We start from the raw sequence: 71,019 nt of genomic DNA, 5'->3' as shown, positions 1-71,019 counted from the left end.
ATCCAGACAAAACAGAAGAGAACAATTTTGAGAATTTGAATCAGAATATTAGAAGCCATGCCCCACAAACAAGGACACCTAAGTGAGCATCTCCAAATCAAGCCGTTGTACATATGTGTAAACCTCCATGTAGCTTCTAAATGAAATCAACTGCACACAATTTGGCCATTAGAAGAATCATCTATACTGCTGCATGTAGCCACTGCAATATTTGACCGAATATATTCTCAGAGAGTTAAGGTCAATGAGATTAAACTAAGCGCTGAGGACTGATGTCAAGACGTCTGCTGATATCATTTGCATATTAAAACACTCTGATCGTCACGTCTTAATTTTTCATCTACATGCCCCGCTTTTACTCAAAAGGAACCTTATTTAAGATGTTTTAGTAGCATATGGACTGTAATGTTGCCCAGCTCATTTGGTCTTATCGATCTATTTAAATGAAATGCTTCATAGACAGAGGAAACCTGTCTGTATTTGCTATAAAAAAAAAAAGACAGGAGACAAATAGAAGGGACCATTAGAGTAAATGTAATTATAACTATGAGATATGTTTGAATTTTACATTTTTTTAAGAGCTCGGTCTCATTTGTATTTCTGTCATCACCACCTCCTCGTTGCTTATTTGTGTCTGATTAGGTCTTACCACATTCCATTCAGTTCCTGTATTCATTATTGCAGGAGTGGTCTTGCATTCGAGTTTATTTCTTTGTGTTCAGTTTCTGCCTCTGTTGCAGTGTTTGTTTTCTTTAATGCTTGTTTCTTATTGCTCTGCTGCTTGTGTTTTGTTGTTTCTTTAAGACTCAGCTCAGCTCCCAGTATTAATTATTTATTTTCCCCTCAGTCTACCTGTTTCCAGCTGCATCCACCGTCCCGTTCTCTACAATCACACTCTTGTGTATTTGAACCTCACGGTTTAAATAAGCAGTTTGTACCACTCAGTACTGGATCTCATTGGTGTAATGCCCGATATCATGTGTGGTACTTTGACGGTTTCTCTGCTCGTGTTCCTATTCTCCCTCATGGTGCTTACAGTGAGAGCGAGTCATAAGTGGAGTGATAATAAAAGAGAAAAATAATTAAAAATGAGATTGACGACACAAACAGTCATACATATGAAGCAAAAGGGTTAAAACTACAATCAAATATAAAATAATGAAACTGCTCTCTTTGCCAACTCCCCATACAGGCTTTTTGTCATGGGTCAGCTCTGCTGTAGATCAAAGTCTTTCTTAGTCAAATGTGAGGGCATGCTTCCAATAGCTGCAGCTTTGAAGAGCACCATGAAGGACAGCGAAATGATGACCCCAAGCAGCAAAACTCAAACAAAACTGCAAAACCAGAGGAGAGTGAAGGTTGTTCAAAGGCCAAGTTAAAGCATCGGTTTCATAAAGATTCTGTAGAAAGGCATTTTCAGAGCTAAAGTATCCAAAAACCACAACAGCAGTCATCCAAGTTCTCCACATGAACAGAGTGTAAGGTCAAATTGAAGGTGAAGTTGTCAAATTTTTAAGGCTAAGCTATTATATATACAGTACAGACCAAAGGTTTGGACACACCTTCTAATTGAGTCCAATTAGAAGGTGTGTCCAAACCTTTGGTTTGTACTGTACATAATGATAATTTGTAGCAGAATGTACTTCTTTCTACTTTGCAGTACAAAAAACACCTATATACGTTTTTTTCTAGTTTCATGAATAAGCATCAGCTGTAAATGTTGCATATTTACAACACATTTCATGGAAACCTTACTGTCACACATCTTTGTTTCTTGCGTTTTTCAGACTATTCCATCTAAACTTGACACATGAAAGCAAAAACCTGACAGCGCGGTGCCAAGCACTTAAAGCCAGAGCAGCTGCCCCCCCCATCCAACCCACCCAAATAAAAAAATCACACATTTGTGTTTCACCAAGCACAATTAACCACCTGTTGGTAAATTTTTATAACTCTCGTGCACATGTGGCGAGCATTGTTTTCCCAAAATACTCAGGTGTGATTAGTTGGCCTCTCTGACTAATTACAGGAGCAAACAATAAAGTTACCAAACTGGCCCATTAAAATCCATAGCTGAAGGGAGAGGAGGGAAGACAGGAAAATAAATCGGGAAATTAGATGAAGTAAAAGGAACTGAGACGTATATTATAAAAGTTGTTAGATTCAAGGATTATCAGGTTTGGTAAGATAAGTGTTACAGTCTTTGTCAATAAAATTTGACACCACAAAAATATATTTGAGTGATAGAAATGTGAAAGTAATAGACATGATCAAAAATGATTGAATGATTTAACATACATTCTTAATGTTAAAAAGTAAGGCTAATTTTATATATTTTATTGATGTAAAATTCTTTAGTTTTCTTCTTCTAGTGAAGTTAGTTATTTTATTATGCAGAAAAGCAAAAAAAGAAAGGTACATTTTAGGTTGAGATGCATAACAGGTATTTTAAAACATGATTATTTATGACATTTTTCTAGGAACATTTAAACTTTCTTTCCTGTGTTTTTTTTTTTAGAAGATCCCTAGTTATCCATTGTTACATTTCTCTTGTATTGCCCATATCCTACCTTACTGCTGCAACCCGAGTGGGGTAGGAGCAAGAAAGGCCTGTTCAGTTCACTCCATCTTATATAATGCCACCTCAGCCAGTCAGGTAGGAACTTTTTCAAGAAAAATATAACTCATTTGCAAATGAAAGGAATCAAAGCAACATTTCTGTTTGTCCTCAGCTTATTATCCTGTTTTAAAATCACTTTTAAATCCCAATACAAACATGTCTTTGTGCATTTACACAGCTAATATTTAGGTTTCAATCAAAGCCTGGCACAAAAAAAAGTATATCATGATTATATTTATAGGTTTCCTACTGAAGCCTGGCCAAAGCATTCCAGAATGAAACCGAAATGGATGGCAGAGAGACCTCTGGGAGCTATAAAGTGTGCTCTCATGGTGGTAATCAAACCAATCCCCGCATTGTTCTCCTACGTATTTTTCTGTCCCGGTGTGACAAAACGACCTTTAGCGGTTGGATTTTTGTTTAGTGAGCATGAGTCTTGAGCCAGAGTCAGGTGGAGAACAGCAGCAGTTTATTTTTCACTCAGCATCAACATCAACATCAACATCCCTTCTTCACAGCTGAAACTGCAGTCTTAAATAGTCCCAGCTGTGTCGGACCAAACCATATTAAATTCACAGGGGAATCCTTTATCAATCTCCACCTATTTACATAAAATACATTTTATTAAATACAATACTTCTATTTACTTTTTATAAATATTTTCTATTTTATCATTGCACCCAAAATAAACACCACAAAACCCAATTCCCCCCCTAGTCCTTTCAATGGCCTCTCCCAGAATCTATATATGGCATCTGGACCCGGGGTAGAATTTGTCCAAACACCCTGGAGAGGACACAGAAAAGACAGGTGAGTCACTTTACCACAGCACTCCACACTCAACAGATTCTGCACACATTTGCTTAGTTTTTCTCACCAGTAGCTCATTGCTCTAAGTAACAATTATGCTCCTCCACAGGCAACAGCAACCAACCTCACTCATCAATGAGGAGCAGCTGTGCAGAGCCCAGAACAAAGGCTACATACTAATTGCTAAAATGCTCAATAAATATAATTAAAACTTCTTGTGTGCAAATTTATTGTTGTGCAAATCTCTGCTTAAAGTGCAAATGCTAAATAAAGTGTTTGTTAATACAGTGCAAAAATACCTTTAAAGTGCCATACAGTGCTATATATGTAAAATAGTCCCAGTAATGAAGATCTCTTCATTACACCCGGACACAAAATTAAAAAAACCATCACCTCTAATTCCAATTAGTGTTTCTCCGATGTATTAGCATACATTTTATCTGTGATAATAAGTTCTCTTGTTGGTATCAAACCACCAAAGAAATAGTCCCCCAGCATTTCCAGTCTCTAGTTACCATGGTCTACCAATGTGCTCCGGTTTAACAGAGGGTCGCTAAGCAAGTGGAATTTGTGCGACTCTTAATGAACAAAATCCTGTTCAGCTAAAACGCAAAGCAATATGTGCAAAATGAAAACACTCTATATCTGAATTAGATGTAGAGGTTGTATGCATATGGAGACAATGAGTCATACGCCGTTTGCGTTATTTGAGAAGCAGATGCCCAAAACCGAAGGAATCACTGCAAATGTTGCTTTTGTGCACGCATGCGGCTTTATACGCTCATTTCTCCTCCATGCATATCAAATGTGTTTCAGCAATTGAAAAGCAAAAATCCAGGGTGAAGGAAACACAGAGGAGCCACTCTTGGAGGCAACCTCGCCAATTAATTTGCTGCTCAGATCTCAAAGCCTCACTGGAGAGGTGCTAGGCTACATACCACTGGGCTAATTTGTGCAGCAAGTCTGTATTAAATATATGCATGAGTCTAATTCGGTTAGAGTCGTATCCCTGTAGCTGTGTGGTGAGCTTGGCACTGGCTCCCATTAGCGATGTTTCTGCCTCCAGTGGAAATCAACACAAGTCATGGTCGATGCCGAGCTTTTTTGCATAAAGCAAACAAAATTAAATTTTCTTCTCTGAATCAAAGTGCCAAATGTGGGACTCTCTCTGTATTTGTGTCTGTGTCTCTTGCTATGTCTCTGAGGGATAAATTACTCCAAAATAAAAAATAAAAAAAAGGAGCAAAACAGAGTTACACAGAAAGTGGAAAAGAGAGGTTATGGTCCGGTGGGATTCCCATTCCCAATCAATTGCTGCTTGCTTTTGCTTACTGAGATGTTGGCTCATATTCTTTCAGCATGTGGTAAGAGCTGCTCTGATTTTATCTACTTTTTCCTGCATGTTTCCCTCTGTGTCTGTTTGCATGATTCATGTATTTACCCTGTTAGTGAGCTTGATCTCAGTGGAAAAGTCAGACAGAACAGTTCAAAAATCTATGAGCAAAAGAAATAAACTGTGTTGGCCCGAGCAGCTCTGTTATTTACAAAGCATGTGATCAAAACCTTATGGGAACATAATGACTTTCTTATATAATATTTAACACAAACTTGAATCAGCAAATTTTTACGCAAAGTGATGGACAAAAAAACAACAGAATTATAATATAGCTCATGTAAGACTAAAAAACCCAGACCAGAAAAGTTTGTTTCACTCCACAAGACAAACACAATCAATTCATATGGGCAGAGATGAATTATTCTAATGAAAAGCTAGAATCAAATCCAAGAACAGATAATCCACTTAAATACAAATTAAACAAATAAAGACAATCATAACTAACATTTAAAAAAAATGTATATGTAAATAAGTATGTTTGTCACCAGTATATTGAAATGTGATTTAGCAATTGAATAAAACATCAAATTAAGTTATACACACAGTGTATCATGTGGTAGGAAAAATATTAAAATACAATTGAAATTATTTACTTTTATTTCATTATTTAATGATTTCTGTGGTGCCAAATAACCTCAAATGTCACTCTGTCCTCAAATAGACTCTACTATCTGATTGGTTAGCCTGTATGCTTACTTTAAGTTCAAAAGAACTTAAAGATTAGTTACTAGGTCAAATATAGATTATTTAAAAGCTAAGGCTTCTCAATTACTTACAATTAATTTAAAATATCTATCAATTTCAATCTGTGATTAACATCGGTTTTACAATAATGAACTTCCAATGAATGTTATCTTCCATCCACTAAGAAGATTATTTATGTAGAAAATTTCATTTTAGCTGTTTTCAATGAGGACAATGCTAAAACAGAAGACAGAATGTTGTCAGAAAAAAAGACATAAATAATTTTGTGACTGATTTCTGGTGACTGTCCATGGTAATGATTGGCTGGCTCTCCCATGCAGATAATTGTGTACATCCAGCTGCATGCTCAGACTGTATGTCCTTCACTCTATGATCTTTGCTCCAATAATATTAACCAACCTTACTTTAAAAAAAAAAAAATTAAATTAAAAATTAAATTGCCTTCTGGTCATGCAAATACAGTTTCTGAGATCTGATGATAAAAAAAAAATCCCACAAAGAAATAGTAAAAGCTGGAGATATAACTTTGTTTTTGTACGTTAATTTGTGCTGTTTTGTTGTCAGATTCGGGCGCATTCATGTATGCATGAGCAGGAAAAACAGAGCCTCAGAGTCTGAGCTAGCATTTGTGAGAGAGCAAGGTAGATAAAGAGAGAGCTCCTTGCAACACACAGCATAGCCTGTCATTAAAAAACAGGGAAAAAAATGGCTGCTTGGCTGTTCCTATTGAACTTGACCTGCGGGCTGGATCAATGTATGTGTGTGTGTGTTTATGGGTGGAAAAGACAATCCTGGGGTGTGTTTGTGAGTGTGTGCGGCGGATGCGTGATTCACGAACATGAGTGCGCACGGCCTGATCAATGTGTCTCAGTGTGCCACAGAATGAGAGAGCACACTGATTACCCAGGGGTGGCGCGAAAGAGGAGGAGGAGGAGGAGGAGGAGGAGGAGGAGGGAGGGTGGGGTTTGAAGGGATGGAGGGGTGAGAGGATGGAGGATGATGATACAGAGGGGAGGTGGTGTGTGTGTGGGTGTGTGTGCATGTGTGGTGAGGACGGAGCGGAGACCAGGATCAGCAGAGATGCTTGGCTCATTTCATTTTCATTTTCCCTTCATTTCACAGAGAGGCGAGCCGTGTGTCGGGGCATTCCACCCGGACCGGGTACCAAAATTTAGATCTAGAGCCAGATGGCGCAGATCAGTCGGGATGTGGCATCACAATCTGAACGGAATAGGTGTGTTGTGGAGGGTTCAGTGATCCTTGTTCTCCTTAAACCCCCACGTTTAATTGACCCCCCCCCCCATCCCCAACCAACCAACCAACCAGTGAAACGCCTTCATATTCATAAACCGCAAACTGACATTACCAGAGAGGAGTGCTTCCAGTTTACAAGACGGCCATAAAACCCACCAGCCTCAAGGCCACTGATGGTATTTTATTTTATTTTTTTTATGTGTATATTATCAAGATGGTTTCAGTGTGTGTCCTTGTCCTGTTCTCTAAAGATTTTGTCTTTTGTGAAAGATTCATCTCAGCAGGTGTAGTTCCCATCAGCAGCACCTCTGTTTGGAAACCAGTAGAACCAATGTGGAAGGCATCAGATTTTACATTTGCATACATTTATCAAAATTCGGAGCTCTAGACTATTGTTTTAAGCTATGATGGCCAGACCATCATAGCTTGGTGTGATGGTGTGAATTCAGAGATTCAGGAGATTAAGACCCTCCTGAATCTCTGAATGTTTGTGCTGTTTGCAGATGTTTTTTTTATGGAAAGGAATCTGCCAATTTATGGATTTTTTTTTCTCATAGAGCTTATCTAAAATATTTGATAGGGAAGCTAGTTGCAAAACTATTTGACATGCTATTGTCTGGCATTTGCAGATTTGAAGTATGAGGAAAAATTTGAAGTAAAAACAAAAGTTGCTTTCCTTCATGCACATTCTGATGTATTAATAAAAATAACTGTACCATTTCTTTTGTTTGTTTAGTTACCAGGATGGTCTAATCATTCATGTTATATTCTCTAGTGTCATTTGGTGAGCTTTGTTTTGTTTGCTCAGTCAGTTTAAGTTCAAATTTCATTATGCCTGAGTTCATTTTGTTCCTCTTTTATGAACTTTGCCTTCATTATTGTAGAAAACGTTTTTCTAGTAATTCCTGTGAAATGTTTATTTTTTTTTTCTTTATAGTAAAATAATAAGACAACTTCAAAGGGTTTTCAAAACTAGAACTGAGAGCACAACTTTGAGTTTATTACAAATCTTATTTCATCTAATCTAAACATTGTCATCTTTTTACATAAAGGTAAGTATCAAATTCAAAACCATTTTGAAACCGTCAAACTTCGGACATTTTGTTTTTCTTTCTTTTTCTTTTAACCAAGCTATTGGCTTGTTGCTCCAGGCTGGGCTCTTTTTAAGCACATTTGAAGTCCTAGCTTAATGTCGGCTTGCTTTATCCATCCAACTCCAGTTTGGATGTGCGTTTGAGATCTTTGAACAGGTAGCTTCTTGAAGAAGATACAGCTCAGCTTCATGTTTGCACCATAAACTTAAAATCCAAGTCATGAAGGTGAAACTTGCAATTAACAATGTAATCAGATACTATACAAAATTAAGCCTGCATGTATTGTATCACTGTGTGGATTTTAGTCTGGTTTTTAGTCATGTGCACCCAGCTGTCTTTAAAACTCAACGAAAGCCCATAAAAGTATTATGTTCACGCCAAAATGTGTGTAAGAGGTGAAGTCTGAATTTTTTATTTAGTTTTTTTTAAAGATTATTGGGTTTTAATTGAAACTTTTAACAAATTTTGATTTGATAGTCCTGAATAAAATCTTCTATTATCTCAATTAGTTACCTGAATTGTAAAAAGAATCTACTTGAGTACGATTTAATGTCTGTAAAAACTCTTGTTTCCAAGGAATGAGGACAAATTCAAGGAGCCTCACTAGATTAATTATTTTCTCTCTTCTTGCATCAACTTTAAGTAAAAAAGAAAAGAAACATATGGCCTACAAAGGCCCTTTTGTGCAAACTTCTTTAGATTTTTCAGTAGAGAGGCTGTCAATGACACAGAAGGTCTCGTGTTTCCTACTGCACAATTACATCCAAAGAGGAGATGTGATTATACAGAGAGTAGCAGGACCTGACAGTTAGTCTGAGGACAACATCACACTTTTGCAAAGAGTCGCTCTGCAACTGTATTGCCGGCATCATTTCATGGTCTCGTTTTCATTCAAAAGCCCGTTTTAGTTCTAACACTGACAAAAATGGCTGTGATGTATTCACAGAAGAGTCCAGTGAAACCTTGAAAAACAAACAAACAAAAAAAAAGAGACGTCTATTTTTTTTCAGGAGAGATGAGTCACATGATCACCGACTGGTCAATATTATCACCATTATGCTAGAATGAATTACTCAGTTAATATGATTGTGATGGTAAATTAGAGTTCAAAGGATTTTTAAACAAATTCTTACTGTATGCAATAAAGTTTAGGATTTTTACCGTAGGATATTACAAACGCCCATATCTAAGTCACATACAGCCACACTCCCTCCAACACTGTCCAAGTAGCTTTGCCCCAGTAGGAAATTAAATTGGAGAGTTGACCCAGCTTGACACAAGGCAAGCACCATTGATTTTTATTGAAACATGTGCCATCGATACTGAAATTGCTTTAGATTCACAGCCTCTGTGTGTCTTTTTCCTCACCGGACGGGAAGAGCTACTTCTTATTGTCCTTGGAAGCAGCTAGTCGCTTTGACTTCATGTCACAAATCCGCCTGAGAAACCTTTATAATAAATTAAAAGACAGAGTTTTCATGTAAAAAGAGATATATGTGCTGAAAGATACAACTAAATGATTTGAAATACTCACTCAAGCCTTGAGAGTTGATGTAAATTTTTAATCTCTCATACTAACAGAATATATTGACGGTCTATTCCTGGGTTTATAGGAGGCTTTTCTCTGTGAGAGTAAGGTTTATTCAGCAGGAGAAAAACTGAAGATTTCTCCAATTCTAGTTCACAGAGAAGACTTGCATGTAAATACAGTGAAAAAGGATTCAACTCAGGCAAATGTATTGAGACTTCTGAGACAGACAAAGCAAAGTAGTGGATAACTGTGGAAGGGCAGAAAAAGGACAAATATTTTCAAAGGTTTTTTGTGCATAAATTGAAAATAAATATGTTGTGCATTTGTGTTCAGTCTCCTTTTGATGCCCTTAAATAAAAACCAGTGCAGCCAGCTGGCTTCAGAACTCGCAAGGTTCACCTGGGCAAACCGATTCACTTCCACATCATCTTGAAGCTTTTTAATCCCACTTTGATTCTTCTTGCAACATGATTTAGTCATTTAACGTTAGAGGTCAGGAACATGTCTAAAAATAAAACAGTTCCTGCTAATTGGAGAGTCAAAGCCAAGTCTACACCCTGCAACATTATGATGATCTTCACCCTTTCCCATCAAGTTAAACTGTTGCCCTTTCTTTTATTCAGGCACATATTTGAGGACATTTTATTAGACCTCCAGTAATGTGTTAATCTCAACTTGAAATATTGTTTAATTAATTAAACAAAATGTTAATAGAAATTGTATCTCCTCAGGACCTTCAACTCGGCCATTTTAGCCACGGTGCAAAATGTTTGAACACCATTAACACAGGAATGGAAGAATGACTGCAGTGAAAGCGAGTTTCACGTGGAATTGACTGAGACCCAGATTTATTTATTTTTAATCAAAACCATGTATGACCTTTCAATTTCAAATTCTGCACTACTTTGCAGTGAGAGTGTTACGGTTGTGATGTGGAAAAACAAAACAAAACAAAAACAGTTGAAAGGTAATATTGTTATTATTTTTACAAGATGCTACCCATAGCAAGATTAAAAAAGAAAAAAAAAATCAAACTATGCGACAGCAGCTTCTGAACGAAAATAGGCTTTGACCAGAATTTTAATTTGTAAGTTATAAGCATCAAATCTAAAAAAAAAAAAATAAAATAAAATCTATTAAATAAATTCAACATGAGTCAGCACAATCCTAACTGGTGCATCTCTAATTTCAGCCTTTATTGTAATTTTAGCTAAAACAAACAAACAAACAAAAAAATCTTAGCTAATGAGTTTTTTGAATTCATTTTTAGATTTACAGACCTAAATATAAATATAGGGGCCTTTCGAACAAAATACTTGCAGACACAAAGTTTGTTCTCAGCTTCCCTCCAACACACGGAGCAACACTTTGCTGACGAAAGCAGAGGTACAGAGGCTGTTTGCTGCATATTGATGCCTTGCTGAGAGCTTCCTCCTGGGCTTTACTTGATCCCTGTGTGGCCCTGATGGCATTCCATCTCAGAATGGTAAACTTGCTACTTATGTACATACACACACATCATACTGACTCCGACTTCCAAAAGCACCCTGCAAGGCTTCGATTCTGGTTTGCTTTATGAGTCTGAATTTGTATTTGAGCACACAGCCTCAATTTACTGTCACCAGAAAACAAAACACACCAGAGTCTCTGAATGCGTGTGTGTGTGGGGGTATTGCGGGAGAGAGAGAGAGCATGCTGGATGTGTGTGAAATGGTCGTGCAGTGCCAAGCTGGGACTCTCACTCTTTTCCTCCCCAACACATGCTGATAGACACTCATATTTCCTGTGGCAACAAGCGTGAAAATGGCCTCATAAATCCAAAGAGGTTTTACAGGGACCACATCGGCGGCATAAAGGAGATGTATTATGTAAATAAAACAACATGCCATCAGTAATGCTGGCTTATAATGACCCAGTGGGAGACTTTCGGTTAAACACAGCAACGGCTCGATTAGGTGTGTTGTAGCACAAATGCAGGCGAGGCCCCCTCACGCAGACACACTCCAGCACCACATAATTTGATGTTTCATCATAAGTCTCTATCCCAGCGTGGTGTGGGTCTCTGCAGCTCGCCATGGTCCAACAATCTGTCAGCAAAGCATAAGGTGCAGGGCCAAACCACTTCCTCTGTGTCACTTACACACACACACACACACACACACAGACGCGCGCCTTCACCAGTTGGTGTGTTCATTAGAGGTGAAAGAGCGAGGAAAGGTGTGTGTGTATCGGCTTACAGCCCGGTGTGTAGAGCTCGCATGCAAACATAAAGCCAAACCGTGCCTTATTTATTTTTTTTTGTCGTGATACTTTGAAACACAAACTCTCCCTCACATATTCAAGTCGTCCACGCACACGCGCGCACTCCCGACGGGTCGCACAGCTCTGACCCGTGATGGATTGGCTGCACTCCCGCCGTGACAGACGAGCGATGGATGGAGAGCTGAGAAGATGAAGGGGAGAAAGCTAGGAAAAAAAGAGGAGCGTGTGTGTGTGAGTTGGAGGAGAAAAAAGAGCTGAGTGAAGTGTTCTTGGTGCCAGGGAGGATCTTACATGGGGCCAAGCAGATCATTTCCTCCTCGGCAGCACGTGTCATTTCCTCTAAACAAACAGCCCTTCTGTGGACAGGCGAGAGGCTAAAGGCCTGCCCTGTCAATCTCTCTCTCCTCTCCTGCCTCCTCGTGTCCTCCGTTGTCTCCTCTGTGAGCCCGTGAGGAGGTGTGTGCGTGATTTATGTGCCGTACGACAAAGCAGGTACTGCATTAACAATGTCATGATAGTTAAAACACTGTACAGTTTCAGTGCTTGGTAAGACCTCCATTTAATTATGTCTCTGTCCTCTTGCAGGTATACGCAATGCCATAAGACAGTATCCATACGTCTTCTTAACTTTGTCACGGTAAAACCACACAGTGAAACATCTTTCTTAAGGATTTCAAAAGACAGATCAAGACAATGTAGTGTGTTTTTGCAACAGGGGCGGAAAATTATTGGTTTTTTTTTAAAAAGACAAAACTTTGAACAAGTGTGGTCTGCCTTTGCATTCATCCCAATGGGTGAATCCTATGAAGTACTTTGCACAGAGGAAATGAAGAGCATCTGTGAACAAAAAATGTATTTTTGCTACAGGTTCCTGGATGGAATTAAGTCTAAACTTTGACTGAAAGTTCACTATGCACTTAAACCAGCTCATTGTATCTCTATTCATAAGTTTAGAGTCATTGTCCGACTGGAACGTTAACTCGATACGCTGCCTAAGGTTTTCTGCATGACCAGGTCTTCCTCTATTGACTCACCTATCTTTCTCTTTTGCTCAGACCAGCTTTGCTAGTTTAAACTACATTCAAACTGCACCAGCTTACTTCAACTGGACAAAGACATAGGTTTGCTTGTTTGGTCCTCGTCAGAGTTTGATTCCGCATTCACGCTTCCACAAACAAACCGGACATTCTAGATAAACGAGCTAGAGTTTGATTAAAGTGGACTAAACATTTAGGACTGCACCATTTGCCCACCATTGATGAACAAAATGGCGCTGTTTGATCATCAATGTGCTTCAGCAAACCTCTGAGACCTACACACAACAGTTTTACCTATACTGAGATTAAATTACACACAACTGAACAGTCTTTTTCCTAGTAATTAGGTGACTTCTGTAGGCAATTGTAAGCACTGTTTTTTGTCTTTGCTCACGAGTATCAGACTGGGCAAATACAAATATGAGCCTTTTTCAGTTTCATTTGTGAAACTACATCAAATTTCGTGGTGATCTTGTGACAAAAAACAAGAATGCTCCAGGAGTGTGAATACTTTTGCAGAGCACTGTAAGAAAAAGAAAAAAAGAAACATTAACTACATTGTTAGCTAGGTGTTGTTGTTTTTAATTTTTTATTTGGCAGTTTCTGCAGCGGTGGGAGACATGACTTGTATTTTCACATTCAAAGTGTGCTGTTTGTGCAAACCAGCAATTTAACTTGCTGCTAATTACACACTTAAAGATGTAATTAGGCCGCCTTGTTCCACTGCTACACAAGGATATCACGCAGTAACCAAGCAAGGCACTCAGTAAAGAGAAAGGAGGCTCACACGTGGCACACATACACACACAAACAGCTCGGACTCAGCATATATAAAAAGAGGCTTGGAAATAAATGTTAACGGTCAGTTTCTCATTATATGTTTCGGGTATTTAAGTGTAAGAGCTCAGTGTAAGCAAGCCCACTTTTTTGACAATCCTTCTGAAAATTTACAACATGTATAATTATGTTCTGTTTAGTATTTGCTTGGTTGATCCGTTGGCAATGTCAGCAAATTTTTACAACTTTAATTTTGGGTGAGGTCATTGATATTCAATCATTTAACCAGGCACACACTTAACGTGGTTTTTTTGGTGTTTTTTCTGATGTTTCTATAAAATCTCAATAACTGTGTGGTATCATTTATTTTTTTTAGGCACATAATCATTTGCAGCTTTCTTCTTCCTAACTTTCCCAGCCATTGTTTAATTTTTCATTGCAGTAAGAGAAATGTGGAGAAACGCAACAGGTCATCTATTACGCAAAGTATTCAAAACTCATTAATATCTGTTGAGATAGCTTTGTATCCCAAACACTTTCAGTTTGATTAATTTTAAATCGCTGAATTTAACTAAGGCAAGGGATCCATAAGATCCACTAGTATCCTTCCACTTCCCTGAGGATCTCTTTACTTTACTCAAAACTCATGGCAATGTAGCATCTGTTGTACCAACGATTTATCATCTCACTCGTCCAAAGTATCCCTGCAAATATATTGGAGACCTTCGACTTCCATGTGAGATTGTCACTTTTTTTCTTCTAAATTTATGAGAGAGACTAAACATTTTCAGTTGAGAGAAGTGGGCAAGGAACAGCTTTGCAGTATCTTGTTTCAAGGTTTCGAGGAATACAACAGCAAGAAATACAATCTCCATTAATCTGTATGGAATATGGGACATTTTTCTGTTTGATTTTCAAATATCTGTTTCTGTGCTAAGATGATTCAGTTGGCATGGTCCTATTTTTGTGTTTCTCCTAGTATATTCCTGTGATTTTAGTCAGTTTTCCTGTGTTTTCCTTTTACTATGTGATAGATTGACATTTGCTCCAGGGGGCACCTTTCCTCTCACCCCATGACTGCTGGAGATCGCAACCAGCCCCCCTTGTGACCCAACAAGGAAAAGCGGGTATGGATGATGGATGGAAGGTCTTTCACTTCCCTCCTAGCAAACACTTTAGACAGTTCTTTTTGAGAGGCTGACATCATTGTAGTGAATCTGTTGACTTTTAATTGTTCTTATTAAAGTCAGTCATCACTGCTGTTGCCTGGCTGCTTTTAGAGTCCTGTGTTCCCCACCAACCCAAGGGAGAGTCATTCAGATATACATAAACTTGGTAATTGGTAATTTAATGCGTCAACAGCAATGTTAGGGGGACATTTGGGGCTGTGATTCTCTCTGGTTTGTGTTGGAACAAAAAGTTTTTGGTTTCATTAAATCACTCTGATGGGAGCTGGAAGGCATGAGTGGACAATTAAACCTTGTTAAACCAAAAGAAATTAAGCAATCATTTGAAAGGATGCAAAGAATACTGAAATAGCTTTAACCCTATGATTCAGCCACACCTTGCCATCATATGCTGTAAAGTTATGTGTGATCACTGTGTACAGTGCTTCTTTAAACTATTAGCAGTCCTCCTTCATCTCTTTCCCCCTGTGTCTAAACTACAGTGTCTAATAAAACTCTCCCTCCCTTAAGAGCAGCACACACACAAAAAAAACATCAATAAATGTGATCTAAACATTGATGTAAGACCCTGAAAAACCACTGACGGAGCTGCACTGACGCACCTGATCGTTACCTCAACGAGCACGGAGGGGCTCTGAAGGCACAGAGCTTCAAGAGGAATGAAGCACCAGCCTTCATCTGAGCCTTGAGATATAAGCAGTGTGCCGGCCTGCGTGTGCGTGTGTGTTTACTTGCCCTCACTCTCTGGCTGGCTGCTTAAGAATTCAGTCACATCTCTTGCTAGCAGGCAGGCAGTAAGGCGCTTTCACGCTCACAGGTTTGCTTCAGTTGGGTCTAATACCCCTTTCTCCCTCCGTGTGTAAGCGTGCGTGTGCGTGCACGCGAGCATATGCCAAAATCTGAATACGTGTGTGCCTCACGCTCTCCCGTTCTTTGTTTCTTTACTTTGTGTCCGTGTGTGACAGTTGTGCGCTTTCGACTTTATGACATGTGTGTCTGTTGGCTCTCAGCGCTGCTGATAAACCCACTTAGACTCTCCCCTGATCTGTTCGCTCTGGGCTGGCAACCCCCTGCCTTGGCTGACACAAACACACACACACACACGCACACACACCCACACACACATCCACACATGCGCATGCACACACACAGAGCCCTCTGCTTTAGCTGCTAGCTGATCTGTGACGGCCTGCCACTCAAATGAAGCTCTGCTGAGACACTGCACAAAGGAGGAGAGGAGGTTGGGAGGGTGAGAAAGGATAGGGATGAGGGGGGTGGAGGTGAAAGACGGAAAAGGAGAGAGAGAGGGTATCAGTGTCTTTCTTTCGGGGGCCTGCTAGCTCCCCACTCTCTGGCTGACTCCTTATCTCCCCGCTCCTCACTCTCCTCCAACTGACTGGCTTTGGCAGCTGCTCCTCACTCTTTGACTCGCCTCTCTCTTTTTTTCCCCTCCATTCAGTCTTTTTCTATGTCCATGTTTCCGTTTTCTTACGCTTGTAATTTCCCACCTGACCGAACGTCAGTTCATCTTCGCTCTCGTTTACAAGTGTGGATTTGGCAAAGGGTGGAGAAAAAAAGGCGAAGAGAGCGAAAGGAATTAGAAGTGTATCGGGGAGAGTTGCATGGCAGCTATATGGGACGGTGCAGTTTTTTGAGGAAACACTTGTGTGCAGAGAGGAACAGTGAAGATGTTGTATATAGGAAATGTAAGCATCATGAGGCAAGTCTCTCAGGCCCCTTGTCAAAAAAAAAAAAAAAATCCTGTCTGACCAGCATCCATCAACCATTTATAGTAAAAAATCCAAAACTGATAAAAATGTTATTGTTCTGCAATTCCAACACTTAAATATCATTACAGAAGCTTTAAATACTCTTCACCTTCCTGCTACTAATCTATTTACAGCTACGTCGTTTACATCATTTCATTGTAGAAAAGTAAACTATGTATGTAAAGCTGGCAAGATGACTTTTTTAGGAGAGACATCATAAACATTCTCCCCCATTTCTGAAAATGACAGAGCAGTCGTTGCTCCTCTAGCTCTTATGTTCATGCACCAAAGGTCACACACCTCAGTCTGACAAACTAGAAAAAAAGTTAAACTGCCTCAGGAGAGTCTTTCTGATGTATGTTAATTTGGCTCCTTGTTTGTAGAAACAAGGAGCCTCTCTGCAAGGTTGCAGAGAGGAGAAGTTTGTATGGAGATCAACAGCATTGGGACAGGAAAGAGAGTCTTGAGTAATCTGCAAAAGTATGGAACAGCTGCATTGCTTCCTTTACCTACTTTAGGTCAGGAAACAGGCATATAGTTGACGAATCTCATCATACCGACTGTTTTCTTATTCGCAGGTTGGACATTAATCAGATCATCAAATATAATATTTAATGTGCAAGAATATAACTATAATATGTTTTGATATTTAGTTTTTGACTGACTACATGATGAGCAGAATTGGTATTGATATGCAGACAAGGAAGAGAACTGTGATTTTTCTTTTTACAAGCCACATGCTCCAAGGAGAACGACGGTCTGTTTGCAATAACAAACATACCGAACATGTTTTGTATGTTGTATTTAAAAATCAGGGCCGTTGGCACTTCAGTGACACCACAGGGACAATCAAAGCTGAAATTTCAGAGCCAGCCACTTGGAGGAATTCTAAGTCCAACAAAAGTAAACCAAACGAAGAAGATGAAACATTTCTTCAGTCTTTGGGTCCTTTTTGCTGTTTTAGTTTTCTCTAGTCAGTCCCCACAAGAAGCCAGGTTTCTAGGGGACATTATTATTTGAGGAGTGTTTCCAATACATGAAAGTGTTGACGATGCAGGACAGTGTGTGAAAGGTATGTCTCTATCTCTCACAGTGCTGCACTGCTAGTGTAGGCAAGAAATTTGCCTCAATGTTACAGTGATGCAAAACTATTTAACGTTTCTATGCTAATTTACCTTGTTTCCTGGATGATCTTTAGCCCAGATTATAAAAATGTGAACGATCCCTACCACCCAGCAGTTGAAAAGGTTGTCATTGTCATCTCAGCCTATGGCATCCTAATTTTTCAGTTTCTAATAAAATGCTAAGTCATCCTCTTCAAGCAAGAACAGAGCACAGAGGCTGCAATTTGGAGCAATGTAAGAGATTTTGAGGGAAACCAGTCTGGTGGAATACGAAAACCTTGACCTGTCTACAAGCAAGGTGTAGACAGGTCATCCTTGACTTTTGTTTTTAATAATAATAAAAAATCTTGGTAAAAAGAAAGAATCCAATGCATCATAGATCTTTCACCATAGAGTTGCAGTCAAGCCCAGTATCTCTTCAACCAATGCCTGATCAGATACGGTGCACAAACATCACTATGGCCCCTTTCTCTTCCACTCCAGTCTCAGATACTCAACCTTCCTTCCCATCCATTGTCCTCAACCTCAGAAAGCCAACTGTGAGGAAATATTTAAGCTTGCCAACATGAGCGCAGAGGTGACTGGGAAAACTCTGGGAGGTATTTTTTTTTAACAAGTTTACTTTCCAACAGTGCAAGAGTGTTCAAAATTATTTGCTAAAATTCTGCTATTCAGGACTAAAAATCCAAAGACCATTTATTTCAGTACACTGAAAGCATTTAGACATATAATTGTTGTGGCTAGCTGTTCTTGTGAAAGAGGAATGGCTAAATTAGCACTATCACACTCTACACACAACAAATTAACTGTTTATTGCATATGTGCACATTTATACAGCCGGAGAGATAGACAAAGAAGCTGAGCTCAGTTTTCTGCAAACTTTTTTGGCTCTAGGAAGTAAATTCACACAGGGCTAGTGCGAGTAAAAGTCAGGCCTGATCAATTAACAACTCTGACTAATGATTTATAATGAGGTGCTGTACAAAAACACAGAGGACTGAATGGCTTTTGTTTTTAATAAAAAATTTTTTTAAAAAAGCTTGATCAAAAAAATTCAATGCATCATAGATCTTTCTTTCTTTCTCTCACCTAGTAGTCTTGAAATCATTGTTTTTCATATAAATCTTTTGTTTTGTGATGTGCTGGCTAATTTTACGAGAGTCCAAAAATGTGTAAAATCTTTATGTAAGCTTTTATACTTTTAAAGGTTCGTTAATGTTGTAATAATCATGTTGTAGTCATTTAACATTTTTATTTTATCCAGACAGTTAAAAAGTATTTCAGGAAAACCTGGAATTTCTACGTCTACCTTTTAAGTTTTCCCATAGATTCTTTTTACTATGTTAGCTGTTCATAAAGTCTCTGACTGAGGCATCTCTCTAGTTTTAATTTAGCCTAACTACAAAGTTGTCTTTCTTTGCCATCACACAGGTTCACCAAAAGCACCACAGGAGAAAAAAAAGCCTGTTTGCTGTTCTGTATGCTGCCCCCAAGTGGCCAAAGTAAATAAAAAAAATGCAGCTCTTGAAAACAGTATTTCACACCTTACTGGGAAACCACCTTCCGCCACAGAGTATTAATGAGGCGACCACGGTGTGAAAAAGGAAAATAGACTAAGACAAAAACCGTTTTCACAGTTAATAGGATATGTGCTGGACTAGAGGGGAAAAAACACAAGAGGATGTAAATTAGGCTGGGGATCTCCAACAAAGCTCAGAAGAATGACAGCAGCAAAGTTGCTTGTGGAGGAAGTGGAGAGAAGAGACAAAGAGAGGAGTTTGTTGTGGAAAGAAAACAGCCTGCTCAGCAATATGGATCTATAGCCGTGGGTTAGAGAAGACAGAGAACTCCTCATCAGCACCTCGACCGCTGCCGATATCGCTGACTCATCATTGCCCCGATGCACAACTGCAGGATGAAAAACCCAGACTCTTGTCACTATCACCTTCTTTATCACACATCAGCCTTGTCATCATCGCTAAAGCATCAAGTGTGCATTTCAATATGAAAGAGAAGGCGGGGGGGAAAGTAGCTTCAGTTCATGTTCTGAATGACTTAAACTGTTAATGGACTTCATCTCTTTATATATTCTTCTCAAAGCCTTGTGGAAGAAGCCAGGAGCTGCTGGGCATCTGTCCTGCTGCCAACACTGCACCTGCCTCTGGCAAAAAAAAAAAAAATATATATATATATATATATATATATATATTACATGCAAAACTCTACTTTGCTTTTCTCTTTTCTTGTTTCCTCTTTTGGATTTTAATTAAACTGAGGAAGAGAGCTGCAAAAACCTGCTTCTAATTACACAGTCACTGCCTCCCTCTTCCTCGTTTTTCTTTGCCTCTCTCTTCGCCTCACTTCTCTGTCTCTGAGCTGGGCTGGCTCTCTGCCAACAGCCTGTGGAATCACTTACCAGCCACCTCGACGGGTGAGAGAAGGCATTGTTGGTGCATGTGCGCTGAAAATCGCAGGGAGTCGTGCAGAATGCGTGAACGCATGAAGATGAGAGGTGTTCACAAGGAAACGTGCAAAAACATTTGCTTAAAAACACACTTGGCGGTTACATCAGACACCCTGATGTGCTCCCGCTTTCACCCATTTAGCAGGTTTGTCTGCCCGCTGCAAATGTGTGTGAGGGAGGGAGTGGGTGATCAACTCCCTAATGAGAGACAACACTAATCATATTTCACAGCAAGACAAACACAGTCACAACATTTGTAATTTCCTCCCTTGGTCGTCCAGTGAGCCTCCCTTCTCGTAACCCAGCTCGTTCATTGCACCTCCGCTTTTTCTTCCTGTGCTTCTGGCCAGTTGACGTCCCTTTTAGTTCTTTTCGAAGTGCTCAGACTGAAGTTTTGCTCTATCAGATTTCACTTTTTGTTCGTCCTTTCATTGTTACCCAGAGCCCACAGGTCCCTGTAACACTTCAAGACGTGTTAATGAGATTTCCTATTAATCGAGTCCATATTTGCAAAATAATTAAATCCCTTTAAACTCTTGCCCATGTTGGCCTGTTACATCCATAACAGTGTATTTTGTAGGGATTTTATGTGATAGGCCAACACAAAGCAAAAGTTGAACAGAGTAATTTAAAAATAAATAAATAAATAAAATTTGGCCTTTTTTTGTACTTTATTTAACTTGATAGTCTTAAACAAAAGAAAAAATCTGACTGTCTTTGAAAGTCCTCTTTCTCAGTAAAAATTCAGCTGTTCTGTAAGAGGTTTGTTTGTTATGTTCACAAAGCAGCTTAATCCCCCTATGTGAACCATTTCCAGTTTTTTGGAGCAGTCTAGATTACCCAATTTCAGTCTTTTCATCCCACCTCAGCTTACCGCAGAGGTTTCACAGCCTCTGCGGCCTTATGACACGTCTAATCCGACTTTGACGTCCCACGATGCGAAAGTTGCATCATAATTCTGCACTAGAAGAGGCCAGGTGAGGTAAATCTGGACATCAATGAACGCATCACATCACAATCTCACCATTCCTTGTTCCAACTGCACATCCCCAAACAACTTTCTCTACAGATTTGCAGTCAGTGGTTCAAAAAAAGCAACTGCAAAGTTGGTAGATAAATACCACAAAGGGCTGCACCTGTAGTTATATTGGTTTGTGAATGATTGGACACAAGTGCACTCCACACATTTCAGAATTTCATCTTGAAAAAATATTGGAAAACCATGAATCATTCTCCTTCTACTTTATGTTGGTCTCTCTGTGGAAAATGAAAAAAGTTAAAAGAGGATGGATTCTTCTGCAGGGAACTGTAACGTTCATGTGAATATGTGCTTGTGGCTTTACATGTTTAAGCAAGAAACACATGGAAAACAAAAACAAAAAACATGAAGCTCACCAAAATAGCTGCACCAAATAGCTGCGTGCAGATTTGGACCGAGCAAAGAGTTATAAAACAGCAGCTTGGTGCTAATAGGAAGAAGTAGTTGAGGGGCAGACGCAGATACAGATAAAGTAGCTGGACAGCAGGAGTGGGTGGGACTCTGAAGCCCCCTCAACTGCGATCGAGCCTCTGTCACCATCTGCACGCCATTTTAAAACCATCAGCTTTGGCTCCCCCCGTAAACACGGGCGTGACCCCAGACATGCTCCCCTTGCTAAATGAGCTTGTTCTGGCATCTGCACACCCCAAAATGGCTGAATGGGCGGAATCAGAGCCAGAATGGCTGACAAGCTGCTGCAAAGTGGAGGGTGCACTGATCTTCATATCTGCAACATTTTTGATTGAGACGAATAAATGACAGTACCTGTTCTCAATGCTGCGCTAGCAAAAAGCTGGATGATGCCTTCCTTTCTCACTTTGATCCAGTATTAGGAGACAAGGATCGATATTCTTGACATTTTTAATGGCGGATCGTAACAGATTTTTTTCATCTGTATCAATGGCAATTACAATCACAACGCATCTTTTTAATCTTAATAAAGCCCACTTCAACTTAAGAGATAAATATTAGGACTGCAAAAAGTTCTTATTTCACTGTCAAATAGGCTTTTCTGTAATCCAAAAGCTGAATGACTGGATTCCTCTTTTATGAACCAAACAATCACAACTTTCTATTTTGACTAGTTATAGACTTTATAGTAGACCTCAAGACTGTGAAACAGTGTTTTTTTCTTCATTTGTTAAAAAAGATTAAAACATTTGAGGAGTCTTTCACTCTTTATTGCATCTCCATTCAGCTTCTCTCCCCTCCAAGTTTACATCTGAAAACATTCATACATAACCTGATTGACCTTCATCTGTCCTACGACTATTTCTCTGCCAATCCCTCATTTGCATCCTTTGCCTAAAACCTAAAACTTGCAGCGAGTTTACAAAGAAATCTGAAATAGCTCATTTTGCAAAGTCATCATTATGTATTTCCACAACATTTTAAACGTACAGCATGGCACAGTCAGGGCAGTCATCTATAACTACGGACCGATATGGAGTAAATATGGAGCCGTAACTGAAGAAAAAATTTATGTTTCTCCAAAGCTGAAAAAAAAAAGCACAAGATTTTTAATTTTGAGAGTCAGTGTTATGGTCTGAGTTAAACATGAAGGTGATATTATCATGGTATAAAGAACAGTTCCATACAACCTTTCTTGACCCAAAATATTCCTTTGGTAATAATATTAAATTTATATTTACTAATGCCCTTTGCCAACTTAAAGATAATAAAACCTACAGTTAAAATAACAATGTTTACTCTTTAAAGCTGAGTGTTTTTGTCCAGACATGCAAATCGATAAAAAAGTTGAAAAGCATGTTGTTACTTTCAGCAGACTGAAAAATCTAAGAAGAAAATTAAAGTGTGGTTAATAGATTAGGAGAACTTTTCCAAAGCAGAGGGAAAATATTGCCAAATTAAAGATTAGGGATGGGGTCAGAACTTTCTAGTATTTTGGGGTCTTGCATTTAGGTTTGTTGAGGTGTTATTTAGTTTTTCTTTTGGTCAAAACATGGATGGAGAAGGTTTCAAAATAACTAATCATGTTCTCACTTTGTATCACAAAAAGCTGTACACAACAGTGCACATATTTTTGAGAGACACTGTATATGCTACCTTTGATTCTTTATATTTAGCAGCTTACTGATCATCTTTCATTACTCATCAGTTTAATAATTTAACAAATTTTGCTAATTTATTCAAAATCGCCCAGGCCAATGTATTCAATGCAGATTAACCTCGACAAACGCGCTCACAAGCATTTTGGCTGGGGAAATGACTCCGAATGATGATGTGCTGGTGGTAGATGGACAGATAGATTGAAAGATCTGACAGTGACAAACAGCAGGATCATGCCTGAGAGATGTGTGTATTCCTACAGGAGTCGCGTGCAGGCGTGTGTGTGTGTTTTACCATGTATGTTTGTGGACCTCAGAGAGAAATGCAGTAAAAGCTTGGATGCGAAGTTCAGAGCCATGCACACACATGCAGGCGTATCAGGCAAGCAGGATGATAAAAACATGTAAATGATATGGTAATGATATGGTAATCTGGCAACATTATTCTGCCCACCAGAGACCGGGGAGGGAGACGAACCTGCCACAAACTGCACGCGCTCACGCAGGATACAGAGAAATCCATGGACTGACGCAGCTGAGGAGAGCCAGACCACGGGGAGGGGGGAGGTTTGTGATGTGGTTAGGTCAGGTTTACAGAGCCTGTTACTTTGCTACAGGCAAGATACCCAGAGGTAAACTTTGGCACATTTACAGCACTGGCTTTAAGGGTAATGTGAGCCATCAAACTGTACTGTGTAAAGCAGAAACTGCACAGTTTGACAAAATGCCCAAATCATTTATAAATAAATAAATATGTGCATACATTTGTACCAATTTATTTGTTTTAAAACATTTACTTATTGTTATTATTTTTAATTATTTCTAGTGATGAAATCTCTTTCCACAAATATTTTTAGGCGTTTTTTTTTTTTTTCTTTTTTCAGTTTTTTGATTGGATTTGTTTTTCAAAAAATGTTTATTGAGAATAACGCATCATGTTTCATTTTTGCAACACACTGCATTTTTATTTCAAGGTAAAGGTTTTTTAGTTGTTGAAAAGAATCAGTTATCTACAGTGAGAACAACACTGCCACCTCCTGTCAAGGTGTTCATTCTACAACTTTTTCACAACATTCACTGAATACGACAGTGATTCTTTAATCCAGCATGTTTAAATTGAGCTGGTCATCATAAGCTGGCCTACGTTAGTCAAGTTAGTTTTCATAGTAGTAAGGAGTTAGCGCAAACATTTTGTATCACCTGTACTGGGAAAATGTAACAAAACATTCAGAGCAGAGGCCCCACTACTATAAAATACAATCTTACAGAAAACATAGCAAAAGAAGAGTTTAAAATGTAGAAAACATGTGGTCACATGGTCACATTTGAAACCTGCGCTGATATAAGCAAAACCTGTGGAAAAAAATTCCAGTTACAGTGCAAAATAAAATGTTAAACCATCTCATATGGGTCAAAAATGCACTTTATGAAAATATTGAGTTGGGTTTCACATTGAATTAAGATATATTTAAACACATAGCAGACATTGTAAATTGTCAATCACGTCATTTAACAAACTGTCTGATGAAATGTATGAAATCATGCAAGTAAAACAAAAATCAACATCCATCCATCCATCCATTTTCTAATCACCCTTTGTCCCTAATGGGGTCGGGAGGGTTGCCGGTGTCTATCCCCAGCTAACGTTTCGGGCGAGAGGCGGGGGTTCACCCTGGACAGGTCGCCAGTCTGTCGCAAAAAATCAACATGAAATTAAAATTGTTTTTGTATGTAATATATTTATTATCTCCAACTTGAACTGAAATGTGCAGTCGGAATAGATTTTGCTTCTGGTTACTTGAATCCTGTCTCCAACTAAAATTGTACAGTTCTTGTTTTGCATTGATACAAAGGAGCTCTTTAAAATCTCTTTTAGGTCCACAGCAGGCCTAAAAGTTTAAACATTATTGTGTGAGAATAATTTTATGCCTTTAGTAATAGATATAAGATCCACGCTACATATTTTGTACCTATGTTGATGACAAGTTTTGGTTGCTGTGACAACTCCAAATGTGCAGCATGTTACAATCATATTTTAGTGACAATTATGCTTAAGAAAAAATAATTGTAAATAACATCTATCTACAGATAAAGCATTCACTGGCAGACATGAGCATAATGAAGTTTGGTTCCTAATTGGGACATAAAAAAATCATAAAAACAATTATCCAATTGTAAATATAAAAATTCTAGCAAAAATATATTTTGTTTTCTACAAAAGCACCTCACAGAGACAATTAAGATATTTTTTTGTCTCAAAGTATTTTGTCTTACTTTTCTACACAGGAATATGGACTTGGATTGCTCTTTGCATTTTCAAGTCAGAATAATTAGGGAAAAAATTAATGAAAATAGGTTTCTTAGATGTATAATACTGTTTAAAAATGTAAAATAAGAATTTCTGAAAATGATTGAATTTTTATATTAATTAATATTAACTGAAATATTTTATTTTTAATTTGCCACATCAAAATGCATAAGTTCAACTCATGGACTTGATATAAGTGCACATTCAATAAAAAAAGGCAACAAAGTAGCATTTTTTTGTTGCTACTTTTTGGTCACAAGATTCAATAAAATGAATCAGGGTGTCAACCTGAACCTGTCCTTCTCAAACTTGACCTGGTTTAGATGCCAGAGAAAGCACCAATACTCCAATATTCACATACAAAGGTATCAAAGCTATGATTTAAATCATCTTTATTTTGTGCAGCATAAACAATCCAGAGTTTACTTGCCTCTGATAGATTGCAAAATGCAGCCAAATGAAATTTGTCCAGATGCCAAAAAAATCAGTTGACTGAATAAAAGTAAACTTCAACACTGTGTTTTTCTTATTCACGGATGTAAAATAAAACTAGAACTACCTGACTGTTTTCTACTTCAACATTCAAATGAATTTTTGAGTTTGCTGGATGCTGAGAAAAGCGTTCACAACATTTTGAATGTGAAAAATAAAACATTGCGAGAAAGGAAAAATTGGAGTCCAAGCTACTTATTCTACCATCCTTTTCCCCTCCTTCCCTTCTGGTTGTCACTGTTTTGCTAGTTGCTCTTTTTTAAGTGACTGTGATTGACAGCTTGGCTATATCCATGCAATATCACCCAGCGCACGTTCCTATTCCCTCCTGGAGCCTTCATCCGCCGGTCAAATTAACCTTCCGTGCCAACGGGAGGGGGGCTCCGCGTGGGCCAATCAGCAGGTGATTAGGCCGGGGGTGGGAGGGGTGAGGGGTCACAGCCATGGGGCCATCGCAAGCCTGATTGGTTTCAATCAGCGGCCGGCCGCAAGGACAGCTGGGAGCTGAGCCGCTGTGAGCGCTAATCAACGCATCCCACAGTGAGACATGAACAGCCACCACACACACGCAAACACACACACAAACAAGTACACAGCAGAAGCAGATTGATGTTTGTATACACACACCCTGAAATCACTTACCGCTCTGCATGCACACACTCTGAAACAAGACATACACAAATCTGCACAGCGGGACACTGGAAATAGAAATGAACAGCACAACTGATAAACAGAAAATCCCATAATGAAAGCAAGAGGAAGACAGTGAGAGACAGACACACTAAGAGGAAGCACAGAATCTCACAATAAATTGGCAGCCTAATTGCATTGGATTCGTTAATTTGAACAGCGGTGAATCTGGCTCTGGTCCGTGACATTGGTCTGGAACGCTCTGTACTGCAAACTGCAACAACGCATCTCATGTGATGTCTCAAATGTTAAACAATCCAGATTTGCTACGCTTGATGTTCTGCAAATTATTGTTGGAATGCCACTGAAGTAAAGCCAAGACTAAACTAAGAGCAGAGAGAATGGGACATTCAGAAAGTTTATCTGTGGGCTCAAAGTATAGAAGAAACTTGTATCTGTTCTGGTTTGTGTTTATACACTTGGCATTTTCAAACACATGGTAACATGGTATTTTTACTCCATAGGCAACATAAGTCACACATCATGTTTACATGCAACTGCATTACTTTGGGTTTTCTCCCTGTGACTATTAACCACTTTTTATTAAAAAATTCAAACAACTGGTCAATAAATAGATAAATCAATAAAAGAGAAATAGTACAAATAATTTTGATGAATTTTGACACCAGAATTTCAAGTGAAGTTAAAATTTTATCTCTTTATTTGAACCATAAGTTAAAGGAGGAGCAGAAACCGTGCTCTAGGTGTTTTTTTTTGTTGTTTTTTTTTTCAATGCAGTGGTTACATCACTACGAGTCCACAATATGATCCCCAACTCCCTGATGTGATTATTATCCTCCATGCACCATCACCAGAGACCGGGCCAGCTGAGCAACAATGAACCTGGGTCAGACGTTTGCACAAAATAAATGCAAGCATGCTGAGCTTTAACGCATCCAAATGTAAGTGGAATGAAATTGTATATAACATGCCTTTGCATGATCTGAAAAATGTTAAAATACTTGCTACATTTTCCATTAGCTTCCACACCCGCCCAGGTTGGTAATAATTCTCCAATGCCATTGGAAGCACTAAAACCGAACAATTGCGTCATCTTGTTGTTTTCTTGTTCATTACGTTCACTTGAGTGCATTTAAAAAATATCTGAAAACATTTCCCATCAAACAGGTTTAACATCTCAGCTTGATGTGTCTGTTTGGTGCAACTGCAAAAGACTGAGCCAGTCAAATTTCCTTAACTTAAAAAATAACTTTGAGCTCTCTTTTACAGTAATTCTGTGCTGTGACTAAGAGTCATAGTGTGGAATCTAAAATATGTCAACATGTAACTGTTTTTTGTCTTTTCTATTTACCGTACTTGTTTGATGAAGGTTAGAAACAATACATTACCAAAAAAAAAAAAAAAAAAAACAGCAATCTGCATTCTAGTTTCCTGATCTGATTTTTATCCACACAAAAAACTCTTGATGTCATGCACCATCAATTTGTTTTTCACCTGGCATGACAACAAAGCTACGGTATTCCCCAAGAGACGTGACAACACTTCCTCCATAAGATAAAGGAACAACACCCTTGTTTTGTTTTTAACTACCGTTATTGCTGTATCTTTGATTCCCTGAACATTTTTACTCAGAATTGTGCCAGACCTCACAAAAATATCCGAATACTTTAGTCTTTTTTACATTTCCTTTACTGGGAATACACGCCTACACAGTCTTACCTGCAGTACAAAGCTACTAGGCTCAGTTGCTTGTGACTAAGCAGAAGGTAATTCCCACAAATTCTTGAAGGATTGCAAGTCAGAGTAACATCAACACAAAGGCAGGTTTTTCATCATTTCTGTGTGATTGGTGTGGACACTTCTTCATGCATCTTTTTTAACTTTCACAACTTTAGATCAGTCTGCCATTTATTTGAAAGTTTTTTGGTGATATACATTGAAGATGAGTAAGTTTGTGGTTTGATGAAACACAATAAGCACAGATTGGAAGAAAAGTCATCTGAAGGAAAAGTAAAAGCCTTCTAAAATCAATAAGTTAGTCTAAACTTTTTTGACATAAAAATTTTTGTGACATAAAAATTGTTTGAAGACGACAGAAATTTGCTGTCGATCCGTTCCAGCTCTGAGTACTTCCAGTCCAGGTTTTCTGCAGAGGACCAGGCATTTGCTCCTTTTTGAAGACCCTTTCAAATCAACCCTGAGCTAACTTATTTTTAAGAAAAATGTTGTTTATTGATCAGTTTTAAAGTAACACCATTATGTTATAAGGATTATACACATTGAACAGTTTAAAGGTATAATACATGCACCAAAGGACCAGAGAAAAAGATGTCGTTAAAATCGCTTGCTCTGATAAATTACAGTAGAAAATTCCTTTAAACTGTTTACTTTGTCTGTTTCAGTGGGTTGAGATACAACACTGTGGATGTAAAAGGAAATGTACTTCCAGACAACAACCCGAGACATTTTACTGATAGGACTCTTTCAAACATAATGTTCATGCAAGGAAGTCAAGTTATGCAAGCTGCTATGACTTTGACTTCAGGCACATTCTTGCCTTCTCTTCCTTACCATAAACTCTTCTCATATATTCTGTTGATATTTTAATCCAGTTATTTTGCTGAGTAGCAGTCCATGAGAAGCGGTTTAGTGACTATATTCTCAACTGGTGTTTATTATTTCAGCTATTTAGAGCCTGTAAATGTTTGTTTAGTGTCTTATACAAAATTTAAATTTGGTGAGCAGCATCATACTTGCAGATTTTTGCATTCTGCATAAAGACACCACATTCCTCTGCCAACAGCAAAATTTTATCAAACTCATATCAAGATACATAGCGTGTCACTCTGATTCAGAGTACAAAAGGAGGTCATGATTCAGTCATGGAAAAATATGTTTTATTCTTAAATACACCTCTTCACATTTTTAAAGGTTATATTAGAATTTATCACAGCACCCGCACATTTCACCACATGTCTGACAGGCACAATTTATATGTTGGAAAGTTAAATGATTAGCCAAAAAAAAAAAAAAAATCCTACTAAAAACAGAACAAAACAAAAAATCTACTTGGGTACACTGCAACTTGTCAGCTGGATTGATCCTTTTCAAACTTAAATCAGTACAAAAACAACAAGAAAAGAAGAACATATGTTTATCAGATACATACTGGATAATGTTTTTTTTTTCTGACAGACATTAAATCAAAATATGTACTTCAGTTAGAGTAACCAAAATGATTTCAATTTGATCAATTCCAGGGTATAGAGATGACATGATGTAATCCCAAATTAACTTGAGGACAACAAAGTCAATATTTTGGAGTACAGATCAAAAAGCTATGATCTCAGTCCCATAGAAAACATGTAGGCAGAACAGAAAAGAGTTTACTTGCCTCTGATAGATTGCAAAATGCAGCCAAATGAAATTTGTCCAGATGCCAAAAAAATCAGTTGACTGAATAAAAGTAAACTTCAACACTGTGTTTTTCTTATTCACGGATGTAAAATAAAAGTAGAACTACCTGACTGTTTTCTACTGAACTGAAGCAAAGTGGCATCATGACTCAGTCGCACCATTTCTGACTGGAAAATGGGTAAAAACATACAGGAGACCAATGTGAGAGGCTTGTGAAGGACACTAAAAGTGAAATCAAGTTATAGAAGTAAATACAAGGGAACCCTCATTGACCTAAAACAAGATACGGAAAATATATAGAGGTAAACAGGAAGTTCATTCTATGAGTAATAAGTGATTTGTGTGTTGCAATTTTTTTTTATCACAGTATCATACATTTTGCTTTAATTAACAGATTACTCTAAATAGGTCAGTGATAAAACCAGTAAGCCATTTATCTATTAGGTTAATATAACTCAATTTATTATTGGAGTGAGTATAACGCAGTCATTTATTTTTTGTTTGACTTGATATCTATATTGTGTTTTATATATTTATATGTAGCAACCTAAAAATTATTTCTGTGCCCAAATTGGCAATCTTATTATTATATACATATTTTTATATATTGCTGCAACTGTTTTTATTGTGCTTCATCCTGCAGCAAGGGTGGCTGTTGATCTAAGATGGGGGATTGAAAGAACGGTTTCGCAATAGAGTTTAAGGACTCCCGCCGTTCAATTACAGGATGCAAAGGCTCTGGACTTGACAACGACTCCATTGATAGAGCTGGATTTTGGATTCCACTGGGATAGTTCTTGTCCAGATTCTTGTCTTTTCCCATTGAAAAGTTTTTCACATTATTACGAAACACTCTCTCTGTGTTTTCTTCCTGTTTGAACAAGATGATGTAACATTTTGTAAAGAACAGGCAAAACAGGACGCTATAAGCTGAGATGAGGATAACAGCCATTTCAATCGCAGAATTGTACTTGCCTGTAACATTCACATAAACTGGACCAAAAATGATCCAGGTAATGAGATAAATCAGCATAGAGAAGGTGATGAACTTGGCATCATTGTAGTATTCAGGCAACTTTCTACCTTTGAAAGCCAGAATGAAGCAGATGATTGCTAAAAAGCCTATGTAGGCTAGCATGGCCCCAAACGCAGGAAATAAATTCTCATCACATTTCAAGAGAAGTATTTTGGCAAATGATATAGAATCCACCTGTGACACCGGAGGCTTATAGGCCAGCCACACTGTGCAAATCAGCACCTGACCTGCCATGCACAATGGAATAATAAGATAAGGCTTGTAGAGCTTCGCCAGGAGGTCTTTTGTTACAGGGTCAAATTCAAAGGCCAAGATGATCTTAAATGACTTTACCAAGATACAGGAGACAGATAACGTAAAACTCAAACCAAACAACACCTGTCGTGCTTTGCACTGCCAGTCCTTGGGTTGACCGCCAAATAGAACCACACTCCCAAACGTACTCAGAAGCGAGAGGAGGAGGAGGATGGCGATGGGGCCAACAGATGAGCGTACGGCTGGTGTATTCCAACGGGCGAGGAAGATGATGGCAACCACGAGGGTGAGCAGAACTCCGAGTCCAGCAAAAGCCAGAAGCACAATATGATATACATCGTCCCACTCCAGGAAGTCGATTCTTTTCTTGGTACAGTTTTGGCTACCCTCGAAAGAGTAGTGAGTGGGGCTTTCACATGCCAAACAAATTGAAGCATCTGCAATTATAGAGTAAATGGTCATTAAGATGTTATCTTTGATCCAGCAGAATAATATTTCCACATAATCAGTTCTTAAGTATTATTTTAATTTTTGTTGAATTTAGCAGAAATCTAAATGTTGCATAATCCAAACCTTTCTCGGCCGAGTAATAATTCACGGGACAGTTTTTGCATTCGTAGCAACAAACTGGCTGTCCAGCCTTTCTGACCTTCCACTGGCCAGGATAACACGTTGAGCACCTCGAACTCACTTTTTTCTAGAAAGATGAAGTAGTTTTCTTCAGGAAGAAAATTCTCCACATTCATACAGTTCATAATTTAAAAGAACCAATTTGCTGAAGAAAATCTAGTAAATCATAACTCACTGACAAAAATTGTCATATTGTTATAGTCCAAATATTTCTTATTTGTATTGATGTTATTTGCAGTATTTTTTATTAACATTCATTTATTTAGCATAAAACTTTTGCAGCCCAGAACTTTCATTTTGCTGTAATTCAAAGAGAAACATATTTATGTTAACAAAATGTCACATGGGTGACTTTATTAGGATGAAAAAAAGGAGCTGTGAAAGTTTAATGTTTCCTGTATTTAGTGATTTAACACTGTAAATCAGAGATGTTTTGCAGCTTTGTTCAAATGGTAACTGATGAGAAAAGCAAAGAGAATTGCTACTCCATACAGTTTATTGGCAATATTTCACACCAATAACAGAACCATGATAAGACAAAACAACTAATTAAAGAATGAAAATACTTACCGTCTGATGATAAAAACTGTTGATTTCTGATCTAATGAAAGTCATGCTCTCCTGTTCTATGTCATAATGACCAATTTGATAGTTCATGTCCAGAGTGTTTGGTGAGTTGTATCGCCACAGGACAATATCATACCCCGAGTTGAGATTGCAGTTTTTATCAAATGAATATTTTTTCCCATCCAAGTAGAAATTTGCTGTTTTCAAAGCATCTCTGAACTGAAACGACAAAGCAATGAAGGCTGTGATTATAACAAGCATCCATACAAGAAACACGTTGAACAACACGATCAGTGATTCTTGGCATATTATTGTCCAAGTAAATTCTTCATTTATTCTATTCTCATTTTCTGCAGATTTATCTGTGTTTTATTGGCAAAAGTATTCATAGTTATTCCAGCACAATTTTGTATGTATTTCATTCAGATTTGGTGGATAATTGTCAAGTAGAAGAAAATTATACATTGATATTGAAACATCTAGAAATCTGAAAAGTGTGCTGTTCAATATTGGGATAAGACTTGTTTGAGGTTACGAAAGACTTGATGGAATAATGTTCTTAAATGTACAGCTGGAGCTAAAGTAGAGATCAAAGAATATTCATGTGCTACAAAGACCCAGTCGAATTAGTTTCAACTTCTAATGTGACAAAATGTGAAAGAATTTAGGGGTTATAAATACACAAAGCATTATTTTGTTATCATATAGCATTGTGTGCTGTTGTATTATCTGTGTATGTTTACGTGCGTACCTTTTCAGGTTGTAATGTGGCAATATCACACTCCTGGTTGATGCACAGGTCTTTAACAGTCTCAGCAATTGCTTTGATTGCCAGCTCGATACTGAACACGGCATACGGATATATCATGTTGATTAACTGATTGATCTTTGTATCGAATGTTGTATTTGAGCCACTGACAGTGCCATTTAAAAAGTCGCTCAAAAATGAGTTGTTCTTGTACAGATCGGGACGTTTATCAAGATTCCTGAGAAACTGTTGAAACCTGGATGCGTTTCCAGATTTTAGGGTTATGCCAAAAATTGTCCCCACATCTTTCAAATTCCATCTTGTTGTATCCAGACAATTAACTGATTGGGACCAGGTATCACTGGCTATCCAAACTTTGTTTCTACCTCTGTGATGCCGAAGAACATTGTCAAAGATATACATCATGTGGTTGGGTTTGGTGAAGGAGACAATAACTGAGACATTAGTATTTTCAGTGATGCTATTGACTGCTTCGTTGATGCTATCCTTGAGGTTATTGTCAACAAGAAACTCTGGCAAGAACTTAATGTATGCAAAGCAGATGTCATGATGCTCTGCATGATGCCGGAGACGTTCTACAGCATAGCGGCCATATTCACCATCGGTTGCCACAATTCCAACCCAGTTCCAGTTGTGATCCTTGAGAATTTCAATGATGGCATGTGCTTGGTGATCATCCTCTGGTACAGTCCTCAGAAAGCTTGGAAAGCGAGTTTTATCACTTAGGAAGCCGGATGTAGAACCATAACTGATCTGTACAAATATCATAAATCTCATGTTAGAACAGCAACACCAATAGTAATATTAATATCAGGGTCAAAATATGGGAATTTGAAAACAAAATACCTCTTCCTTTACAGAGGTAGAGTAATGTGAAGAAGTAATTGATAAAGTCTCAGACCTTTACTCATTCTGACCACCATATTTGACTGTCAGGATGGTTTTCACTTCAACAAAAGTAGAGTTTTACCTCATCAGTCCACAGAAAATTTTCTCAAAGATCTTGCGGAACATCAAGATGTTTTCTGGCAAATATGGGTGTATAATTTTTTTAGAAGCAGCAATTTTAATCTGAGAACCCTGCCATAGATTACCGTAATTTCCGGACTATAAGCCGCGACTTTTGTCTCATGCTTTCGACCCTGCGGCTTATACACCGGTGCGGCTTATGTACAAAATGTGTTTCCTTTAAAAATGTAGGGGGTGCGGCTTATGATCAGGTGCGCTCTATAGTCCGGAAATTACAGTATATTTTGCCCAGTTTGTCTTTTTTCTCTTTTAGCCGCTTCACGCTATCAAACAAACTCTATATAGGTCTGTTCTTGAATCTAAATTTCAGGCAGTTTTCAGGTTTGAATGCAGCCATTAGAATTAATCTCATCTTTTTTAAAAAAAAAAAAAAAACTAAAAAAATGTGGTTATCATTATTTAAGAGGTCAGTTCAGCTGGAATTAATTTTTTCCCCTTTAAAAGATAAAATTATCTTTGTTGTTTGGGTAACAGCAATATGTGTTCTCACCAGGTTATTGTTGATATTAAAATCATCTGAAACAAAGAAGTCTGGCAATAAAGGCTAAAACAGAAGAAATTTGAAGGGAGCGTACACTTTTTAACAGTATTATGAAAGATCAATTGCTGTCTGACTGAGCAGAGAGGATTTCAATTTTTTATTTATTCATTAAATTTGATTACTAAGTTAAATATATCATGAATGCATGAATTTAGTTTTTTTTTCTTTCCATTTTTATCATACCTCAGGGATTTTCTCCAAGTTGAGTTGTCTTGTGACTGCTACAGATATTTCTGAGTAGTAATCTCCTACGACAGCCATCACTGGTGGGGTGAGCTGCTGTTTGCGATCTGTGTTGTGATTGTAGAAAACATATGAACAGAAGATGAGTTTCAACTGCGGGAAAGGGAGTTCATTTATCTTCTCATAATGTTAGTGAATGAACACACTAAATAGATCCTCCTCTGCAGTAACATGGTTACTGTTCTGGGCTGTTGCGGTAAAATGAGCCAAAAAGCAAAGCTCTTTATTTTCGGACCTGTCCACATTCCAAACTCGAGCTGTGGTCTAGACTTGAGATATGAATCTTAACCGTAAGAATGAGGTAACAGATAAAACCGACTGATTTATGGCTGGTGGGTGCAGGCTCTGGATTTTCAGGGCACATTCCACCAGAAGAAGACCCTGGTAGAGACCCAGATCTTGCTGGAGGGACTAAATATTTTCCTTGCTATCCACAGAATGTGCTGTCGCTGGAAGGAGGTTGTCTGGGTTTTGTTCCTGCATCTGTTACCTCTCAAATAAGCCGAGGGTCATCGACAAATGCAATATATAAATTCAGGCACCACATCTCTAGTATTCTATCAATATTAGAAACACAGATTGTTTTTATAGGAATTATGTTCAGTCTGGTCTTGAGAGTGCTCACCGTTTATTTTCATGAAGGGCAGAGTGTTACTCAACGCTGTGGTAATATCACCACAGGAGTCCACTATGTGATATCCCAGAGTGATGTTGCCAAGTTCTCCACTCTGATTTATCTCCTCTATCGCATGCACCATCATCAGAGACTGGGCCAGCCGGGCAACACTGAACCTGATAAATAAATTAAAACACGCTATTTACACATCCCAAATGCCAACCACATTGCTTTAGAGAAATAAAGAAATACCTGTTACAGTGTCCTTTATCATCAACACTTTCGTGTATTGGGAACAATCCTCCAATTATAATGTCCCCTGGAGACTTGGCTTCTTGTAAGGCTTCACTACAGAAAACTTGTAATGAAAAAATTGTCAAAATGAACCAAAAACGGAAAAACTGCTTCATCTTTTCTATGTTTGGTGAAGTTTTTCCTCCTTAAAACGTTTCTTAAACCCGAAGTTTCAGGTTTGTGCGTCTCACTAGCGTGACTGCAAAAGAGTGAGGCTTCAAACTTCCTGAAAGGTAAATACAGTCTTAAAACTATTTTTAGCCTTTCTGTCATCAGAGGTGTTGTTATGACTCTGTGAAGGATGTGGAGTGAAACAAAATGCTAGTTCTCTTCCTTGTTACTGTTAGAGCATTCTTTACATTTTAACCTTTGTTTGTTGGTCAGACAAATTTAACTAGAATAAATAGATTAGAAAGATGTGTACTATTTTACTATTATTTTTTAATCCACTTAATGTAGCATAAACTACATGGACTGTATCCCTTGCAAGACAGCAAGACTAAGGGATTGTCCAAGAGGTCTAAACAAAATTTCATATAAACCTAAAGAATAAAGCGATTGGCTTTATTTGTTTCTGGCGTGTTGGAGAGTTGACACTTCTAATATATATATATATATATATATATAATTTTTTATTTCAGAATGTCTATGCATTTACGAATGTTCTGAGAATCTGCAGTAGGCTATATATATTTACTTTTTTCAGGCATTTAGGACATATAAAAGGTTTTCTCGGGAAGTACATGAGATTCAAGTGAATAATTTTTCCAGAATTTTTAACAGCTAGTGGCAGAAAAAAAAATTTAACAAATTGAACCTCTTAAAGGAACAATCAATATGCACCAAAGGTATCCCCTGATAAGATATTGTTGTAATGTTTAAACTTACTGACTTGGCTTGTTGAATTGTAAAACATAGCATAAATTTAAATAATCTCTTGGCAAATAGTGTTTAATGGGGCGGTATGATTTCTTGGCATATAATGCCATTTTATAGCAGAATGAAGTGGCTATGTTACCTTCAGTTGTTATAAAATGCTTTATATGTAAAGAAATTTGACTTTGTAATTTTGTCTGGAGACTGTCACTCCAAGGATATCTTGATATCTATATCTATATATATAAAAACATTTATAACAGAATCAAAACAACAAACACTCCAGGAATGGTTTTTAGGAGGAAGGACCAAAATCAAGATATAAAGATAAATAAATTTTACATCATACCCCCTTTAAGTTACCTTCTGATTTTCAAGCTTACATTCAGCTCTAAACTGTTTCAATGTTTTCTTAAGATATTTGGACAATATTGAACAATTCTCAGTTCACAATCGTTCATATTCAAACTCTGCTGACCCTATGGATTATTCAACAATAAAAAAAGACTCATCAAAATACAATTTGAGTTTTATCAGTAACATCTTCTATGTAACATGACTAACTCAAATGTTTATCATGAAATATAAACTTCAATCCATGTTTGAATATCACTGTGTCCCATATTATAATATTCTTACGCATAAAAATATCAACACACACCTGCATGCTCCTGTGTTTAGCTGCTTTTATTGTTTGTTCGGTTCGATATCGTCCTTTAAAAACTTTCTAAAATGCCGTTGTCGCAATGAAAAGTGTAATTTGTGCAACCAGCTTTTTCACATGCAATATAAGTTTTCTACCTGAAGGGAGCGGCTCGAGCACTGACGATCTACTGAGCACGAGACTTGCGTTAGGAAGTTCTTGCTTCTGCGCATGTGCGGAGAAGTGGAGGAGAAGTCCCGCATACTTTGGTTATTTACAGTACGAGGAAATATACTTACTTACAGAGTTTGTAAGAGACAAAATTGTTGGTTTGTCTGTCACTCAGTCAGCCACTTACAGATAAGAAAATCTCGTTACATCAGCGGCCGCGGTCCTAAATTAACTTCAGACGGTTTGTGAAGGTAAGCGCATTCTTTTATACCGCAAAGTTTCTGGGTAACTTCCGTAACTGTTTCTCCAAATTAATTTATTAAAGCGCTTAATATTTTAAGCGGTTATTAGTGTGGTTAGCGTTGCTAAATTACAACTTTAAACGTGTGTTCAGCTGTGTTTGGTCAACGTGTCAAAAAACAAAACTACCGAACAGCTGCTGACTTACACTGTTGCTGTTTATGCTCAGACAGTTAAGAGACACGTCGCTCAGCTATATGAAGATTTTTAAATTGATAATTTGCGGTAGACTAGAACAGTTAGCTTTGTCATGTTTCTCAAGTCCTGTTTGTTTCCTCATGACTTCGTCTATCTTAGCAGGAAAGGGCGTGTGTCTGTTGTTTGATTACTTGGAGAACCAGTACAATTAAACTGGCTTTGAGTACACAGAACTGCTCTGTCACTGACAGTATCTCAAATCTTTCTTCATACAAAAACTAATTTGGGCTCCGAAGCTGTACTCTTATAAACCGCGGTCATAATTGATGTTGCACATCATGTGTGTCAAAAATAAACAGACAAATGTCTGTTTAATGTATCTGCTATCTGCCATATATTTATGTTTTAGATGGTTCCCTGCTTCTGCACACCTGACTTCAATTGATGGATGATTTGCAGTCTTCTGAATGAGGTGTTTTAAAGCAGGGAAGCATCTCAAACATCTCAAGGTCAGTGCACCTTGAGGACCAGGGTTGGGGAAAACAAAACAGAACAGATCAAAAAAAAAAAAAAAGCAAAGCAAACAAAAATGTATACCATGGCTACTGCTTAGAAAAGACAATATGGATCTGGACTGTTATGTTATGTATTCCCTATATTGACTATTTTATTGGAGAGCATTTTGAAGGCCTGCTAAAATTGCTTGCTGTTTTCAAAATCAATATTCTACTATTTTTGCAATTCTACCCCCTATGGATTGACCCTGAGTAACAAGTTGGTCTTAGCCAAGTGTTTCTATTTGCTCTTCTAGAGCCTGTAGTTGGTTGCTTACACAGAGAGGTAGCTTACCAACTAATTGCAAAATAGGAATAATGGGTGGTGCTCCTTTAGTTTCGACACCATGATGGGGTTTATTTCACTTCTGGAAGTATTTCCAAACAGTTTTATTTGTCTTTGCTATGAGCAAGGGGAACTGATCCTAGTTTCAGCCAGCTTAACCACAGCCAGAGAAAACAAGAATATAAAACCATGTATATTAAAACAGTTTTCCTTACTGTCTGCCTTATTGGACATGGTCAGGTTATGTTTGAAAGTGCGCTTCTGTGATTCTCTACAGGTCGACAGCTGGCCACACTCCAGTGATGTCTGCTTTGTGGCCTATGGAGATATCTAATGGTACAACTCCTATAAGCTGCTTCAGCTCCAACCAGAGCACTGTTCTCTCAGGACTCGAGTTTGGAGGAGTGCCAGTTGTCCTGCTGCTTGACTTCTGCGTTTTCATTGTATGTTTCTGTCGACCTGCCTCTTATGTAACTGAAATTGCTTAGCATTGAAAAGCTTATGACAAGAAATGTTCTTTCATCAGGACTTGCTCTGTATAACACAATTCAGTAAACTCAGTACATATTTCTTTTTTTTTTTTGTTCTTACAAATGAGTTGATGTCCCTTTGTCTTGTTTTCTACAAGGAAGTCATACTCACCCTAAATTTGCTATTGTTTTGATACCACCAGGTCCTGCTGCTGCTCTTCTCAGTTATCAGAAAGAAGTTCTGGGACTACGGCCGTTTAGCTCTTGTGGCAGATAATCAAGGGTTGGTTAATACCTTGGCATGCATTTTTTTTTTCCACCTGTTAAAATGATAAAATGGCAAATCTACTGACAAGAATCTTAAAGTCTAGATTAAAATAAATTGTGGTTTTAGGATACAAAAGCATTTTTACCAGGAAACCTTTGTGTGACAGGTTTATTGAATCAAGACATCGTCGTTATGGACGAATGGCATCCACTATATCCAACGCGGAGGACCCTGATTATGAGTCGGTACGCAACATCATCATAAAAAACTATTCTATCTGAAAATGCCGCCACTTTTAATATTCTTTGTAATACAGTATTTCTGTTCCTGTACAGGGATTCTGCTCTTGGCTACCATTCATCGTCAGAATGGAGTGAGTGTTATTGAGCTTCGTTCATTTTTTTCTGTGTCTTTATTTAAATTAAACGTGTTTTATCTTGTGTTTGTGTTTCAGTGAGGGAAAAATTAAAGAGAAATGTGGCATGGATGCTGTTCACTACCTCTCCTTCCAGCGACATTTGATAATCCTGCTAGTGGTCATCACCGTCACCTCCCTGGCAATCATTCTGCCTGTGAATATGTCCGGAAACCTTTTCAGTAGGTTTAACGCCAAATATTGCACCCCATTTGACAAAGACTCCAGTTCATAAAAGTTAAAGTTCAACATCTTCTCAAGTGTTCAGTACTGCTCAACACTAACAGACTTACTACAATTAAGCAGAACAGAAAAACGGGAAGCAGTAAAACACAATCACATGTACAGAAATAATCTTGTTCCTTTTTACCTTTTTATAAGCATGAAAATAAGCCGTAGGTCAAGCGTCAGTTCATAACAATAAATGATTTAAGACAATTTTCAATAGCTTAATTTTGCTCTGTTTATTAAAGAAAATGGGCTTTTGTTTCCAAGACGTAATAACCACCTGCAGAAGGCTGTTTATAGCATTTTTGGTTTGATCAGTGTTCATAATCTGTCAAATTTCATCAAACTCAGCTGATTTACATGGTTTGATAACGTAATATGAGCACCAGAAAGTAATATACTGGTAAATTATAAGTGAGGTTTCAACAGTTTCAAGATTATATATCCTAATCTTCTCTGATAAGTTCAGAAAATCTTTAAACAGAAAGAGAAATAAACTTTTATTAACTTTGACTACGTACAAAATGGAACTAGGTTTGCTTTAAAGCCCGAGGGCAAAGGCATAAAATAAAGGAGGCCAGCACAACTGCATGCACGATACAGCATCATACCTAGAAGCGAACAGAAAATAAACTGTGGCCGAGAACGCGTCCACAACAATATGGACGATTTTTCAACATTTCCAGTAAAACAAAATAGTTAGCAACACAAAATAACGTCAGGAAATAAATAAAATGCACGGCGTGAGAGAAAAAATCAAAATGTTCTTTTATAATTGGGTGAATATGTTCACACGCTCAAAATATTTGTATATTAATTATACAAATATATTAATTAACTATAAACTATAATTCATAATATGACTTAATTCTTTTAGGAAATGATCCCCAGAGTTTTGGAAGGACAACTATTGGAAATCTTTCCATTCAGTAAGTATGATTTAAAGGTTAATATGCTCTGGTAATTAGCATACAGTGCTGCTGTCATATCTCATTTGTTACACTAGAAACAACTTCTTATGGCTTCATACTGTGTTTGCGGTTGTCTACCTGGCCCTGACGGTAGTGATGCTGCGATTACACACATCAAAAATGAAAGGCATGCCTAGAGAAAGAGTGAGTCTATTATTTAATACTTACACAAAACAGTTTATGTGATTTAAGAAAAAAAATAAAATTCACCTTTCATCTCCTTTTCTGTAGGCCAGAAACACCCTGTTTGTGTGTTCGATACCTAAAAGAGCAACAGATGAGCAAGTAAAAACTCACTTCATGTACGTAAAATGACTTTGACTTGACTTTTTCTTTTGAAGCAACCATATCACTAGTTAGGATCTATTGCTCATCTGCTGTTGTATTTGTCCTTAGGGAGGCCTATCCTTCTTGCCAGGTGTGTGCAGTGACATTGGGCTACAATGTGGCCAAACTCATGCACCTTGATAAAGAAAGGTAAGATCTTAGAGATAACTGATTTTCTTTTCTGTACTTTTAATACTCTAGACCAGGGTGTCAAACTTCAGTCCTCAAGGGCCGGTGTCCTGCAACTTTTAGATGTGCCTCTGCTGCACCACACCTGAATATAATAATTAGGTTATTAGCAAGACTCTGGAGAACTGATCTACACAAGGAGGAGGTAATTAAGCCATTTTATTCCAGTGTTTTGTACCTAAAAACTGCAGGACACTGGCCCTTGAGGATTGGAGTTTGACACCTGTGGTCTAGACCGTAATTTTATGTATTAATACAGAGTATTGTATTTGAAATAAAGGCTGAAAGATGTCATCATGTCTCCATGGTATTCTTGTCGTTTGATGTAAACCTCAAAAATTTGCATTCTAATGCAACACAGTTTATTTCATCCGAAGGACAAGTTATTATGTCCATCATGAGTGGAATATTAACATCTACTGCTCTGTGACTGCTAGAGATGCAACTACATGCTTAACCAACACCATCAGTAAAAAGGGAGTGGCTCTGTTTCTATGTTGGTTTTAGAGGCAGTTAGAAAAAAGTATAAGAAGTTAAACATATTTCAAACACAGTCTGCGTGGAAAGTAGGTATGCATGACTGTTAGTTTAGCTTTACTTTTAAGTGAGTACCCTTTGTCTGTGTTCATGTTTTTCAGGGTTCGAGCTGGGAAAAATCTGCGGTATTACGAGCGTATCCTGGACAAAACAGGAGTGCGAGAGCAGATCACCCCTCGTGTATGTGGCCACTTCTGCTGCTGCTCCAGCTGTGAAAGGGTGAGATGAATCCTTTTATCAAGGTCTTCTCTATGTCACAGGGCTTTTTTCATCCACAGTAGTGATTAAACTGGGTTAAGATCAGTCAGTGTCCCAAGACCTAATGCTTCTTTAAAAACAATGCAGTTTTAAATTACAGTTAAATAACACATTATACTTCATCAGTAAGGAAGGATAATGAAAAGGAAAGTAGAAAAATAGAGTTAGAGGGTTTCTTTCTGCATTTATCCAGACCCTGGACATTTTCAAAATGTTTTACTTCAACAAATTTGAAAATGTGTTGAAGTAACCCTATTCTTACTTGAGTACATTTCTGACCACTCTACCCCCTCTGCCTATGTTCAATTTCTTACCATTTAATTGACGGCAGGAATGAACCCAATCCTATTTCTGTGCAGAAGTTGTGCTCACTGTTGCGTTCTACATATTTAGAAGAAATCTTCATTGTCACAATAGAAAGAGCAAAGTCAGGGAGGAGACATTAGACCAGAGGCCAGCAGCAGGGATGATGATACAGGGACTTCTCAGGTAAGGAGAGATCATAACTTGTTGAGAAAAAGATAACTGTTTCAGGGAGAAAGCAGGCAGGTGTCAGGACAAAGTTTTTTAAAGATATTTCACTCATTCACACTTAAAATAGTTTTTTTGCCTGTATAGCTATCACAGGCAGCATGCTATTTTCCTCACAGACAGTTTACGTCTCACACATTGTCGGATTTTGCATTTAAAGAAGTAGATTTCAGAGATTGGGGACACTATTTTCTAAGATTTCAGCAATGTATGACCTGTAGTACAGTATAGTAGCTATGTAGTACAAAAATATGTGACTTTTGCATTCCTTGTTCATGTGGGTGATTTTATACTTGTATCATGTTTGAAATAAATAAAATATAATCAATTTTATGCTAATCTGAGTATAATTACTCAGCATTTTCTGGTGAGTCATGCACACTTGTATCTGTTTATGTAATTTTTGTTTATTTTATGTTAATAAACAACATAGTTTTCATTTTACATAAATGTTCATTTACATATTTATATTAAATAAAAAGCCTGTATCACAAATATATTTATAAAGGGTGAAAACTATTTGGATTGTTAAGGGAAAAGCCAACATTAACAAACCAAAAAGTTACAAATCTTTTGGCAACACTGGGAAATGTAGCTGATGACGCATCACAAATGTGACATTTCATAAGAAACTCTCATAGTGATCATTGTAAAATGCATTGATCAGGATACAACTCTGACACCTGGGATTCCAAGGTAATTTGTATTTTAAGCGATCTGTAGAGAGAAAATTGGTAAAAAAAACAAAAAAAACTAAACTAAATATTGTGGCTAAAAAGGGGAAAAGTTAAATAAAAGGAAAAAATTGTTTTACTTGAATTTTGTGTCTATTTTCTCAGGTTGATGCCATAGAATATTACAGACATCAAGAAAAGCTGCTGCTGGAGGAAATGAGACACCGTGCAGAAGAAGTGCCACAGAACCCTCTGGGTGTCGCTTTTGTCACATTGCAGAACGAGGCTATGGCAAAGCAGTGAGTATCCGTTCTTCATTCAGTGTTTGCAATATCTAACTTGTTCAGACAAGTTAGCACGAAAAAGTTTTGGGATCTGCTACAACCACAAACCTCAAATGAGTTAGAAACAGTGCACAACTGAAGCTGAAGGCAAATTATGCATGGTTTATACAGTATGAAAAACATGATGTACATTTGTATTTATCAACACTTTGAATAGACCAACCTTTCAATACAATTAAGCTGCAAGTCTTTTTGAGTATGTTTCTACCAGCATTGCACATCTAATATTTAATCTGTGCATCCTTGAACAGCAACTTTTCAAGTTTTTCCAGATATTCTCAATTCTATTAAGAGCCGTACTATGACTGGGCCATTTTAAGATCTGAATGTTTTAAAATGAACATATTCACATCATTGTACCATTGTAGCTCCGGCTGTATGTTTAAGTACGTTATACAACTAGTGAACTTCCATCTCAATCTGAACTTCTTTCAGCTGTTTTCTTCCAGGATTGCCTTGGTTTTATCTCGACTTCTCGTTCCAACTCTGACTAGCTTCCTTTTCACTGCTACAGAAATACATCCCGCAGCATGATGTTTGATCTCATCCAATCATCCTTCTTCCACAGGTTCTTCATGTCCCCTACAGGACTTGTGGCTAAATTGAAATGGGAGAAGTGGGAGCTGTAATAGTTTTCTTTCAACATTTGCTTTTTTTCCTCTTGGAGTTTATAATCTTGACAGGTTCTAGCAACAGATTCTCTGTACTTGCTAGCTTAGGTGGACCATGATTTCTTAGTAGTTTTACTGTGTTGCCATATGTAGTATTTTCAGTGGATGAACAGTGCTTTGTGACATGTTCAGAGCTCAAGACATTATTTTATAAACTAACCCTTCTCTAATATTCTCCATCAATGACTCGTCTGGTGTTTTTCCAACCCTCGTCCTCAAGACACACTACCCTGAATGTTTTAGATGTTTGCCTGCTTCAGCACACCTGACTTCAATTGATGACTGATTAACAGGCTTTTGCTGAACTGCAGTCATCTGAATCAGTTGTGTTAAAGCAGGAAAATATCTAAAACATACAAGGTAGAAAACTTCAAGGATCAGAGTTGGGTAAACACTGCTGGCCTTCACAAAATGACTGATCAGAGTTAAAAGCCTTTACAGAACTACATTGCATTTGTGGAGCATTCAATGGAAATATTTCTGTCAAGATTTGTGTATGAAATAATGGTACAATGGTTCCTTTCATATGCACAAATGTGCCTAATTACAATAGTATTTAATAGCAGTCTTTTGCAGTTAATATAACTTTTTCTGGTGTTGCAAATCTTAGATGGTCACTGGATCTGTAAGATAAAACTCTGTGCCACCAGCAGGGTCAGGTACTGTCCATCACTAACTGTTGTGTAATTCACTGTAGCATCCTAAAAGACTTCAATGCCATCAAGTGTGGATGGCCAGACTGCTGCTGTGGGAGGGAGCCTCAGCCTTCGTCTGTCAGCAGAGATCTGAAAGTGAACAAGTGGCGGGTCAGCTTTGCTCCACATCCCAAAAGTGTTTACTGGTAAGATGAGAAACGTCAACACTTCACACTGCGTGCTCCCTGTACGTCCTAACAGTATGTTAAAACAATTTAAATTGTGTTTATTTACTAATTTATTCATTGTTAAAAAATAAGAAAGCATCAGGGTGGAGTTTAATGAATGCATGTTGTTTTGGACATTTTCAGTTTTCTCTCTTTTAGTCTTGCTCATATCTTGCTTACACACAATAACCTCTGATGGTTTTTATTTTCTTAGTATAACTTCTCTGTTTTGGTTTCCATGACCACCAGGGAGAACCTTTCAGTGCACGGTTTCTTCTGGGTCATCCGCTGGCTGGGAATAAACCTTTTCCTGTTTATCCTGCTCACCTTCCTGACGACTCCCACCATCATCATTAACGTCATAGATAAGTTCAACGTGACTAGTCCAATATACGATCTTAATGTGAGTTCTGGTGATTCAAAAGAACATTAAGCTGTCATGGTTTTGTTTTGGGAGGGGCTTTTAATCTTTATGTTGATTTTTATTTCTCATTCTAGAGCCCCATCATCAGCCAGTTCTTCCCGACTCTTCTGCTTTGGTCTTTTTCTGCATTGTTGCCTACAATAGTGTACTACTCTACTCTCGGAGAGGCACACTGGAGCATGTATTACAAACACATTACACTGTGGTAGTGAGTGCATAGAACAGGTTTTTATGGCAAGTACATATTTTTATTTTTCTGTCATCTGGGTCCCAGGTCCAGTGAGCAGCTGAGCATGATGCGAAAGTTGTACTTCTTCCTGCTCTTCATGGTCCTTATTCTTCCCTCGCTAGGACTCACCAGGTAATTCTGATCAAGCAGAATATCACCTACCAAGTGAAATTTTTTTATTAACTTAGTTTGTAACTTAGTTTGTTTTTGTGCTTGTAGTCTTGCATGGTTTTTCCGTTGGCTGTTTGATAAAACGTTTCTAAATGATGGGAAAACAAGATTTGAGTGAGTATTTTTTTTCATTGGTTCTCTAAATTTAAGTCAATTATGTTCTTTAATTAGAATTAAGAAATGTGGAATTATTTGTTGCTTTATCTGACTCTAGCAATTATTGTCTGGATAAATGCTTCCAGTTTTGTTCCGCTGTCCTACAGGATGATATTCATCATATCTTCCTAGGTGTTGATGACCTTTTTTTTTCTTTTTTTCTTTTTTAATAATCCTCCAGGTGCGTGTTTTTACCGGACCAAGGTGCGTTTTTTGTGAACTACGTGATCGCGGCCGGCCTGGTGGGCTCTGGGATGGAGTTATTGCGGTTGCCAGGGTTACTGCTTTACACCATACGTTTGATGCTTGCTCGCTCTGCTGCAGAAAGAAAATACATCCAACAGGTAAGGACATTTTATGCTTTTCCTCACATTTTATTAGCTATTCTTGTACATATCCGTATATAAATCAGCACATTGTATAGGTCTCACCATGTATTGTAATACAACTATGGTTTATTTTATTTATATCATAACATATTGCACATCTTACATGGTTTTAGTTCTGTAGAATGTAGGTAAATTCTACTGAACTACAAATTAACAACTTAAATCTCAGATTACAGTGACAACCACAAGGTTTATGTATGAATAGGGAGGAGGAGTAAATAAATGTATCTTTCCCCCTCTTATTTTCAGGCTAAATTGTTTTCTTGCTTATGTGTAAATACAGTAATATTTTATAAAAATCAACTGGATAACTTAGATAATTTCTTGTCCATAATGCAAACATATATTTTTTTTAGTATATTTGTGTATATGTGTATGTACATGCATTTCTTTTCATTCCTTTTTTACCCAGTAAGGAATATAATGTGGATTTTTCCTCTGACTCAAAATAAATAAAGGAATAAATATTTTTAATTGTAGCAAAACTTTGACAAAGGTGTCTTTAATAAGGGCTGTTATTTCACATTCTAGGGTTTTTGTTGTACTAGAAATGTCGTCATCTATTTTTATATGAATATACTTACTGCTTCATTTAGAAGTAAATTTTAATGTTTTTTTTTTTTCTTCACAGCACCAAGCGTATGAGTTTGAATACGGAGCCATGTACGGCTGGACTCTGTGTGTGTTTACGGTCATTATGGCTTACAGCATCATTTGCCCCATCATTGTGCCATTTGGTAAATAATCAGAATCCCATTTTATGCTTAATCTGATTGATGCCAAGTAGCATGAGCGTTTTGGTAATATGTGACTTTATGTTTCATTTGATCAGGTCTCCTTTACATGCTGCTCAAGCACCTAGTAGACAGACACAACTTGTTCTTTGCATACCTTCCTACTCGCCTCGACCGCAGTGTCCACCTTGGAGCTGTTGATCAAGCTTTGGCAGCACCAATCATCTGTCTCATATGGCTTTACTTCTTCTCTGTCCTGAGAGCAGGTTAGAAATAAATGGTTTAACATTTAATGTAGCCACAAAATTCAATGTATTTTATTAGGATTTTATTTACAGACCAACACAAAGTTGAAAGAAAAGTTTTTTTTGTTTTGTTGTTGTTTTCAGTTCTAAACCTGGAAAGCGAGGCATACAATTGTTTTGGTATTGAGCACTACCAGATCAGTAGAACAAAATCTTTCTCTAATTACAGCTGAGATACATCTCCACCTGCTTTGCACATCTACAGACTGAAATGTTCTTATCAGATAACTTAGGCTCAGTCAGATTGGATGGAGAGCATTTGTTGACAAGAATTTTCAACTCTTTAGAGTCCATTTACAAAGAAATTGGGGTTCTGATATGGTTAGATTTTTATTTTGATGTCTTAGAGTTAAGAGACGTAAAATATAAATGCAAGTTAGTATTCAGATTTTTTTTTTAAAGTCTCATTTGAGATTTCTTTGAATATTTTTGCAAGGCACTCTACGCTTAAAAGAAGTTTTAAAAGTTGGACATGTTGATAACATTCATTTTGAGTAGTAGGTACATTTTGTGATTTGTTGTCCTTTAAACCTTAAAAGGCGTCTGTTTTTACACTGAAATCTTTTCGATGATTCTGCTGAAGCGCTGATATTTTAAGGTGAAATCCTAAAATGAGAAAAACGAAGCTCCGATAACATGTCCCCCTGCAGTCAAGGTTCACAATAAGGAATCCTCCCTGTGAAATGTAAACAATGTTAAAGATATGTAAACAATACACAATCTGCTTGTTCCCTTACAGATCAGACATTGTGTTCCAGAACTGCATGTCTCTTTAGTGTGAAAAGCCTGTTCAGTGTAGCGGCAGTGTGAACAGCCTTTGTTAAAAGCCCCTAAGGCGCCAACTGAACCTCAAACCTCAAAGTTCAAGGTCGTAAAAATCTCAAATTATTGAAGGTTTATATTTTAACTTCTTCATAAAAATAATGCCTTTAACGTGCCTTGGAGAGGAGAACATTCTTCTGATTTTGAAGATCAGGGAATCCCAATTACTCCAATAAAGGAAAAATCTTCAGACAGTTGAAATGAGTTTTCATGCATACCTCTGTGTTGTGCAACATATCATTTAAGTTTATTAAAAATGTCTCGTTTTGACAGGTCACCTGTCTAGCTGGAAGAAAAACTACGCTCTAATTTATTGTGATATCCTCCTCTTTTGCTGAGAAGAACTATCTGCAATAATTAATGAATGATTTACTGCCAGTGTCACATGTGTTTGCAGGCAGATATTTTGCTATATTAAAAGTTATTAAGATTAATCAAAGGATTGTCTGCTTCAGGCAGCTATTAGCAAAAAAACACACCTGTCTGAGGCAAATACCTTTACTACGTCATGATTTACCCGTTTTTTTTTTTTGGTTATTTTTTATGTATTTTTTTTTACCCTGCCTGTTGTCTTATGTTCTTGGAAGCTGTGTTTACAATCATTCTGTACTGTCTTTCAGGTTTCAAAACGGCTACATCCCTTTTCACCTTAGTTGTCCTGTGTTTCACTGTCTTCATCTGTTTGGGCTTTACCTGCTTCGGCCACTTTAAGTACCTCAGTCCTCATAACTATACGGTGAGTTTTCCCCCACCTCTGCGTGTGAGCGCACTGTTGCTGTGACCTCATCCTTCACGCTGAGCATTCAACTTGTTTGTTTACTTTTTCAGGTCAAAGAGGAGGACCAGGATACAGTGGAGGGAGTGGAAGAAAATACTAAGGTGGTGTACTTGTGACTGTTCTTTCAAAATAACAAATTCCAGTGTGAACAAAGATCATACATGTCGAGAACATGTTGTTTCTAGTGTTAGTTATTAACTAAGAAATCATTACCATCATGTTTGAAATATTTCTGTTTGGAGACAGTACAACAAACAAGGAGACTTAAGGTAGAATACACACACAGAAGACTGTACTAAAGTTCAAATTAGCAGATTTACCACATATTTGGCTAGAATGTATGGAAACCTTATACGCAAAACAATTTGCAGTTCTTTAACAGTGAGCTTTAAAGTTTACGTCCTCGTTTTGCATGGCAGCAATAGAAAAACTCAAAGTTTTCTAATTATGACTCTGACTGTTTATATGGGCAACTTTAGGCAAATAACTATTGTTTGTAGTAATTTCTGGACCTAAACGGTATGACATCTTGTCTTTCCTCTTTTGAAGACTGACTAAAGATAATTGCCCTATGTGTCAAGTTATATTTATACCAAAGGTTGGCAGGAAGTTATGGATTAGTGCTGGTAAGATTATCAACTTTCTGATCATTTTAAACATGTGAAGTTTCAACTTTGAAATAGAAAAATAATAATAATAATAACTGACCTTTGGTTATAAACATTTTATTGGAATTTTTAGGGTTATGAAAAAATTGTAGTTATTGTAATTTGGTTAAAACAATTATTTTGTAAAATAATTTTTTTCCAACTGAATAACCATAAGTTGTAGTCACCATTGATCAGCTCACCCTAAACAAGAACTAGTTCTACATTCTGTTCATACCTTTAAAACTGAATTAAACAACTAACTCTTGTTCATTTACGCTCAGGGTCATTTAATTTATTCATGATTTATGATTGAATTTGATGCATGGTTTCAAAATCTACAATTACTATGTTTTTTTTTATTATTATTATTATTTTAGTGACTATCACTGTCTTTACCAGTTTTTCTATTTAATTCTCTGCTGTTGTTTTTTTTTTCCTCACCTAAATTTAGTTTTTACTTCCAAACTCTCAATAAAACAACTTTCATGTATTTATTTTCAAACTTTAGTTGTCAGAAAGCGAAACAAGTGTGAAAATTTTAACAAGGTTTAATATTATACATTTAATTGCAGCCATTTTCAAAACATTTTGAGGCTGGTTTCTGTTATAAACACGGACAAAATTGTCAATCATGTAAGTTAAAGACGGCATCTGTACTCTCGTTTGGACTTTGCTTTCTTCTATGGAGATCAAAGTTTGTCACTCAATGTTTTCAGATTATGGAAGATGCCATAAATGCTAACCCTCTGTCCTTTTCTGCACATCTGCAGGTTTACCTTCCAAGAGTGCTTGATACCCAATCACCAGCCACCACCACAAAGGAACCTAGACCTCAACAGTCGTACGGCTCCTTAGACGACAGTCTAACTGAGAACTTTAGTCCATTGGAGAGCGCCATGAAACATTCATAACTCCTTGGGCTCTTTTGAGGTGCACCTTAGAAACAAAGATGCCTGTAGTTACCAAAAGTGATTCTACTTGGTTTTCAGATCTGACTATAAACTATCCCAGGGAGTCCCATTAACACTTCCCCTGTTCAAACATCAATCCAACATCCTTACCGCCTTCTGTGATTAAATCGCATCTAATGTAAGTTTTCAGGGGCTTGTTTATAAGAAACAAAAATCTCAGGAAATTTTCTTGATATTTGACTTATCGTTTGCACTCGTGCAGCACAGACAGAACACATCCTGTTTGAGAACACTTTCAAAAGAACCAAGTAATATTTGTAACAAACACTGCCATTCAGAACAAGCCAAAAACTAAGTTACTCTGTTTTGGCTACTTGCACATTTTAAACCTACAACTTACCAAAGAGCTGGATGAGCACAAGTAAATATTTTCACCCCACAAGGGAAAGATTTTATATCGCACCTTCTGTATCTTTTATGTTTACTGAAATGACTAGTGTTTTTGCTTTATTAATGAGACAAAGAAACCAAAACTTTTACATTTGCAAATATGGCAAAGGGTCTGCATCTGAAAGTTAACTTTTTGTTGTAATTATGCGTTACTTTTGCATCCATAGGTAAACAGCCATATTTTACATTTTTAAAGATTGAATGAATCTTTTACCTAGACCTTTTTTTGTTGAATGTAATTGATTTATATTTTTAAAATCGAAGGAGCTCTTCATACTTTTTTTTTGTCAAAATGGTGAAGGAGTTCAGTGTTAATATATTATGTCATTTTAAACTCGAGGGAGAATTTGAGTTATATGTGCTAATCTTGTCACCGGGGGGCGCTGTTGAGCCGCAGTAAAGATGTGGGTCCCCTGAAATATTCATAAAGCTGTAACAAAAAGGTCAAACCCACAATGTTGCATTGAGCATTTCTCACTTATTCTGACACTGGTCTGGACCAGTTTACGGAGCTACAACCCTGCCAGCTCCACCTCCTCACCTGATCCTTTACTATTGTTTCCTTTTCTTTTTCTTACCCTCTCTTTCTCCTGGCCTTTCCCCTTTCTCACCACAGTACCTGCCTCAGCAGGGAAACACCACTGTTGTTAAATAAAGGGCTGTCTAGAAGGGGACTGCAGTGATTAGCACAGTCGATTGAGACGGCTGATGAAGTGCTACACTATCACGTTGAGGTTGGTCGCCGTGGTGAAAGGAAAGGCTTGGACGAGGCTCGCTGTAATCTAATGGAGCCTTGCAGTGGCTCTAGGAGAACAAAAGCCAGTTCAGAAGCAGTAAGAGTTGAAGAGGTTTTCAGTTGCTTTGAGAAAAACGACTTTGCTTATTCACTCACTTTGCAGTGTTAATGTCCACACGTTCTTTTACTGACCTTTCAGGCTACAGAATGGTAAAACACAAGTCCGAGGAATACATTTATCACTTTATTATTACAAAGCACACTTAGAGTATTTGGGTAAAAGCTTAAAAGATTTTAATGTCAATTCTGTAAAATCTGAAAGCACCCATTCGTTTTTTTTTTGGTTTTTTTTTGTTTTGGGTTTTTTTGGATGGGGGTGATTATGGCTCACCACTGAGGTTGTCATTTAATCTAGGGAAACACAAGAGTGCCAAAGAGAAGGAAATTGCCATCTGCACCCATATAAGTTGTTTCTTGTTGCTTACATGTCCAGTAAAATCCAGGATCTGATTTATGGATTTTGATCTTGTTGAATTATTCTTTTTGCACTACTTAGAACCTCTTGTTCAAAATCTGAAAAACCTAGAGCTGTAAATCCATCAGAGAATTATTTTTGATCACAGTTTTAGGTTTAACAAACAATTAATCTGTTTGTGAAAAGACAAAAAGAAGTTAATGCTTTTTGTTTTTACATAAAACCACTTTAGACAAAAATGAAAACAAACTGGTCTATATACACAATCCAAACCTAGAGTCAGTTATTTTAAGGTAATTGTAGATTTTAAAGAAAACTGGTTTGTTGTTTTTTTTCTTTTACTTTGTGAAAAATAAGAAAAAATATTAAATGAAGAAAGAAGACCTGGTCAAGGATGCCATTTGTGCAAAAGTCACCTCTGCTCTATCATGAAGTTGAACTTTACGTATGTTTAAGCAATAAATACAGTTTTTACTGTTATGTTTTTCATTAAAGTACAAAATATTACTATGCAACTCCATATGTCTCATTTTGTTGAAGCTGTAATAATCAAACAGAATCTGTCACGGCTACAATACAGAAACGCAACAAAGCCACACGACAAAGCTCTGCAGAGTCAGGATTTGGGGCCACTAATGGATCGCAGATATTCTCATGCAGCTCCAAGAATGGGGAGTTTGATGTTGGACACCTGATATACTATCTGTGCTTTGTGTATACAACGCCCAGCCACTGCTGGAGAAACTTCCTCTGTGGAGCAGAAATAATAAAGATGTTACGACTGCGGGCCTCGAGACGCATTGGCGGATAGCGCAAAATCAAGCAGCTTTCCAAATCCTCACATCAAATTAAACTCTGACCCAGAGTTGGACACGCCACAATTCACTGGCTCAGCCCTTGGCCACAGGGTTCTCGACTTGTTCACGTGGGCGTGTGAAAGTTTTGATCCAGCTGCGTATAAACCGGGCGTGGCGTACAGCATCTTGCGTTCAAATACACATGTATTATGTAGTTTTACACAAAACAGGCTGTTCATTTGGTGTAAACCACATTTCTGAGAACCCAGCAACATTTTGCAAATAATTTACAACCTCAAGTTAAAAAAAAAAAAAAACATTTTCGTAATCTTTAAAGCTGCATGCTCATACTTTCAAAAGTATAGGAACTCTTTCAACTTTTTCACATTTTCTCAAAATGTCTCGCAGCCCCTCCATTTCCATTGTGGCTCTGTATGTTATTCTTCTCATTCTGCTGGAAGGTGAACCTCTAACCCTGTCATAAATCTTCTCCACTCTCTGGCTTATATTTAGCTTCCTCCATAATCCTATTTCCTCTGACCAGCTTCCTCGCAACATGATGGACCACGTTCTTCTGTCAGTGACTTATTTTTATTAATCTTTAAACTGTAACCTTTCTTAAAGCTTCTCCACAACGTAATCACTGACCTGTTCCCCTGGCGGCTGATTACAAATGCTTGCCACACTTTTCAGATTTTTTTTGTTAAACCTTTTGGCTTAATTTTCAGACATCATTTTTTGCATATGACATATGCACTACTTTGGGGATAGGGTTCTCTAATTTTTAAACAGTAGATAGGCCAAAGCCCAGAGTCCGTTTTTTTTTTTTTTTTTTTTTTTAAAGGCAAATGTATATTATGATTCATTATCTGTGACATTGTTATGGAGGGCACCATTTGGAAATAGTGCAGAGAAATTGTCAGATTCAGTGCATGATGGATGTCAACATCAGAAAAGGGAGGTTCAGGCTTTTAGGGAAAAATGTGTTCAATCATCTAGCCGCCTTATTTTTCTTCACTAAATTGAACAAAATTAGGAAATTCCATCCTCCTTAATATAGCCTGCCTTGATGATTTGGATAACAACTCTGTCTGCAAGAGTTTAAATTAATAGCAGACATGACTGTGTTGTGGTTATCACTGCAGGGGCTTCGACAGTTCTTCTGAAAATTAGTGTCGGTGAACAAAGTTTGTCTTCCCTTCGACACATATAATTAAGACGCCACCTTACAAAAGCTGAGAAAAAAAAAAAATGACACATGAAAGATCCACAAATGCCACCAGCCTGTCTGGGCCTGAGTTTAATTAAGATGGACCTGGTTGAAGTCGAGTTGAAGTGTTTGACGTGGCTGTGTTGTGGAAATCACTGCAGGGGCTCTGGAGCACTTCTGAAAACTGTTGTCGCTGAACACGATTTGTCTGCGCTCCTGCGAGAGCAATTAAAACGCCACCGTAAAGAGAGAGAGAAAGAGAGAGAGCGGCAAATCACAAATCCATGAATTCCATCAGCCTGTCTGGGCCTGAGTCTGATTCAACTCGTCGGTGCTGAAGAAGAAATCTTTAGCCAGCACTGTCGTCCAATGAATCAATTTTAAAAATATATATTGTTTCGAAACTGCTGATATGGAGATGAGCGGAGGACCAGATGGTGATGTCATCCTATCAGAAAGCTGTGTAAAATGGCATGGAGGGGCAGGGAAAATTCAGAGGCCACAAACACTCAACCATTCAAACCAGCTTTAGGCCAACAAATGCCTTCATTCAATTTTAATCTTTTTTTAATAATGTCATTTGGCGTTCTGCACTAATTACATCAGTTTGGCTTCTGAGAGTTCACATGCAAATCTGGGCAGCCTATTGTTCAGAACATTTGCCCATTGAACTGTGCCTTAGAAAAGTGTTGCAAAAGAAGAAGGAAATTTACACAATTCAGTTCAAGTTCATGTAACAAAGGACAGATTTTGGAAAATCTGAAAAGTGTGGCATACTTTTGTTTTCAACCACCTGTATTCTAATATGCCTAAAAAAAATAAATTTCCACACAATGCTTTCAGAAGTCACCTGTTTGTAAATGGAGTTCACCTGTTTGTAAAGTAATCTGAGTATAAAACCAGATTTTTGACAGAAACGTAAAACTGCACATCAACCTGAACCCTAAAACATGGAAGTAGCAGCATTGTGGTGTTTCAGCAAGATGAGGGACTAGGAGGATAAAGATAGTTTATGGGAAAATGGATGGAGCTACATACATGACAATCTCTAATATGTAACTTTAAATGATCAAAAATGTATGTCTTTTTTTTCTAATTTGAGGTTATGATAGTAAAAGAATATAGGGAGTTAGTGTAAAAGAAATCTGAAATGATTAACTTCATTTGGTTTCAAATGGTGGATTACTCTGGTTAGGTCAAGTAAGATCACTAAGACTTAGCTGTTTGAGTGTTATGAGTATACACAGTACACATCCTTCTGCTGGAGCTGTTTATCCACACAGTGGTTAATCCAAAACCACTGTGTGGAGTGGAGGTGTGACAACCGCTGAACTCTGTGCCCTAACTGCATTTGTTATTGTTCTGATCTGGGCCTTTGTATACCAAATACGCTATTATTTAGTCACCTTCCTCCCTCATTCTCAGTATTCACTTAATTCCACACTCCCAGGCCAGCAAAGTTGAGAGAGAACCACTGTTTGTGTGCGTGTGTATATCAAGTAAGGATTAAACCCCATTTAGAGTTCGGAGGTTTTAGGGTCAGATTTCCTTCTTGTCACCACAAAGATCGATGGATGTGACCTCTGACCAATCTGCTCCGATCTGTTTATAAACATGGCGGCGGCCAATCACGGCATCGCGTGGGCTTGTGCCAACCAATGAGCGGGCCTCCGGCGATATCATGCTCTGTGGCACTCCCATCTTTTGTCCCGTCAGGATTAGTGCCATGGCAACGCTGGCCGCCTGGGAGCTGAGTTTCCCAGAGCAGCGGGACGAGGACAGAAACAGACTGCTTCAGTCCAAGTCTAACTTCCTTCCCGGGCCAATGAGGGAACAGAACTAAGGTGGTGTGTGTGTGTCTGTCCAAAACTTCCACAAAGAGTGCCAACTCTAATGAGGTGCCATCCTGAGCCACAAGCCCAAAGTTTGTTTGTCTGTGTGGGTGAGTAGGTGGGTGTATGAGGGGCCGTTCTTCTGTGTTCTGTTCTGTATGGGGTAAAGTCACACCACTCTCCCTCTCTTTTTTTCGTCAATGGACTACATTAACCAGAAGGGCAGAGGGCCAGGCAGCTGAAATCACCGCTGCTGACGAGGCATGTGACTTCAGACCGAGGCCTCTTTGTTTGGACAATTACAGCCAACACACAGAGCCCTGGAAATGTCGCGTGACATGGGAAGAGAAAAGGATGAGCATGAATGAAGCTCAGGAATAAATGAAACCAGAATGTGCGTACTGCTGCATGGTCTTAATGATTGGAAAGTTAAAAACCTAAGAGGTTTTAAACCGATTAATGCGCCGTTGGTTATGTTTTTGCGTTTTGGTATTTATCGACTATAAGACGAGGGATTTGCACGGATTCAAAAGCAAGATATGCTGCAATTCAATACAGCTCTTAGTTGGCTTAATACAAATAAGCAGGGAACAAAGAAACTGATATCAAATTGCAAACTTCGCTCATGCAGCACATGAGACTTTTTCCTCAGTGTCTGTCGAGCATGCAAAGTGAGTAGACCAAATGATGTGCCTTTGTAGAAATAGAGTAAAATGTTTTTAGTTATGAAATTATTAACAAATACAGATACAATGAGAGGCCAGTTTAGTAATAACATTGATAGGGCATCTCTTGAAGAAGACTCCTACTGGCCATTTGTGGCATTGCAGTTTAAAGTATCTGCACTAAACTTTGCAGTAGGTGACAACCTACTGCATATTTAAATATATATATATAATTTTACTGTAAGTATCAAGCCTTAAACTAATAGTAAGGCTTTATACTGCCAACCTTACTATTGGCAGACAAGACTCACAGCTTCCAAAATCCCAAATGTACCAGCATATTTATTTTATTATTCAACAATGCAGACATGTTTTACTACTGAACATAAAAAGGTTAGCTCTGTGAAAGTCTATGACTTTGGTGAATATTGCACCTTTGCAGTTTGTTTCAACTCTAGAGGCCGAGTGTATGGAATAATAACCAAAATTGTGGAAAGGCATCAGCATATCTGGGGCCTCTCTGGTGCTTGGACAAGTCTAAGCACTGTGACCTGGCACCCCGGTGTGGATTGGTCATCAGAGAATGTCACCCTGATGGCATGGCGACAGTTTAATCTTGCCCATATATTTTGGCAGCACTCAAAGTAATTTCCTGCAACACTCTTGGCAGCATTGCTGCTATGCACCTCTGCCCTGGCTGAAGCCAGGAGGATCTCACTTATCCATTAAAATGAAAAATCACAAGCCATGCCAACACCTACAGGACCAACATTAGGCCCCTCGCACACAAAGATCAGTGTGTGCTGAGTTTGTGGTGAAACAGGACTCTTGGCTGTGGTGAAACGCACACTTCTCCAAGGTGGACGGAGGCTGGCTGACAGATGAAAGCATGAGTTTCTCAGGCTGCAGTTCAAACTGCAAGATGTGCATTTTATGTTGTCCATGAAAAAGTACACGTTTCAATGACTGAAGCGTCTTGATAATCAGGAGCAAGTCAAATATCTCTATTCAAAATTGTGAAGCCTGATATCAAATTCTGAAAAATGCCCTTTTAAAACCCCTGCATGCCTTGGTTTTTAGGGGTGCATAGGTCATATGGCACAAATTCAAAAAGATGAAACGCTCCACTTGACAAGCATGGTATAATAGGATCATCATGCACAAGATCATTCCAAGTAGACAGTCACAAAAAATTTGTGGGATAGTAACCAGTCATATTTTTTTGAGTGTAACTAAAGCCAACTTCATGCTGCTTCTCCTGGAAGATACAGCTGGACTGGAGCCATGATAAACTCCACAACCGTTGTTCATTCACTGTCTCCTTAACTTGATTACCTCTATAAACGTTTTAGAGGAACAAGCAATTGAATTAAGGGTTTTGCAACACTGCTAAACTTCACAATGAAGAAATCAACAGGTAATGAAAAAGGATGACATTTAAAACTAAGATTTAAAACATGAGTGACTCAAGAAAGGGAGCAAAGACTAAATGTAAAATACAAATGTATTTTATGATTTAAAAGACAAAATTATTAACGACATACTGGAAATGATCTAAAAGGTGGGCGAACATGATTTCCTTTTAAAAATTAGGAAAGAAAACATTACAGAGTGATGATGTGACCACTGGAAATTTCCAGAAAGTGGTCATCCTTCAAATATGAAACTTGATATTATTCTAACCCTTACTAATTCTTGCTCACTCATTGGTTAATATGAAGTCATTTTGCTGAAGCAAGAGCAAAACAGGTTCATTTCCAGCAACACTTCAGTAACAACAGAATTCATTGCAGATTTAGGTGAAAACTTGATCTTTGTTTTTAGATTTAACATCTAAAAATATTTGGTGGGCAAATCTCTAACTCAACAAAAGTGCACAACAGCCCAATATAACAGGAAACACACACACAAAGCTGATTTATAAGCCCCGTTCACCCATGTACCGTTCAGTCATGTCCCAGGAATTCTGCCATATGTTCTTTGAGCTTAACCAATTTAATCTCTCTGAAAGTTAGTTAACACAGCCAGGAACCGAACTGTCTTTGGCCTCCAGTTTTTTTGTCCCTAAGCCTCTGTTCTATATGAGGCTCGTGGGAGAAAGAGCATCTGAGGCCTTTCTAGGACTTACAGTCTGGACTCATGTTTAGAATCAAACTACACACTTTTTCTGGCTATTATAAGGGAGACAATTTGTAAAAGAATCCTCCATAGTACATCAGATTAATGTATGCACAAGGACACATAAATAAAATGTGTAAATGTGTCAGCTGTTTTACTATTATAGAAACAAGCAGCAGTAAGTCAATGGAGGTCTGGGATCTCTAAATGTTACATTCCTCTTGGTCCAAAAAAAGCACCTCGAGTTTTTTTTTTTTTTTAGGAAATACACACAAGATCTAAAGTAGTGTCTTGTGTCAGGAGGTTTTCCTGCATTGCTTTGGGTCTTTTAAGTTACAGAATGGGGCCTCCGTGAATCAAGTCTGTTCCAACCCCGCAGATGCAAGATCAGTTTGGGATTTGCAGCGATTGCACTTTAAGCTCTTGGTCATGTTCCCTGAGCAGTTCTAGAGAAGTTTTTGAAGTGTGTTCCACTCTATTGTTCTGAAGTTGGAGGCCTACTCAACTCAGTCAGGGATAGGCTGCGGAAAATCTGGAGGGATATTTATGGGGGTGGAAAATGTCAAAAGATATTACCATGTAAAAGTCATCACGAAGTTTTACAGCTTTTTTGTTGTTTTTCACAAAAGCTGTGTCTGTCGGTCTGTTTGTGCCCATTTGTTTCTAGCCGCGTGAGCTACTTCCTTTTGGTTTTAGCAGTAAAGCAGTTCAGACTGCATCATTGTCACAACTGGGTATGTCCAGTTTATTAAGCTAGAAAATATAAGACACGACACCACAGCAGTAATGGTTAAAAAAGAGAAAACCTATCAATTTTAAAATGCATAATACCATGTGTTTAACTAACTTCATGCGGTGTTTCTCCTGAAACACAATGACTTTTTTTTATACATATTGAACATATTTGCATTTTGGAAGTTCAAACTACAATTAATTTGACTGTGATTTTATTTGTTAGATTAGCTCTAAGTATCACATAACTTGGCAGGACTGCGATGCATTTGGACCCTGTCCATGTGTGGGTTCTCTCTAGGTACCTCTGTCCTAAAAGATGGCTGTTAGTTTTATCTCTCTAAATTGTCCTTAGGTGTGCATGTGTGTGATTTCATTATAGTTTGTACTGTGTGTTGCGATGTGACGAACATGGGGACCTGTTCAGGGTATTCCCCACCTCAAGGATAAACAGGTATAAATATATGTATGAATTACATAACTACAAATTTGACATTAAATATCCAACTAAGCAATGTTGTGTTGATCATCTGATTATTCAAAGAGTGTGGCCCAATTGCTAACACACCAGGATGTGGCAATCCACCTACCTGACCCAGGTAAACACAATGAGGAGCTGTAGAGGGTCATGACTCAGAGGTGACTGTGTCCCAGCTGAGAGTTGTGAACTCCACAAATCTACAGTGAGGAAGAGTACAGCCTTTAAGCATGTTGAAGGTACTCTTGTCAGATGAGAGAACTGTTCGGCCTGCAAGCGAAACTAGATGGTAGAAATGTGGCCTAAGCGGATCCAGCTGAACTGGAATCAGAGTAAATGTGATCAGTTCCATATTTGCTCCCTTGCCAAAAGAGTAAGTGTCTGAAGTCACGTTCCAGTGAGCTAAGTGTCCTGGGAAAGGATTAGCCTGAGTTATATTTTACTCCAATGTAGTCACCGGATCTTCCCTCCTGGACTAAGTGCGCTCAGTCATGTTGTTATCATGCACTCTCACCGTCTGCGGCTGAAAAGGACCATCCGGTGGGCATGACGTCATACACTGACCGTGCTGTGATCTTTAAACCATTTTTCAATCCCATCATACCCCCAGGACAAGATTACGTTTTTTCCTTTTTCGTTACACAATGTATCTAATGATGCACGTGGCAGAGCAAACTTAAATGCTTCCATTGGAAATTAAGTGAACTAACACGCACACGCACACACAAAAACGATTAACAAAAGCAGTTCAGTAGGTCGCTATGGCAACGAGGTTTTGTTGTCAACGACAACCAAAGTAACGTTCGGACCTGACGGTTACAGTTTTGGCTCGTATGTGAGTTAGCTTGGTTCATTTAGTTCAGTAGTTAAGCAACTTTTAGACAAATAAAACATAGACGTGTCGTTGTGTGAAGTAGTGTAACAATGGACTCAAATTCGCTGTCGTATTCTCTGGACTTCATTGCCAGCAGCGGACGTATTTTAAATGTTGAGCAGAGAACCGCACTTCAGACGTCCATGTTGATCCTGAAGAAAAACTACAATTTCAAACGGGTCATGTTCTGGGGGAAAGTACTGGGCATAAAGCAGGACTACTTCATTGCTCAAGGGAGAGGTGAAGATGAAATAAAAAATAGAACATATCTATATAGGTAAGGTAATCATGTTAATGATACAAATCCTATTTGCTATTTTCTATTATATCTCTTATTATTATTATCATGAATGTTTTTTGGTCTGTGCCATTCAGCTTCAACTGCATGGACTGGCTCCTTCTTCCGACTGTCTCTGAGAGCATGATTGAAGAAGTGGCCAAAACTGCGAGGGGTCATTTCACAGGAGACCCCTCTTTTGTGTATGAACATAATCTGTACTTTCAGATTGAAACAGAGGAAGAAGGAGAGAATAACGTGGTAAGCTTGGCAATGGCTCTGAATAAAATCACAATAGTCCAATGGCTGATTTTTAATGTAATTTGGCTCAGTGCCCAGGCCGCCAATATGAAAGAGGGTGGCTAAACCTTTACGAAGTTATGGAGATTGGAGACTGAACATGGCTGTACAAAATAGCTGACTGTTTAAACTAAAGTTATTAATTTGTTTCAGAGTTGTATTTCTTGCTAAAGAAATTATTTATTTTACACGGCAAACTCCAGATTTAAGAAATCTTTTCTGTTTGATCACTTATTCAAAACAGAAACAACTACAAATCTGAACTTGATGCTAAGTATTAAGATTAGATATATTTTTTAAAACTTCATGAAAACTATTCAAATTCAGGGAGATGAATATAGATTAAGTACAGAAGTCTTCTGTACTTAATCCATAGTAAATACAGACCCCCCTTTGGATTACCTGAGGTGGCTACCAGGGGAGCTCTGAGGAAATTCAGCCATGAGACTTTCTCCAAAAGGCAAAATATTATATAAACATGAAAAATGCATGTTTATGGTACTTGGAATAGATTAGCCAACAATAATTGCACTCCAAACTGTATTTTCTGACATGGGGATTGCATTTACCAATATTATAATGAAGTTTCTTGCTTCTTAAACTCCATACCAGATCATCAACAACAAGGGTTACTTTTAAAGTCTCTTTTAATCATATCTGTGTTTTCTGTGAAGTCATTGCGTCCCTTCTTGGTTACAGATCAAATCAAGTGAAGAGAACAGACTGGCGGTGACTATTCAACAGATCGATGAAGATGTGTCTGTGGTGCCCCGAGGTGCCTTCATCAGGACTCCACTTGGCCCTGTCCATGTCAACCGCAGTTTTGAGGGTAACTTTATTGTAAATCTTGTGGTGCAGATTCCTCTGGCTTACTGTGCATCATGCAAAGAATGCAAATGACTCAGACATCCTCTGTTAAAGAACCTCAGAATCATTTTTGATTGAAGTGGCTAGACAGGGTAGAAATTTCAAGGAGGCATCATCTTTGTTTACAATATCTTTGGCTACTTTGTGTATTTAGACACATTCTTGTTTTGTTCCAGTTGTATCTCAATGTGAATTTTCTGTTGTCTTCTTAGGTCTTTCTGAATCAGAAGCGAGGCAGCTTGACAATTTTCTACACTTACGTGAACCGAAGAGAGGAAACACTTTATATCTCGAAAGGATGGGGGACTGGTGTCCAGCCATCGACTTCCTGGATGTCCTTAGTGACGACATTCCTAAAGGTAAAGCTGCAGTGCTCTCATCATCTATTGTTCTCCTTACCCAACCTGTCAGTTCACAGGTTGACGGTCACGTTTTGGTATGTTCCAAAACTTGCTGTCTTTTTTCTCCACCACTGTGAAGCAATGAAATATTCCACTGAATGTGCAAAACGTAGATGGAATGAGATAGTTAGCTTTAGTTTCTTTTTTTAGTGTCGCCAGCCAAAAGTGTTCCATGGAATGGAAAAAAAAAAAGAAGAAGAAGAAAAGCCAAATTCAGGAGGCAAACATTAAACCACAAATGCTGTATAATCAGTCGTGCGAATTTAGATATGCACAGTCATGTCAACACGACACTGGGGTTTGTCGCTGGATCCCGTCCAGGCGTGAGCGAACATGCTCAGCGAGGTCCTGGGTGTAAAACTATGTGCATGTCTGAGGACTGGAAGAAATGTTTAGTACCCACAAGCAAACACTTAACAGATGTCTGCCTCAGGAGAACTTCCACATGTGCATTTGTTTACGCGAGCGGTGTCGTCACTGCAGCAGACAGCACGCAGCTGCTTCAGCACGACGCTCGCTCCAGCCTTCGCTGAAACAGGTTGAGAGTTCTCACTGAAAACGATAAGGAGTGCATATTTAGAAATGATCCCTAAGATGGGGGAGGAAAACAAACATATCTGCGCCAAAATACAGGGGCTTTCTCAGACCTTGGCTCCCTCCTCGTTCACAGCTTTATTTACTGCGCTTTTGTTTTTCCCCGCAACAGTTATGATGAGTTGCGTCTTGCATAATAAAGCATCCATGGCAGTTTTTTACTTTGACTTTCATCATATTCGTAAGATCTGTCCAAAACAAACAGCGTTGGGAAAAGCTGGCTAATCAGAATTGCCTCTCTTTTGTGTAATCGAATGTTTTCGTACTGGCCAATCCAGCTCTCGTTCAACTCCCATGTCCCTCGTGTTGACGGTCCCACCCAAACATGGTGAGAAACGAGCTTGGCGGCAGACATCAAAACGCACAAAGGGATGATTTATTAGTGTATCCCTTGGCAGTTTTCTACATGTGAACAAGATAGTGTTCCCAAAGATTACTGCGGGATTCACTTCAATGCAGAAAGCAGGATGTAGCAACTTCCTGTGGTTTAATGCCAACTGTTTACAGGTTTGCCGTGTTTGTGTTTAGGATCGTGGAGTCTTCAGTTTGAGTGTGCCAGCAGAGTGTGTATGCTGCGTAGCCTCCTGTGGTTGGGACTCACTTTCTACCATGTGCCAAATACGCCACAACATGGATACATCTACATCGGCAACGGGCTGAAAAACCAGGACCTTCCTTTCATGCTGTAATATAAACTTGCTGGGGGTTTTTTTTATCTCAGACTTCTAAATGTTTTTTTTGGTCTTAAGAGTAACTGAGATCAGTTAACAATGAGCCTTTCAGTTCGCTTCTACAAAAGCTATTGTTACACAGTAAACGCATGGTGAGAGTGAGAGCAAAAATTGTCATTTTATTTAAACATCTGTTTTGCGTTGTGTTGACACAATCAACATACCACCTACTTTGAAAGTGTAACACTGAGCTCGGTTGTTGGTGACAAGAAGTTGTTGGAGAATGTTTTGAAGGTCAGGAAAGATGGTTCTGGGTGGGGCTGATAATGACTCATAATAGGTCTGATGCAGATTAATAAACAAAAGTTATGCTTCAGACGGCTTTCTCCCACGCCTTTATGACATAAATCCAGATTACATCAAATAAAAACCGAAGACCCCGCCTCCTCCAGCTGATCTGTCCTTTCTGTCCTTCACTGCTTTATGTACAGCGGCCTGAAACCGTACCGCACGTTGTTCTTCAGTGCTGGGTGACCTACATCCATGCGCTTCTTGCACCACTTCAGTCCTTTCTTATAGATGGGTTTCACTGAACCAATGGACCAGCGAGTCAAGTACCTGTTAACCAAACACAGATGTGAAAAGAATGTTTTGTAGCATTAAACCAGACAAGAACGCATGTAGATAATGAAGGAAAAACACAAGCTGCCACAGACGCAAAGCAGCACCTGTTCAGTTGGGGTTTGGGTCTCTTTGGGACGTGACCCTCTGGAAGTTTGGGTTTGTGGTCAGGCAGCAGACCTTAAACACAAACAAAAAAAACAATAAAAAAAAAATCCCTGTTCAAATGGGTCCTTGAACCCATCCATAGTCAAAATATGTCAAATTTATTTTTTATTTTGGAATTAGTCAGATTATAATGTTGGCGCTAGAGTGCAGAAGTAAGTAGAATTAAGTTCACCATATATATATATGTATATATATATATATATATATATATATATATATATATATATATATATATATATATAAATTCTCCCTAGGTGTGAGTGTGTGTGTGAATGGTTGTTTGTCCTGTATGTCTCTGTGTTGCCCTGCGACAGACTGGCGACCTGTCCAGGGTGACCCCGCCTCTCGCCTGGAACGTAGCTGGAGATAGACACCAGCAACCCTCCCAACCCCATTAGGGACAAAGGGTGAACAGAAAATGGATGGATGGATGGATATAGTTATACATATATATATACACGTATATATATGTATGTATGTATATATATATATATATATATATATACACATATATATATATGTGTATATATATATATACACACACATATACACGTATATATATACGTATATATATGCACATATATATATGTATATATATACACATATATATACATATTTTTTGTTTTTGTTTGTTTGTTTTTGTTTGTTTGTTTTCCAACTTTGCTTGCTTTATGTAGAATACTCAAGGAGGTTACAGCAACTCGCCTAGCTTAAACGCTGTTTAGCAGATAAACCAGATGCCTAAAATAATAAAACAGTAATATCTTTTTCATTTTTACTCAAAAAAGTATGTTTCCACTGCAAATCAGTTCACCAGGGTAGGAATTTACACCAGGAAAAAGTCTAAGTTAGCAGGTGATACGTTTGATATCCACCTTACATCAATAGAGGACTTTTGTAATTGGAAGGTGCCAATTATTTTTACAAGGATAAATATTCTAAATATTCTAAATAAATATTCCCAGGATTAGTTCTTCAATCATTTCCCACTTTTATATAACTGAAGAAATATGCATCTATTTGCAGATACTTAAAACACAGTCACCAATAATAATACCAGTGTTTTGCAATGGTAACATTCAAATACGTCAGTAAAACCAGCTAAACTCAAAGGGAAAAATCACTAATAGCGTTAGTATTTGTAACACTGGTAGACCTCAAAGAGAATGCCAGTTTTAGTTCTATTGTACTCCACACTTTGGTTTTGTTTGTCTTAAAAAAAAAACTAAAAAAAAAACATTTTTCTATGTTAGATATTTCAAATGCAACTTGACAAAGTTCCACGCCTATTCCCAGTTCCATTTTTTTCCCGTTTTGTTGTGCAACTTAAGTGGCTAGAAAAAAGAAGCCTCTTTTGCTATGACGAAGAATGTTCTTGTTTATTGTACCCAACCAGCAGATGAAGCTTTACTTCTACTAATCTGCATATAAACCACAATGACTTTTCATGATTGCCACATATTCCCAGCAAAACAGAACCTAAAAACACAGAAACACCTCAGTAAATCCAAGCTTCGCTTTATCCAGCTAGACGCTCACCTGCTCTGTGCGCCATCTGCACACAGATGGCAATCTTGCGATGCTCCTCCAAACAAAGACCGGTGATTCGTCTGGGCAGCATCCCCCCGTCCGACCTGATGAACTGACTGAGCAATAAGACGTCCTGGGGAATTAGAACGGAGACAATGAAGTATCTCTAACAAGTGATGCAGCCATAATGATAGGATTATTCTGGAGGCATTTCTGGAGCATTACAGTGTAGTTGTATTTGTGTTGCAGGTTCCATCTATAGATAGGACACTTGGCTGAGGGATTTGGAGGTTGTGGTCCTGCTGGTACTTCTATGATTTGTCCCTCAATCTAGAAACAGAAAAGAAATGATAAAACATGAAATGTGATGGTCAATAATTATTAATGTGAATTAAAAAAAAAACATTAAGCAATGCACCAATTTGGTATATAGATCAGAAAAAAAGAACTAATTTTGGTCAGATTTTTTTTTTTAATCAGACTAAAGCTTTATCACATAGAATATTAAAAAATAGGCTTTATGATAGCACTAGTAGGTTTAAGTACAACAGAGAATTAAGTACATTTTTGCATCAAAGCACATGTTCCTAACCTCTCATCATTTTTTATTCAGCTCAGAAATGTGTCACCAAGTACAAGATTTTAGCTGAAGATTTTCTACAGAGAAAAAATGATGGAAATTTTTTGTTTTGATTTAATAAATGCAAAAAAAAAAAAAATGCAGATTTTTCTCAATGTATTTTCCGGGCACAAATCAGGGTCAATCAGGAGAATATTCTATATGGCCCGCCTGACTGAGGCATTATATAAAAAGAATGCATATAAAAATTCTTCTTGATTATAATACACTAACAACACTCAAAACAAACAAAGAGAGAATAAAATCTAATTGTTTGAGGTTAAAGACAAAGTTTACTTACCGTTGTTGTATTGCCTTCTTTTTTCTCCACCACTGTGAACCAGATGTTAAACAATATCAGGTTTTAATCATGAATGACCTCAACAATATTTTTAAATTACATTTTACTTTATGTAGTAACCCAAACAGGACCATCCAAAGGGACAGTAAACAAGTACAGCTTAAAGGAATTCTCATAACACACACTTAATGAACACATCACTTAAAAATGCAACTTTTGTCTCAAATTGTAACAAGATAAATAGTAATTTAATAAAATATCTTGTTGTCATGACGTATATTAGTTTTACAGGCTACGATTATGCGTCTTCTTAGCTTTATCTAATCTCGAAACCTTTTTTCCAAACATGTTTAAATTCCTAATTATCTTCTCTAACGTCTCTTTCTAGAGGTAGAAGGTGAGTATTTGACAACAATGAGAGGAAAAAATCATTTCAATGATTTGCTAACACGACCGGGTATGCTAACACGACCGGGTGGCTAAAGCAGCACCATTTCTGACGAAGCCTTACCTTGACGAATTCCTCTGGTCTGCATGGCCACAGCAGATATCTGGGGAACATTAACCCTGCAGAGGGAATTTACGCTGGTGCCCGTGAAACTCTGTTTTAAACCTGCAAATGAGGTCCAAATAGATCTTAGCATACTGCGGGCCGCCATGTTTAATTCTTGACCTCCCCCCCTCTTCTTCACATGCTAGTATGTATATTAAAAACAGCGACACCATCGGCAAGAATCATAATTGCAACCCTAATGTTATAGCGATTTCACCTTTAATCGCTTTACTAACCTCAATCTTTAGATTGGCATGCAGGGGTTCTTGAATGTTTTCCACCAGAATGGATAAGGCTTTATTTTGAGTTTAGTCAATGAAATAAAGACTGTTTATTGTTCTCACATTTCCTTTTTGTTAATTTTCTAATGATACAGATCTCCTTAGCAACTTATGTCATGTGTGATCATCACCAACACTGGACGAGGTTGATTCAACGAGTTTTCCTTAATGAATGATTCAATCTGTTTGTTTAGTTTTACATGTAAAGGAACCCAGTTATAGTCAGGGTATCAAAAATTAAGTAAATCTCATGTTGTTCCTCTCCACAGAAATCTTTAGTAAAAGGCAAAAGATTATGGGTGTTGCTCTGTTTTTCTCATGGTAACAGTGCATAAACAGTTTGAGCATTTAAGCTTAGTGAAATGGTAACAAAGATGTTATTCATTACAGAAGAGCATTGGATTTACAAAAGCCTTATGTAGACAATCTAAAACTGTGTTTAAAAAAATGTTGATTCAAAGTGTTAAATTGACAGTGGACATCTATTTAAATCATTTAAAATTATAGGTTAAGCCCAGAATAGGTAATTAGAGTATCATTTTTTAAAATTAGACCATTAAAACATGATAAAAGAATATTTTCTGAGGCAAATTACTTCAGGCCCAACTTTTTTTTTCAGTTTCACTCTACTTAGCAGTGTGCTTCTCATCTTTGTGTTGCTTTTCCTCAGAAGCAGAGCAGTAGGCTCAGTGTCCATTCTTCTTTTCGTACCCTGCTCATCAGATGAAAGCATTTAGGTGAACCTACAGGACCATTGTCAGAACATGCCAGGCCTTCAATGCAGAAGCTTCAAGATACAGGTAAACTCTCAAAGCACAGATAAAGTGGCAGATAAGGTGTCAGATGTTTGGTAGTGTTATCATGAGAACACTATGCCATTATCCAGTTGCAATGCTTTTGTTTGCTATGTTTCTGAGTCTATCTCGTGTCTTTATCTTTATGCATAATGGAGGGCTTTAAGGAATCCAAAGCTGGTGTGCAGCTGCTCATCTGCGTGCAAGTAAAAGTCTTTCTTGAAATAAATGACAGTGCTTTCAGAACATGGTTGAAGCCCTTTTGAAACTAAGGTACCCTGTGGAGGTTTGACCACTGGAAGTGCCAGGCAGCAATAATTTAATGTGAAGTCTGGTTCAGCTGGTGTTATTACAAAAACTGATGAATGCCGGCTAGCACGCAAAGTTGTCGGAGCAATGCATACTGTGGGAAACGTTTTGTTTCATGAAATGTTGGTGGCTGTTACTTGTGACAAACAAACGGAGTAAGAAGGAAACGTACTTTGGATGTAAACAACTCACAGTTTGAGATTTTCCTTCATAGATCTTTTATAACCTCAGCCAACTAAAGCATTATCGCACATCTTTGATGGTATCTAGAACTGGGTGCAGATGTGAATGCAGCCTGGACACATTTGGGATGGTTAAACATAAGATCGCAGAAACCACTGCAAAAAAGAATGATCCACATGTGTCCGCACTGTTCAGACAAAATGAATATGGATCTACTGCAGGCCAGAGCTCTAACTCAATTAGCCTACATGCAGGCATTAAATAATAAAAGAGAATAAAGGAGGGTGATTTTACTTTGTTGTGTTTTACAAGTTGAAACATGGCAGTGCATAAATTCTTTTTTAAAGCTAAATAGAAAGTTTTTCCTCTATGGGTCATCTCTATTGCAAATGGGTTTGTAAAATCTTTTACATTGACACTTCTATAGTCATCAGAGCACTGTTTGTGGAAAAAGTGCTATCATCCTGATTTTCAATGCCTGCAAGCATAAAAAGAACCGTTTTTGTACCAGTTTCCGAGGATTTATTGCTGATAACCTCATATTTCTGTCATTTCAGATAGTTGTTACATTACACAACTATGTATCTAGCTAGCGCTTCTGTCATTATTATACAAATGGACACTACTGCTTTTTAAAATGACTGGGAATTTTTGTTCCCAAGCAAGTGCAAAACTAAAAGTCTTCGTTTTGTAAAAAGACATTATTTTAAATGCAATGGACTAGAGATTTAGTTTCTGTGAAAGTCAGTGGACTTAAATCAGTTTCCAACAGAGAGTCGTATTATCTTTCTTAAAGGTAATAAAGATTAACAGATAAACTCCTGCTACTACTAATGTTTTGGTTGTAATTTACATCAAACCACAAGCAAAAGTCTATTGAGCTGTTTTAATTATTATTCAAAGGCTTAGACATAA

General features: G+C 37.9%; 4 protein-coding genes, 1 long non-coding RNA gene and 1 pseudogene across 8 annotated transcripts; 2 read left to right on the top strand and 4 right to left on the bottom strand.

Annotated features, from left to right (window-relative positions):
- Positions 1 to 29,472: 29,472 nt before the first annotated feature.
- Positions 29,473 to 39,236, bottom strand: gprc6a (G protein-coupled receptor, class C, group 6, member A). Of its 2 annotated transcripts, XM_044106276.1 has the most exons (8): positions 39,170 to 39,236; positions 35,945 to 36,050; positions 35,702 to 35,868; positions 35,017 to 35,123; positions 33,246 to 34,016; positions 32,498 to 32,713; positions 31,871 to 31,994; positions 29,546 to 31,734 (listed from the first exon to the last, which is right to left on the bottom strand). In XM_044106276.1, exons 1-8 carry the CDS (start codon positions 39,186 to 39,188, stop codon positions 30,629 to 30,631), a joined length of 2,616 nt encoding a protein of 871 aa, XP_043962211.1. In that variant the 5' UTR covers positions 39,189 to 39,236; the 3' UTR covers positions 29,546 to 30,628. The 2 variants fall into 2 exon arrangements, with proteins under 2 accessions (XP_043962210.1, XP_043962211.1); XM_044106275.1 differs by lacking the exon at positions 39,170 to 39,236 and having other exon boundaries at positions 29,473 to 31,734; positions 35,945 to 36,221.
- On the top strand, positions 37,677 to 53,549 carry tmem63a (transmembrane protein 63A). 2 transcript variants are annotated; one of them, XM_044106278.1, is made up of 24 exons: positions 37,677 to 37,927; positions 38,524 to 38,623; positions 39,232 to 39,397; positions 39,628 to 39,707; positions 39,859 to 39,937; positions 40,028 to 40,065; positions 40,147 to 40,289; positions 41,213 to 41,264; positions 41,342 to 41,450; positions 41,538 to 41,608; positions 41,703 to 41,783; positions 42,461 to 42,578; positions 43,988 to 44,121; positions 45,535 to 45,678; positions 45,949 to 46,102; positions 46,198 to 46,304; positions 46,398 to 46,484; positions 46,572 to 46,637; positions 46,861 to 47,023; positions 47,700 to 47,805; positions 47,901 to 48,068; positions 49,550 to 49,665; positions 49,758 to 49,808; positions 51,128 to 53,549. In XM_044106278.1, the coding sequence occupies exons 3-24, from the start codon at positions 39,257 to 39,259 to the stop codon at positions 51,266 to 51,268; spliced, it is 2,349 nt and encodes a 782-aa protein (XP_043962213.1). In that variant the 5' UTR covers positions 37,677 to 37,927; positions 38,524 to 38,623; positions 39,232 to 39,256; the 3' UTR covers positions 51,269 to 53,549. The 2 variants fall into 2 exon arrangements, with proteins under 2 accessions (XP_043962213.1, XP_043962212.1); XM_044106277.1 differs by lacking the exon at positions 38,524 to 38,623.
- Positions 46,912 to 61,479, bottom strand: LOC122825144. 2 transcript variants are annotated; one of them, XR_006369588.1, is made up of 4 exons: positions 61,276 to 61,479; positions 60,874 to 60,961; positions 47,960 to 48,058; positions 46,912 to 46,997 (listed from the first exon to the last, which is right to left on the bottom strand). It is a non-coding gene; the product is annotated as an uncharacterized LOC122825144 (long non-coding RNA). The 2 variants fall into 2 exon arrangements; XR_006369587.1 differs by lacking the exon at positions 61,276 to 61,479 and having other exon boundaries at positions 60,874 to 61,269.
- A 78-nt stretch (positions 61,480 to 61,557) lies between these two features.
- On the top strand, positions 61,558 to 65,121 carry rsph9 (radial spoke head component 9). The gene is made up of 5 exons (XM_044106279.1): positions 61,558 to 61,912; positions 62,011 to 62,173; positions 62,912 to 63,041; positions 63,292 to 63,438; positions 64,603 to 65,121. The coding sequence occupies exons 1-5, from the start codon at positions 61,686 to 61,688 to the stop codon at positions 64,761 to 64,763; spliced, it is 828 nt and encodes a 275-aa protein (XP_043962214.1). The 5' UTR covers positions 61,558 to 61,685; the 3' UTR covers positions 64,764 to 65,121.
- Positions 64,899 to 68,684, bottom strand: mrps18a (mitochondrial ribosomal protein S18A). The gene is made up of 6 exons (XM_044106280.1): positions 68,496 to 68,684; positions 67,985 to 68,016; positions 67,290 to 67,394; positions 67,074 to 67,197; positions 65,474 to 65,546; positions 64,899 to 65,363 (listed from the first exon to the last, which is right to left on the bottom strand). The coding sequence occupies exons 1-6, from the start codon at positions 68,641 to 68,643 to the stop codon at positions 65,219 to 65,221; spliced, it is 627 nt and encodes a 208-aa protein (XP_043962215.1). The 5' UTR covers positions 68,644 to 68,684; the 3' UTR covers positions 64,899 to 65,218.
- Positions 68,685 to 69,027: 343 nt separating this feature from the next.
- On the bottom strand, positions 69,028 to 69,195 carry LOC122825901 (annotated as a pseudogene).
- Positions 69,196 to 71,019: the final 1,824 nt, after the last annotated feature.

Source organism: Gambusia affinis, linkage group LG22 (assembly GCF_019740435.1).
Source record: "Gambusia affinis linkage group LG22, SWU_Gaff_1.0, whole genome shotgun sequence".
Classification (NCBI taxonomy): Eukaryota; Metazoa; Chordata; class Actinopteri; order Cyprinodontiformes; family Poeciliidae; genus Gambusia; species Gambusia affinis.
Note: the sequence above shows the minus strand (reverse complement) of the source record. Positions and strands in the feature narration are given on the sequence as shown.

Excerpts from the sequence above, each read along its gene's own strand:
- gprc6a (XM_044106275.1), bottom strand. The coding sequence starts at position 36,102 with ATGAAGCAGTTTTTCCGTTTTTGGTTCATTTTGACAATTTTTTCATTA. Across the intron at positions 32,714-33,245 it reads CCACATTACAACCTGAAAAG|TTCAGAGATGCTTTGAAAAC; the intron begins GTACGCACGTAA and ends TTGTCGTTTCAG. Across the intron at positions 31,995-32,497 it reads ACAGTTTTTATCATCAGACG|AAAAAAGTGAGTTCGAGGTG; the intron begins GTAAGTATTTTC and ends TCATCTTTCTAG.
- tmem63a (XM_044106277.1), top strand. The coding sequence starts at position 39,257 with ATGTCTGCTTTGTGGCCTATGGAGATATCTAATGGTACAACTCCTATA. Across the intron at positions 46,638-46,860 it reads GATGGGAAAACAAGATTTGA|GTGCGTGTTTTTACCGGACC; the intron begins GTGAGTATTTTT and ends ATAATCCTCCAG. Across the intron at positions 47,024-47,699 it reads AAAGAAAATACATCCAACAG|CACCAAGCGTATGAGTTTGA; the intron begins GTAAGGACATTT and ends TTTTCTTCACAG.
- rsph9 (XM_044106279.1), top strand. The coding sequence starts at position 61,686 with ATGGACTCAAATTCGCTGTCGTATTCTCTGGACTTCATTGCCAGCAGC. Across the intron at positions 61,913-62,010 it reads AATAGAACATATCTATATAG|CTTCAACTGCATGGACTGGC; the intron begins GTAAGGTAATCA and ends TGTGCCATTCAG. Across the intron at positions 62,174-62,911 it reads AAGAAGGAGAGAATAACGTG|ATCAAATCAAGTGAAGAGAA; the intron begins GTAAGCTTGGCA and ends TCTTGGTTACAG.
- mrps18a (XM_044106280.1), bottom strand. The coding sequence starts at position 68,643 with ATGGCGGCCCGCAGTATGCTAAGATCTATTTGGACCTCATTTGCAGGT. Across the intron at positions 67,198-67,289 it reads AACACAAATACAACTACACT|GACGTCTTATTGCTCAGTCA; the intron begins GTAATGCTCCAG and ends CTAATTCCCCAG. Across the intron at positions 65,547-67,073 it reads GCAGATGGCGCACAGAGCAG|GTCTGCTGCCTGACCACAAA; the intron begins GTGAGCGTCTAG and ends TTTGTGTTTAAG.